This window comes from Culex quinquefasciatus, chromosome 2, assembly GCF_015732765.1.
Source record: "Culex quinquefasciatus strain JHB chromosome 2, VPISU_Cqui_1.0_pri_paternal, whole genome shotgun sequence".
NCBI classification, from domain to species: domain Eukaryota; kingdom Metazoa; phylum Arthropoda; class Insecta; order Diptera; family Culicidae; genus Culex; species Culex quinquefasciatus.
Genome location: NC_051862.1, coordinates 52,816,305 through 52,872,805, shown reverse-complemented (window position 1 = coordinate 52,872,805; position 56,501 = coordinate 52,816,305). Strand labels below are relative to the sequence as shown.

The following is a 56,501-nucleotide window of genomic DNA, read 5'->3' as shown; positions in this document are numbered from 1 at the left end:
ACGGATGTACATTAATTTTTCGTGGCGTCATCCATAAAGTATGTCACGCAAAAATTGGCCAAAATTGACCCCCCCCTCTCCCCTATGTCACATTTTGTCACGCAAGGTTGAACCCCCCCCCCCTCAAAAAAGTACGTCACATTTTGCCAGACCCCCTTTGTTTTCGATGAGATTTTTTATAGTGGGGGTGAAATTGGGTCATACAAATTTCAGCATTTTTGTATGACCCAATCTCACCCACCGGACCCAATGTCACCCCTGATGACGGTATAAAAAATGAAAATCAATGTTCAAAAATTCAAAAAACGTACCGCCCGCCTGTAACGAGATGTCGAAAAATGGAGCTCGGCTTCGTGATTAGGAAATGTAGCCAAATTGAAGGATACATGCAGGGAGAAATTGTAAAAAAAAAACAGAATTTTATTAAGAAATATTTCACATTTACAGACTAGATGCATTTCCAAACCTTAAAAATCAATAATGTCCTTTTACAGTACAAGTACAGTACAAAAATAAAATGTTGGCACAAAATAAGAGTTTCACTTATTGTTCTTCTCTCATCTACTTTGAATGAATTCCTAAAATTCAAGCATCTTAAAATAAAAAAAAACACCGTCATCTCTCAAATTCAATAAATTAACCTAAATTAACAGAAAAATCAAAAGCTGCTTTATGCCTTCTAACATGATCTTTTCATAGGCGCATCGAATTGCTGTTAATTTAAAAGTTTCATGTAAATGTTTTGAAAAATTTACATTATAATTTATTCAGAATTCCATAATTTTCACGAAATAATAATTCAAAAGCTTAAACCAATTTGGTTAACCAAAAAAAAGCTGACGGTAGTTAAATACCGATTAAATTGTGATTGGTACAATAACATTCTGCAATCATGGAACATAAATTTTGCAAGCAAATTTGTAGGAATCTTGAAACACAGTATTTTGTAGGAACTTATGAGTGTTTACTACCGTCATCAGGGGTGACATTGAGAGTGGGGGTGAGATTGGGTCATTCAAATTTTGCAATTTCGTTTGACACAGAATTTTTGTCTATTTTAAATCAGGTGAATGAAAAGATTCGTTTCTTGGTTAATTTTAGACTACACATATTTACTACTTTGCTCCAAAAAAATAAAATCGATCTCAAAAATATTCAGAAGGTATGATTCTCTCAAGTTCGTTTTCTAAGCTAGCTGAAAATGCATATGAAACATGCAAACCATAGCTGGGATACGACCAACGCAAACTCCTGAAAAATTGTAATGTCAATAGAAAAGTTTCCTGATGCTTGATACTAACAAATGACCACAACATTTTTTTACAATTTCAATGCCATATTGCTAGGCATGCACTGAAACACCATGCGTCTCCTTCAAAAAACAATTCGCGCTTTGCTAATGCGCGTAAGAATTGTCGTTTCGTTGTGCATCTGTAAGGGTTAAGTTTGGAAGATGCACAAAATGATGTCTTCTTCTAAATTTGATCAACTATTACTAGTCATTAGAAAGCACAATCACGATGAGCTATTGGATAGTTTACAGGTTTGTATTAAATGTCTTGAATATTTTATTTCTATTCATGTTCAAAATTCGAAGCCAACCTATTCCCAATCAGATACATTCGCGCAAGGTTTGGCCAGATGCTGCGCCACCGGCACCACACTCGCCCCATGACATGTGACATTGACACCAAAAAAAAAACAAATAATGCTTCGCCTCCAGCAGCGCTCCGACTTCGCGCACTGATTAGCCACTGATTGGTGAGCTGTCCCTTATCTTGGAAAATTTCTGCGTGTTAATGGTGCGCGGCGGCTGCAATGATTCAGCACTGCTGTGGTGGTGAAAAGTATGTGAAGTTCACAGGACATGTTTTGAGTTGCGATGCACGATAGTGCATGATTAGTAGTGGTTGCACTGGAAATTGATTAACGATGTCCTTGTCGTTGACTATTTGCATGATGCAACATTTGAAACTTTGTTGTTAGAGCTAGTGGGAAACACAGTTTCAATGTTAAAGAATTTGGGTTTTGATCTTTTCAGAGATCCCTAGCAGCTTACGCAATGTTTTAGGAAAATTGAGTCATTCTTCTTCACAGATCTATTGAGTAAACAGCTGATCTAATAAATCGGAACTAGTTGCGTCCTGAAAAGATTTCCCCTACCACTTATCGCCGATAGAAAGCATGTTTGATATTCTACAATCTTTATGATAACCTTGAGTTAATTACACGTATGATGAACTCGTTAGGTTTGTAAACTATTTTTGTTTTGATTAGCTTTAATCATTTTTACTTCCTAGAACGTGTGCAAAGGATTTTGTCAGCATTTAAAAAGAAGTCTAAAATAAAATGTTATCTTTATTTTATCACTTTTGTATCAACTTCGCTCTGCTCAACAATTTCAGTAACGAAAATAAATAAACCTTAGTCATTTTGATCACAATTTTAATAATTCCCTACCCACTAACCTAAACCCGGAATGAATATCAACTAAAGTCACATAAATTCAATCACACCTTCTCCACCCCGATCATGGCGAACGGGTTCTCCAGCTGACTCTCGGATAGCGTCTGGCTGCCGGAGCCGAGCGTCGAATGTCGGATCCCGTACGTGAAGTAGATCAGAAAACCAATCAGCAGCCAGATCGAGAAGCCGATCCAGGTGGCCGCCCCCAGCTGGAACATGAGGTACACGTTGACGAACATGCTCAGCATCGGGATGAAGGGCACCAGAGGGACTCGGAACGTTATTTTGGAGTTTTCCGTGGGCTGGCAGGCGATCACGAGCACGAGGATCAGGATGGACATCGCAAGGATCGATAGGATGGTCAGTACTAGGGGGTAGTCCGCCGACAGGTAGTCCTGGGCGTGCATTAGGATGGCGCTGATGGCGACGATTACGAGGGCTGAAAATAGTTGCTTAAGGATATGATCTTGAGGAGATTTGGAAATTCTTACCGTACACGAGCAGGCTAATCTTAACGATCCTGGCTGATATGGTATTTGGAGTTTTCGCAATGTTCAAGTTAAACAACTGCTTAACGATCACGGTTTTGTCCTGGATCGGAGTCTCCGTACGGAAGTTAGTGTTATCGGAATACCTCAGGACGAGGACACTCACCGCCACGATCGTGTACGCCAGAAGTGTTCCGATTGACATCATGTCAATCAGTTGAGGAAGATCGAACAGAAGGGCCATCGTACCTGATATGGCTCCAGAAATGATCGTTGCCAAAATGGGAGTTTTTGTCTTGGAGTTTACGGCGCGTAGCTTCTTGAACATAATTCCGTCGGAGGACATTGCGTACAAGACACGTGGCAATGGGAACATCGCTCCCAGAGAGTTTGTGCACAGCGAAAAGATGGCTCCAATCGAGACGATCCACTTGATCTCATGCCAGCCGAGCCAGTCGAAAAGATTCGGGAAGGGAGCCTTTGGATCCTGCAGGTAGTACGGGAGGGCCATGGTCAATACGGTCGCCACTCCAAAGTACGACAGGAAGATAATAATTAACGAAAATATGATGGCCAACGGGATATTTCTTGAAGGATTCCTTGCCTCCTCACCAGTCGAAGCGATGCAGTCGAATCCCACGTACCCATAGAAGCACTTGGCAGCTCCGGCCATCACACCAGCGATACCATAGGGCAAGAAACCACCTGCTCCTCCATCAATCTCCGACGGAATATCTTCCGGTTTGATATTCCAATTGGCGTAGTTCGCTTTAGTCCCCACCGAAATCAACACCACGGCGATCACCATCAAGTTAACCCCAGTGAAGATGTTATTCAGCATGGTAGACTCCTTAACCCCGTACGCCAACAGCGCAGCAATCGTCAACACCACCAGAAACGACAGAAAATCCGGATACTGGGACATGAAGCTCACCCTGATTTCCATCACACTGCGCAACGCGTTCGCCATTCGGTAGTCGATCAAGGCGTCAATGTAACCACTGAGTCCACGTGCTACGCTGGCGGTTCCTACAAAAAAGAAAGTAACGAGTTACAGGTCAAGTCACTCTGCTACACTCTCCAAGCTACACCCACCAATGATGTACTCCAGCATTAGGTTCCACCCGATCGTGAACGCGGCAAACTCCCCAATCGTAATATAAGTATAAATATAAGCCGACCCAGCCTTTGGAACCCTCGCCGCAAACTCCGCATAGCACAGCCCGGCGATGGCCGCTGCCAAAGCTGCAATCACGAAGGACACCACCACGGCCGGGCCAGCCTGTTCGTACGCCACCGATCCGGCCAGAACGTACGCGCCCAGTCCGAGCGTACTGCCGACGCCCAACCCCGTAAGGTCCAGTAGCGTCAGGACGCGGGCCAGCTTGGAGTGACTGCCGTCGTCATCGTTCGGTTTTTTGCGGCTTAGAGCTTTGAAGAATTTGTGCATGGTTATCTGGAAAAAAAAATCAATGATTTCAATTTGAATCGTGTATCAAATCAGCTGAAGAGACCACTGTGGCAGACCGACTGAATGCAGGTTGTTGATGTTACAGTTGAGACCAAATAGTAAACAATTGTTCCTCTGGCCCCATGACACAGTTTAATCACTCTGCCTCTTTTGGCTTCTGGCAAGTGAAAACGTTAATATTTAAATTCGAGATGAATCTAGGGACAAATTGTTTGAAATTATGCATTTGATTGATTTTTCACTGCTTTCAGAAATTTTATTTGTAAAAATCTATTATAAATTTAAACAATTCACTAGAACCGTCAGAAATGATTCAAAACAAAACCTTTGAACTGATATTATACGTAAAAAAATGAAATGAATTTTGGAAGTTGAAAATTTTATTAGTTGAATATTACCTCTTTTTGTGTAATATTACAAAAAAATGTGTAAAAATGTAAACCTAATGTGATTCACCAAAAAAAGATGAAAATCCACCAGTTCCTGATGCAATATTACATTTTTATGACACAAGATGTCATCATTTCCTGATGAATATTATCATCTTTTTTCTGTGTAGTTTGTTTACACATATTTACTATTTCCTTTAAGGTATTTTTTTCTAAATTTCTGAACAAAAACAAAGGATTTTTCTAATCTGGGCTTAATTCATTTATAAACACTTATTTCAATCAAATTTCAATACCAAGGCTTGTCATTTCAATTCATACAATTTTTTAACTGTTGCTGCAAACCCCTTCCCTTATCCGAGCCACGTAGCCTAAGTGGATAACGCTTGCGCCTAGTAAGCGGTAGATTGGGGTTCAAATCCCGGCTCGGACCAACACACAATGGCTTAGTAAAGGGAAGGTAGTGTATCGTCACAAGCTGGAAGGCGACCTATGGAATGTTAACATTTAACCTTAACATGTTAACATTTGTTGAGTAAGAAACTGCCACTGAATCCACTTTTTAAATGCCGGCCCCGATACTCTTCAAGGGTGTTACCCTCAGTAAATGGGAAAGATTTACTTATTAAACCCCTTCCCTTCCCCCTAATATTTTTTTTATTTCAGTATCGGAAGCCTGTCATGAATATTCTCCTATTTTGGATATGTAAAGTGAAAAACATCCTAAAAAATAATAACATATTTTTAGCTGTAGAGTATGGGTATTAGGACGGATCGAGATGGTCGATTTTTCAGAACATGTTTTTTTCGGTTGCTTTGGGAGCGATTGGTTGCGTCCATACTTAGTATGAAAAGACCTGCTTTTTACATTTCGATTTTTATCATTTTTATTTTCGAACGCAACAGCGTTTTAAATTAAGAAAATTCTCTAACATTTTTCCGTTATCTTGCTCCTGTCAAAAGATACAGCGTGCTCAAAACTTGTCTGAAACGTGATTTCCGAGCAAAAATCACGTTTTAGCAAAGTTTTGAGGAAGCTGTATCTTTTGACAGAAGAGCAATTCTCTGAGATTTCGGTTATTCGATTTTTTTTTGTATTTTTTTATCCGGCTGAAACTTTTTTGGGCGTCCATACAAAAATGACCGAGCCACGTAGCCCAGTTGTAACGCTTCCGCCTCGTAAGCGGTAGATCGGGGTTCAAATCCCGGCTCGGACCAACACAACTGGTGATCTTTTCCCTTCTGGAATCGATTGCTTAGTAAAGGGAAGGTAGTGTATCGTCACAAACTGGACCTTATCACGACACCTTAGGGAGGCGACCTATGGAATGTTATCATTAACCCTAACATGTTAACATTAAGTTGAGAATGAAACTGCCACTGAATCCGCTTTGTAAATGCCGGCCCCAATACTCTTCAAGGGTGTTCCCCTCAGGAACTAGGAAAGAAAAAAAAATACAAAAATGATATATGAAAATTCAAAAATCTTTATCTTTTGAAGGAATTTTTTGATCGATTTGGTGTCTTGCGGAAAGTTGTAGGATAAGGACTACACAGAATAAAAATGATACACGGTAAAAAAATTTTTTTGATTTTCATTTCATTTTTTGTCACAAAAATTTGATTTGCAAAAAAACCCTATTTTTATTTTTATTTATTTTTTGTTTTTTTTTATGTTTTAGGGGCATAAAATGCCAACTTTTCAAAATTTCCAACTTTGAATTTTTCACCTTCATTTTTCAATATAAAATAAAATTCAAAAAAATATGAAACATTCGTGAAATTTTCTGATCTTTCCGCAAAAAATATTTTCATTTTTTGTAAATCAAGACTTACATTTCAAAAAGGCGTAATATTGAATGTTTGGCCCTTTTGAAATGTTGGTCTTGATTTGAAAATTTTAAAAGTTTTGTTTTCGGAAAGATCGGAAAATTTCACGAATGTTTCATATTTTAACATTGAAAATCGGACCATTAGTTGCTGAGATATCGACGTTAGAAAATGGTGGGTTGTGTGAGTGGGACTTAGAAAACATAAATTTTCCTGCTTTTTAAACCTTTGCATGGCAAATACTTAGCAACTAAAGGTCGTATCAACAATGTTCAAAAAAGCAAAATATAGAGAATTTTCTCAGCTTTTCAAAAATATAATTTTCAAAAGTGGGTAAACATGTGCACTAATTAAAAAAAATGGAAAACTGCGACTATTTAAAAAAAATCCTAAATATGGCTACATCTTGAAAACGGTGCACTTTATGAAAATTACACTAGAGTACTTTTTGATTGAAAATTTGATTTTACATCGAAAAATGAAGTTAAAAAATTTTTGTGACCAATATTTCGATTTTTTGAAAAATTAGTGTTGATTCAAAAATTCATAACTCAGTCAAAGATTTTTTGCACAACCTGGAAATTTCTGAAAAAATGGCATTTTATGTCCCCTAAAACATATCAAAAACTAAAAAAAAATTAAAATAGTGTTTTTTTGCAAATTAAGTTTTTGTGACAAAAAATGAAATAAAAAATCACCATTTTTTTACCGTGTATTCCTTATCCATACCTACAACTTTCCCCAAGACACCAAATCGATCAAGAAATTCCTTCAAAAGATACAGATTTTTGAATTTTCATATATCATTTTTGTATGGACAGCTGCCAAATTTGTATGGAAAATTATATGGACAAACTAATGATGCAAAATGACTTCTTTGGGCATACCGAAGGCACCAAAAAAGTTGCTGCCGGATTAAAAAATACAAAAATTAAAATTCAAAAAAAAAGATCGATTTCGTAGAGAACTGCTCAATTTTAACGCTACTGTGTTGGTATGAAAAATCTAGTGGAAAATAAAAATGATAACATCAAAATTTAAAAAAGAAGGTTTTTCCAAGATAATTCCCATAAAAAATTGAAATGGAATGCACAAAGTGTCGACGCAACCAATCGCTCACAAATTTTAGGGGGTTGTTTTGAGGTTTTGGGCAGAAACAAACTTTGTTCTAGTTTGATTTGATTTAAAGTACCATTCTTCTCCATATGAATAAGTTCTCAGTATTTTTTTTTCTGGAAACGCGTGGTGCTTTAAGTTCTACTAAAGTACCGAAATCCGATAAATTATTTTCAAAAAATAATATTTTTGGATATGTTACGTAAAATATATAAAAATAGGCTCGTTGGTCTCGAGACCATCAGTTCAGGAAATAAAGTTGTATTGTTCATTGAAAGCTCAACTAATGCCATTTCTTTTGCCTCACAGCGAGCTAAAATTGGTTTAGCCATTTCAGAGACACGTTTTTATACTGTTGTTTTTTAACTGTTGTTTTATACTGTTGTTTTTTTTTTAACTTTACATTAACTGCTCGCTCGAACAACCCCCAGGTCATGAGCTGTCTCGTTACCATCTAACTCGGCTCAGAGCTGCTTCGCTTCAATTCCACCACTGGCGAAAAACTGAGTGACAATTTTGAACTCACAGAAATTTGTTTCGTTTTCGATATTGAGTCGATAGGTCGAAAATTAAATTTCATAGCAAGCCTTTTCTGAGTGAGGAAAGTAAATCGTTGTTATAAATACAACTTGCACTTACCAACTTTAAAATTGAACTAACGGGAAGCTAACTCATCGAACTGGCCATGTCTTGATAAAACGTGAGAATGACCACTGACCAGACATAAAATAAACGTTTGTTGATAGTAGGAAAAATAGATATAAATGCAAACCAAATATTTTAAAGCGCGTACTATTTTATTGACGAACCTTTTATCAGTAAAACTATTCAAGCTTAGCTATTGTTTAGATTTCGTTCTGTTACAAATCGGAATGGCAGACAATTCTAACTATGAAAATGCATGACAGAAAAAAAAATCGAAGCAAAGTTTTGTTGTGATAGGAAGACACGCAATAACAATATATTTTTACTGAAAAAAACATGCTGGTTGGATCAATTTAAAATTTTCCAGAATAATTCGTCCATGCATCCTCTCGGTTTCCAATTTGATGCTTTTAATGCACCAATTCCACATTACTGAATTCAGTTAAATTTACTGAAATCTGCACTACTGAAATTTTCAGTAAATGAAAACTTGCTGAAATTTCAGCAAACTTTTACAGCTCCATACAAATTTTAACTGAAGTTCAGCGAAAAACTAACTTAAAATGTCAGTAGTGCAGTTTTCATTAAATATTAACTGAAAACGAACATCAGAATTTACTGTGATACACTTTTCCAGTGCATCACATGTTGCTTACTCAACAAGGACACAATCGAGAGCAAACGAAATTGTGATTTTAAAATTACTGATCAAGAATAATCTTCGACTAGAAATGTCAGCACATTCTTTGTGCTATTCAGCACATTTCGATTAAAAGTGGCACAAGTAATTAATCTTGTCATGATCAATGAAAACAGTCAGCCGTAAAGGTGCATTAACCTCCAACTACTAGCGCATTTGGTTTATAAACCGTTTGTGATTAATATGAACTTCGGTCAGCCAGCCGGGTGCGCCGGGAAGCACGTGCTAAATAGTCTCTATTTTTAAGTCCCAAACTGTCTGCCAAAACATCATGTTTCCCTAAACCATCTGCTCTCTTTTTCTCTCTGTCGGTCACCAAAATTCGATGGCGTAATGATGATGAAATTGACGTGCCGAAAATCGTCACCAATTTTTTTTCGCTCTGTGCAAAATTTTCCCTCTCTCACGGTTGCACTTTTGGGTGCAGAATGTTCGCTCTCTGACCCAAAATATCTTTTCCTCGATCGCATGGGACGCTGCACATGCGTGTCCTTGGTCGAATATTGACCAGGAAAGAAAAATCCGCAATCAGCTGAGCCAGTTTTCCACCGCAAGAGTACTCATTTGAGCCAAAATTTATGTAATCACTTTTCGATTAGCTCGCTTGAAACCATTCTTCTAACCCAGCTAGGCGCTGTAACGCACCTTTTCGCGTGTTGCGTAGCGTTGCGCTGCGTGTTGCGTTGATAACGCGTCTGTTTCGTCGCGTAGGAAGAAATGTTGCACTTTTCGATCGTTTTTTTTTTCGCTCGCGCACCGTAAACCGTGGGATTGGAACCGAACCGTGCTCGACGATGTGCCAAATTGGACTGGGATTATTTTTAAAATTCGTGTCTTGTTAAATAGTAGGTAGTGTGAGAAGCAGCCGGAACCAGATCGATGACATGCGGCTAACGTTTGAATGTAAAGTTGTTTTATCCTATCTCGCTTCTGCAAACGTAGGAAGGGGTAGTTTTGTCGGATTTTGAATGGATGCCGCTGATGTGATTGAGGTGAAATTGTGAACTCGGTGAATCGAATGCATGGGAGTTGCTCACATTTGGGCGTTTTTGTTTTACCTGGTGGTGAAAATTATTGTGAAGCAGTTTGATTGCTGTTAATTATTTTCTGAAATTTGAATAAAAAAATAATTGCTCTACATTTCAAAATAAAATAATTAAAAAAAAACATCCAAACACAGTAATTCAAATCTTTTAAATAAATAAGTTGATAAATCCTTGCCATTACACAATAACCATAAAGCACCTTGCGTCTCCATGAATCCAATTTCTTAAGCATTTTTAAACTTGTTTTGTTGTTACGAATTGAAATCACTAAATCATAGTCGTGAAAAATCCTCAGAAAATTGAACCATAGCAGGAGCAGAAGTTATATGGAGAGAAAGAAAAAGAAGAAAGATCTTCTTTGAGCCTTTTTGAATTTTTATAGAAGTGCAGAATGATGATGTCGATGTCGATAACGACACTTACAATTTTACATGAGTAATTTAATGTATACTTTTCGAATCTGCAACAATCCAGAAGGGTATTTTTTTTTCTTTTTTTAGATTTCGTGGTTTTTATCTAACTTTGCAGAATTATTTTCTAGAGTAAAACAGTTGTATTTCTCCTGATTTGCCTGAAGAAAAAATATAAAATAGTGAAATGAGTTCGTAATAAAAAGCATTAACTTTATTAAATATTTCACCCAATCATTTAAAAACATATTAAACAACACAGATAATATTTAAAGAGCTAGGCATTTTGCAGATCTAAATACTATTTTTTTAAAATTTGCTTTCAAATCCCATGGATTGCGATGTATTGAACTATTCAACTGTATTCACAACCATATCAGCATTTCCAGATCAAAATATGTATTAGTAGGTAACAAAAATGACTTTTTGGCAGGCATTCAGGTGCTGGTTCCGGTGGCCGTACTGACCACTTATCTCAAATATGAGCTTGATTGGACGTAACAGGTGTTGGCGCTCCGCCCTACAATTTTAAATGGGATTCAACCCGTAAAAAAAGATTTTTTCAAAAATGACAATTTTTGAGGCACTTTGGCCACCAATGCGTTTACCAAAAACATCACTGGCGTGTAGGCCAGATCCTTGTGCATCTTTTGGTATATGTAACATTAAAGCTTTCTAGAGCTCGGTACAAACCTTCAAAGTTTGGCACTTTTTCGAAAAGCCGGCCCCAGCAAAATCAAATGGCGTCTCGGGCGTCGCGAGGTGCATATTTTTTTGCTGGGGACGATTTTTCGAAAAAAAATGCCCAACTTTGAAGGCCTGTACCGAGCTCTAAGACGCTCAAAACTTCAATGTTATATATACCAAAAGATGCGCAAGGATCTGGCTTACACGCCAATGATGTTGAAAATAAACGCTTTAGTGACCAAAATGCCTCAAAAATAGACATTTTTGGAAAAAATCTTTTTTACGGGTTAGATCCCATTTAAAATTGTAGGGTGGAGCGCCAGCTCCTGTTACGTCCAATCAAGCTCATATTTTAGATTTCGGCTCGGTACGGCCACCGGAACCAGCCCCTGAATGCTCGCCAAAAAGTCGTTTTTGTTACATCCAAATATGTCTGGTTATTTTCAATTCCGGGAAAACTGGGACAAAATAGGAAAAATTACGGTATTCGTCAAATCCTGTTCTGGAAAAATCCCAGGAAATTTGGCATTGAAATCTAGCATTTTTCCAAAAAAAATATTCAACCGTTGAGACTCGTCACAAGATTTATATTTTTAAACATTTACTGGGGCTAAGACCGTGGTGTAGGGGTAAGCGTGGTTGCCTCTTACCCAGTCGGTTTGGGTTCGCTCCCAGACGGTCCCGGTGGCATTTTTCGAGACGAGATTTGTCTGACCACGCCTTCCGTCAGATGGGGAAGTGAATGTTGGCCCCGGTCTAACCTAGAGGGTTAGGTCGATAGCTCAGTCCAGGTGTAGGAGTCGTCTCCCTGGGTCCTGCCTCGGTGGAGTCGCTGGTAGGCAGTTGGACTCACAATCCAAAAGGTTGCCAGTTCGAATCCCGGGGTGGATGGAAGCTAAGGTGTAAAAAGAGGTTTGCAATTGCCTCAACAATCGTCAAGCCTTCGGACACATAGTTTCGAGTAGGAATCTCGCAATCGAGAACGCCAAGGCAATGCTGTAGAGCGAATAATTTGATTTTTTTGGGTAAGCCGCAGATCGTCGATGCATATTTTTTTTTCATAAATGTTTTGTTTTCACTACTGATTTAAATAATATTTTATTCACATTTTTAAAATCTATTTAAATTTGAAGTTAACCCTCTACAACCCAACCCCGCCTTTAGACGGGCTGCGATTAAAAAAAAATCACCAAAAATAAATTATTCAACCAATTTTTGATCATTAAAAAGCATTGGAAAGAAGAACTCTTAAAAGTCTCGTCAGTAGTGTAGTGTAGTGTTTTTACAATTTTAATGAAAATGGTGCCATTCTATAGCAGAAAATATGAAAAACAGGCAAAAAACTAAAAATTGGCTGTCAAAACAAACAAAAAATTGGATAGGCGAAATGTAATGATAAGAGATGAAATTGAAACAAGAGAAGTAAAAAAAATGACCTCCTGAACACGGGAAAAAATAACAATGAGGGCAGTAGAGAGTTGAATAAAAGAGAAAAAAAATAAAAATATCATTAGAAACAATTTTTTTGATTATAATTTTTGGTTTCCGTAAAACTAAATTTTGAAGCATGAATCAAACATTTGCCACATTGACTATGAACTTGTTTTACTAAAAAATTCTATAAACTTGAAATTATTTTGCAATTCTTTTTTTATTGTAGCTTAGTAATGAGTGTAAATGATCTTAGTGTAAAATTGTCCATAGAATCCGACAGAGTTCCCGGGATTTTTTCAAAACCGGAAATTCACGAAATCCCTTTTTTGTTATATTTTGTCTTAGTTTTCCCGAAATTGAAAAAATATTCATTGGTCTGGAAATTCTGATTTAGATGTGACACCAATATTCTACTGTAAAATCTATGATCCCTATTTAAACTGTAGTCCAAATTTGTACCAGTTGTCGGTTGTGGCTTGAATGGAGATAAAAGATAATTTGAAAATTATGGAAATATTATTACGAAATGGAACCCAAAATCGGAGTTAATTGAACGCGGATGGTACCCTGGTATGAAAAATAGTGTTTCTTATGTAAAAAAAAGTCCGGGGAATGTGTCAAACTATCAAGTGCAAATCGTCATTCTTATGTAAAATTGTCTGATCTTTAAGATAAAGATATTTGCACATTTCCAAAATCTGACCTAACATTTGAAAACTGCCAAAAATGCTTTTATAGCTGAATTGGGGTTTAAATGGACACTAGATGATTTTTGCGGTAAAAGTGGTTATTATTACTGGATTCCTGGGAAATTTTCACATAAGTTAAATGCATTTTGGATGGCCGCATAAAGCCTCCGGTCTAAATACAGACCGATTTTCAAGGAAAAAATGTAAACAAATGGGAATTGGGACAAAATGGACCCTTTGCCGTTTCGTGCGGTGGATGAAACCATCACCAATCGATTCCTCAGACTTTTTTACATAAGAAACACTATTTTTCATACCAGGGAACCAGCCGCGTTCAATTAAGTCCGATTTTGGGTTCCATTTCGCCCACTGTGCATTGGATAAAGTATTGTTAAATCCAAAGCACAACAAAATACACAAAAAAATCCAATTTAAAATAATTTTATCCAATTTAAAAATTGCTGTACCTGGTCAGATTGTAGTCAAGGAAAACCAGTTAATTTTATGATTTGAATCTTGATTTTTTATGTTTATCGTTTACCAGGAAATTTAAATCCGGGAAAATTCGACGCCCTAGCGCTAGGCTTTTGCTAGGCTAAATTCAAGATCTAAATTAGGATGATAACATTGTTTATCATTTTTTTTTTCAACCTTATTGGATTGGACCAGTTAGACCTTCACAAAATGTAATGTTTTATGCGAATTATAAATAGTTTTAAAAAAATAATATATGTTGTTAAAAGGTTTTAAAAAGATATCCAATCAGAGTTTTGTTTCCTGTGAACAATCCACATTATGTTCCTCTAAGTGAGATTTTCTTTCAAATGGTAAAATTTAAAGTATAGATCAGACAGTGCAAAAAATGTCTGCAAATTTTTCCAGAACATTTCAAATTTTAAATCAGCAAAGAAAAACAATTATCACAAAGGTCGAATTCCAGCCATTCATATCAATCCAAGCATTGCACAGTGGTCGGAAATGCAAATTTAGCAGGAATAATTTATTTCCGCTTCAGGGATGCATTTTCGAGCTTCGGTGTCTAAGAAGCGTTTGTTAAAAATGAAATTCTACATCATTTGGTCAAAACGATATTAGGGTGGTCCAACAATTTCTAATATTTTCAAAAACTATCTTCGCTTCTAGATGAGATAGAGGTATACTTTCTTCGACAGTATTGTATTACTAGCCATTTCAAACAACTTTGTCGAAGACACCAAATCTCTATCTCTTAATCTGATCATTTTACAGCATTTTATATAAAAAGCAGTAGGGTGGCCCATCAAAAAAGTGTTTTTATTGCGTATCTTTTTTGTATTATTTTTGGCAATTTTGGTGTCTTCGGGACATATTTAGAGCATAAAAATACGCGTCTTTTGAAATGTCAACGAAGTCGCTAGGTCATTTTGGTAAAAACTTATAGCGTTTTTAAAGTTTTTAATAGGCCTTTTTCAAATGTTTGTATCTTTTCGAGGGGGACACAAAAAAATACGCTCCGTGGTGCATCTGAAAGCTCAAAACTTCTTCTTTAATATGAATATAACATCTCAAAAGGGTTTCTCTTAAACCCAAGTTACAGCGATTTAAAAATGGTCATTTTATGAGATTTTGTACCATGCTCTATGAGAAAATTTACATGAATATCGCATTAATCAGTATCAAAACTACTCTTAGTGAGCTCAAATGCAGGTAAAATTGGTTTGTAGACAAACGTGGTCGAACCTGGTTTTTATGGTAACTAGGGTGGTCTTAGCTGACCTAGGGTGGTTCATATTCATTAATTCTTATAAGATATGACTTTTTTTAAATTCGCATGGAAAGAAAAATAAAAAAAAACATTTTAACAAAATTCAAATACATAACCTGTTTTAAATAGTAAAGCAGCTGAGGATATGATATCTGATTAGGGTGGATCAAATTAATTAGAAAATAAAAAGATTAAAGATTAATGATTTTATTCGTTAGAAAATGTATTTTAACATAATATTATTCCTCTACGTTTTGGTAAATCGTCTTTATTTGTATTTTTTAATAGGATAAAACTTTACATGCATTTACTGTGTTAAAGGGTTCCATTTTGCATCATTAGTTGTTCCATAAAAAATGGGAATGTGAATATTCGTAGTTATCATGTTTTTTTCTTATCGATTTAGCGTCTTGAAAAATTTGTCGGTTATGATTTGAACCCTTAAAATAGTTTCAGGGAAAAATGTTCACTTTAGAAATTGATATAGAAATTGATTTCCCAAAACTATTATTTTATTTCTGAAAATTTGTTATATTTGTAAGGAAAAATCTTTTAGGCTAGTGTTCAGGTTTTGTTGTAAAACCTGGTACTAAATTTTTAGGTAAAAAGATATAAATTGGAAAAGGATTCTCGTATTGGCATACCAATTATACAAAATGACTCCTTTTGTCAAAGAAAATGCATGTAAAGTTTTATCCTATTAAAAAATACAAATTAAGACGATTTACCAAAACGTAGAGGAATAATAATATGTTAAAATATTACTGCTGCTTTACTATTTAAAACAGGTTATGTATTTGAATTTTGTTAAAATGTTTTTTTTTTATTTTTCTTTCCATGCGAATTTAAAAAAAGTCATATCTTATAAGAATTAATGAATATGAACCACCCTAGGTTAGCTAAGACCACCCTAGTTGCCATAAAAGCCAGGTTCGACCACGTTTGTCTACAAACCAATTTTACCTGCATTTGAGCTCACTAAGAGTAGTTTTGATACTGATTAATGCGATATTCATGTAAATTTTCTCATAGAGCATGGTACAAAATCTCATAAAATGACCATTTTTAAATCGCTGTAACTTGGGTTTAAGAGAAACCCTTTTGAGATGTTATATTCATATTAAAGAAGAAGTTTTGAGCTTTCAGATGCACCACGGAGCGTATTTTTTTGTGTCCCCCTCGAAAAGATACAAACATTTGAAAAAGGCCCATTAAAAACTTTAAAAACGCTGTAAGTTTTTACCAAAATGACCTAGCGACTTCGTTGACATTTCAAAAGACGCGTATTTTTATGCTCTAAATATGTCCCGAAGACACCAAAATTGCCAAAAATAATACAAAAAAGATACGCAATAAAAACACTTTTTTGATGGGCCACCCTACTGCTTTTCATATAAAATGCTGTAAAATGATCAAATTAAGAGATAGAGATTTGGTGTCTTCGACAAAGTTGTTTGAAATGGCTAGTACTACAATACTGTCGAAGAAAGTATACCTCTATCTCATCTAGAAGCGAAGATAGTTTTTGAAAATATTAGAAATTGTTGGACCACCCTAATATCGTTTTGACCAAAAGATGTAGAATTTCATTTTTAACAAACGCTTCTTGGACACCGAAGCTCGAAAATGCATCCCTGAAGCGGAAATAAATTATTCCTGCTAAATTTGCGTTTCCGACCACTGTGCATTGACCAAAAAATCCCACCAATCACACTGACCACCTTGAGTGAACAATCGATTGTGTGCGGTAATGCGGACATTTTCCCGGCCGACTTTATCTAAACCCCCCACTAATACTTTACGAGCCCAATCGAAAACAATTTCATTCAAACGGGCTGATAACAGCGGAATAATAGCAGCAGTACTGAGCTGTCGCGACTTTATCGTTTCGGAATTACTAGTCTCGAATCCTTATCACAAGTGTTACACATTCGACGACTTGTGTCTCGTATTAAGCCCCAAAACAAAACACCTACGTCAATGGCCGATTTACTCAAGACACGCGTTCTTACAGGGGAATGTGATAAGTGAAACTCAAAACTCAATCGCTTATCTTGATTTATTGGGGTTTTGTTTTAATGTTTCGTGTATAACGTACTCGACACAATCGGGCTCAGGCCTGTGTGTGTGCAGCTGTAATAAAATACATTTAGTTAATCGTTCCATCCGCCGATTCATAACACTTTTCATATCATTAAAATGTGTTGCACTTTTTGCGTGTATGTTTAATTGATAAAAATACCACTAAATTCTTTTTATCACAAGTTTGGGGGGGGTTTTCCGACTCACACACCGTAAGTCGTCTTCGATAAAATCGATCCGGCAGCTGAATACTTTAAAAGGTTTACAATATCATCACACTGTTCATCGAATACCGGCTAGCTTATCCACTAAAACACCACATCTCTGGAGTACTGGGCCTGCGTTGCGGCAAGTTGCGATTCGAGAGAGCTCTGGATATAAAATCTAATGTCTCTGCGATGGACCGATCGATGCAGCAGCCTAACGTTTTGTACTTAATCGCTAAATCGGTTTCTTTTTTCCCACGTTCAGCTTACTCGTTGTTGAAGGTGTACGAGTTCTTGGAACTCCTTCGCGGGTTTTCTGTTGGGATGGTGGACACAATCCGGTCATGGCTCGCATCGAATCCGTTGTTGTCGAAGCCGGCCTTGTTGGCAGGCTTGTGGCCGTTGCCGTTCACGGTCAGCGCTGCCTGTTCCTTGGCCAGAGCACCCTCGACGGAGTGGCGAATTCCGTACGTGAAGTAGATTATGTAGCCAATTACGACCCACACAGCGAAGCGAATCCAAGTGCCAGAGTCCAACTGGAACATCAGGTACAGGTTGAAGAACACGCTCAACATGGGCAGCACTGGAACCAGAGGCACTTTGAAGGTCAGCAGAGTGCTTTCCTTGGGCTGGAAGGAAGTGATGACGATGAGGAGAACCATGACACCGGCCAGAACCGAAAGAGTGATGATGACTCCAGGATCACCGGCAGACACTTGGTCGTCGGCCAACACGAGGATTCCGCAAACGGCGCAGACGAGAACAGCTGCAATCAGATATGTTCAATTAATTTTCTTCTCAAGCAATTTTCTTTCAAGCAATCACTCACCAAACACACAGATTCCACCCTTGACGATGCTCGACGACAGCTTGCTCGGTTCCTTCAGCTTGTCCACGTTGAACATCTGCTTGCACACATCGGGCAGTGTGACGCTGACTTCCGTAGTCTGCAGCAACGTGTCTTCCTGGTACCGCAGCACAAGCACACTGACCGCAACGATCGTGTAAGCCAGCAGCGTTCCGATCGACATCATATCGATCAGCTGGTGCAGATTGAACAGCAGCGCCATCGTAGCGGCCAATAGTCCGGCGAGGATCGTCGCCAGCACCGGAGTTTGCGTCTTGGGGTGCACCGTACGAAGCTTCTTGAAGATGATACCGTCCGAAGACATAGCATACAGGACACGTGGCAGCGGGAACATCGCTCCCAACAAGCTGGTGCACAGCGCAAAAATGGCTCCAATCGATACAATCCACTTGATCTCGTACCATCCCAGCTGATCGAACAGATGAGGGAACGGAGCTTCCGGGTTTTGAAGGTAGTACGGCAGCGCCATGGTAAGGACAGTCGAAATTCCAAAGTAAGCCAGGAAGATCACGATCAACGAGATCACGATGGCCAACGGAATGTTCCTACTCGGATTCTTCGCTTCCTCTCCGGTCGTCGCAATACAATCAAACCCGACAAAGCCATAGAAGCACTTGGCCGCACCCGCCATAATACCAGCAAATCCGTACGGCGCAAACCCTCCACTGCCACCATCAATCCCCTCCGGAATATCCTCCGGCTTGATGTTCCAGTTTGCGGAGTCACTGTTCATACCGCCAGCCACAAGCACGATAGCAATGACGCACAAATTAACCCCCGTAAAGATGTTGTTCAACAGCGTGGACTCCTTAACGCCGTAGGCAAGCAGGGCGGCCAGAATCAGCACCACGACGAACGAGAAGAAATCCGGATAGTCGGACAGGAAGCTCACGTTCATGCCCATCGCTTCCCGCAGCGCGTTGCTCATCTTGTTGTCGATCAGCGCATCGATGTAGCCGCTCATTCCGCGGGCCACGCTGGAGGTTCCTGCAAAAGAGTTAGTGGATTTAGTTATAAAATAAAAATGATATTAACTAAATGATAGTTTCAAGGTCTTCCGGCCGTTGCAACTTTTGTTCTTGTTTCAACAAAACATCGAGCGTCTCCATCAAACCATCTAAACCAGAGAACATCAATCTTTCTCACAAGTTATGTTATGTTTATTTGTTTGCAGGGTTGCAGGTCGTTAGCTCAGTTTAAGTGTAGCAGTCGTCTCTCTGTGTCCTGTCTCGGTAGAGTCGCTGGTCGGCAGTAGGACTCACAATCCAAAGGCCGTCAATTCAAATCCAGGGGTGGAACTTAGATGTAAAAAGAGGTTTGGATTGTATGTCTCACCGTTTCAAACCGTCGGACACCTAGTTTCGAGTATGAATCTCGCAATAGAGAACGTCAAAGCAGTGCTGTAGAGCGAAAAATTTGATACCTATACATAATATGTAGAACTTTAATATTGCCAACTTCTCATAAGCTTTCCATCTTTGCAATCAAATATGTAAGTCCGATCTTGTGGGTTTATGCGACCCTAAACCCCCGATTTGTCCAAACTTGCTGGAAACTTTCATCTGTCGACAGTAGTGCCGCCATCCCGAAAATTTCCGGGACAAAAATCCCGGGATTTCCCCTAAACCGGGAATTCCCGAATCCCGGGATTTTATATATTTTGTCCCGGGAATTCCCGAAATTGAAAAAAAAACAATTTTTGGTCTGGAAACTCAGATTTGGTTGTGGAAATTGATGAACAGATAAATACTTAGTAATCGATAAGAATTTTAAAGTATTAGCTAATTTGTATTCGGCATATATCAACATTTACTTGGCTTATGAGGGAAAATTATTAAAATTTAAGTTAACGGATCCGCAAAATACCTAGTGCTTAAAATATTTTCCATTAAATTTTATTTTTATTTTTTTAAATATTAATGTTTAATGATGATTTTAAACTAAAAAACTAACTAATTTATTTTTTATCGAACATCGGCATCTGGAGCAAATTAGGATAATAGTAGGGTAATTCTCTACCAACTCACACGAAATCGGGAAAAGTTGCCCCGACCCCTCTTCGATTTGCGTGAAACTTTGTCCTAAGGGGTAACTTTTGTCCCTGATCACGAATCCGAGGTCCGTTTTTTGATATCTCGTGACGGAGGGGCGGTACGACCTTCCATTTTGAACATGCGAAAAAGAGGTGTTTTTCAACAATTTGCAGCCTGAAACGGTGATGAGATGGAAATTTGGTGTCAAAGGGACTTTTATGTAAAATTAGACGCCCGATTTGATGGCGTACTAAGAATTCCGAATAAAAGTATTTTTCATCGAAAAAAACACTAAAAAAGTTTTAAAAATTCTCCCATTTTCCGTTACTCGACTGTAAAAAATTTTGGAACATGTCATTTTATGGGAAATTTAATGTACTTTTCGAATCTACATTGTCCCAGAAGGGTCATTTTTTCATTTAGAACAAAATTTTTCATTTTAAAATTTCGTGTTTTTTCTAACTTAGCAGGGTTATTTTTTAGAGTGTAACAATGTTCTACAAAGTTGTAGAGCAGACAATTACAAAAATTTTGATATAAAGACATAAGGGGTTTGCTTAAAAACATCACGAGTTATCGCGATTTTACGAAAAAAAGTTTTGAAAAAGTTACTTTTTGCGTTTCTCTTTGTTTCGTCGTCCGTGTCTGTCACGGGTGACCATGAATGGCCATGATCGATGACGACCAACTTTTTCAAAACTTTTTTTCGTAAAATCGCGATAACTCGTGATGTTTATAAGCAAACCCCTTATGTCTGTATATCAAAATTTTTGTAATTGTCTGCTCTACAACTTTGTAGAACATTGTTACACTCTAAAAATAACCCTGCAAAGTTAGAAAAACACGAAATTTTAAAATGAAAATTTTGTTCTAAATGAAAAATGACCCTTCTGGGACAATGTAGATTCGAAAAGTACATTAAATTTCCCATAAAATGACATGTTCCAAAAATTTTTACAGTCGAGTAACGGAAAATGGGAGAATTTTTAAAACTTTTTTAGTGTTTTTTTCGATGAAAAATACGTTTATTCGGAATTCTGAGTACGCCATCAAATCGGGCGTCTAATTTTACACAAAAGTCCCTTTGACACCAAATTTCTATCTCATCACCGTTTCAGGCTGCAAATTATTGAAAAACACCTCTTTTTTCACATGTTCAAAAATGGAAGGGGTCGTACCGCCCCTCCGTCACGAGATATCAAAAAACGGACCTCGGATTCGTGATCAGGGACAAAAGTTACCCCTTAGGACAAAGTTTCACGCAAATCGAAGAGGGGTCGGGGCAACTGCTGTGTGAGTTGGCGGAGAATTACCCAGTAACGAATCAAGACTGCTTTTTAGGCCAGTATTTTTTGCATAATGTTCTGATTTTTTTAATTAACAAATAATAAGTAAACCGATTTTCAAATTTATTGCTCTAAAATATCCTGTACCCATTCAGACTGCAGTCCCGATTTACTCCAGTTGGTGGTAGTGACTTTAAGATAATTTGTAAAATATTGAACATGAAATTCTAAATTTTTCTAAAATTTTACATTGGATGGTATGATTTTGTTTGTTTTCGTTTCTTGTTTTGTTACAGCTTCAATGAATTTTTTTAAGCTTTTGTAGTCATTTCATATAAAAATAAAAGAAATATTTTAATACGATTTTTTACATTATTAATATGAAATAATTTGAATCACATTTGATTAAAAATTATGTTTCACTAAAAATGCAAAGCCCAACAAAGCACAAAAAACAACAATTTTTAATATTTTTTAAACTAACTAAAAACAGCTATTCTTGTTCAAATTGAAGTAAAGATCATTGGATGTTAGCTTGGAAAACATAACAAATTTATTGAAAACGTAGATTTTATGAATGTTTCAAACATTTCCCGGGATCCCGGGATTTCAAACATATTTTTCACGTTTCCCAGGAAATTCAAAACCCTTGAAAATTGGACGCTCTAGTCGACAGAAACAAAATCCTCAAATTTAGATAAAGGGGGGGGGGGGGAATATGAAACAAATGAAATTACAGGCCACGGTTTCAACATTTCAATGAAAAAAGTGTTTTGAAATGCATTATGCATCTGTCCAGTTGCAATCATATATTTCCAAAATTTCCAAGTATTGACGAAAATTTTAATTTTGCGGTGAAGTACATTGGAATTTCATAAAAGTTCAAAATATTTTTAAGCGAGCCCAAACATGCTAAATATGATTATCAATGCAGAATACAGTTGATTAGACTTCTATTTCCATTGAAATTTTAATTTATTGAAAAAAAATATAGTCAACCTTCCCAAATTGCACCTTTTAAATTTACACATTTTTTGCTGTGCAAATTTGATAAAATATCAATAATCATCAGGTAAAAAACGTAATTTATTCATGCTTATTTAAAGTCAAGTTCAAAAATTTGGTATTTTCATAAAGTGAAAAACCTACTTGTGGCAATAAAAACACGCCATCCTATAACATTTTTCATAAATCTGTTTATTTTAGGAAAACTCGGATAATGTCCTTAAATAGAGTTGAAATTTGACACAAATTCGGTTGTCACAACTTTTTTTGGTGCGTTGAGGGTCAAGGCATTTATGGAATGATGCAGACCTCATTCGAGTAGCAGTGCAAAAACTTTTAACCAACTCTTCCAACAACTTTTGCTCCCAGCAGCAAAACAAAAGTTCAATGTCTCCAATTTAATATTCAATGCTTTCGGTTTATCCCCGCCGAGGTTAGCGACAATTCAGTCTCCTAAACGTGGGAGGATATTACACCCCATCCTTGCTTGCTGCCAGTTTAACACTGTAGCCGATATGGGTAAGATATCCATAAAACTCGATAACCAACGAGAGACTTCAACGATTTGGCACGAGAGGAAACTTGTTTGGCTTTTTGCCGACAGTTAGTGACGGCCATCATTTCGTCTCAGACTCAGAGGGGGGCAATCAACATTTATAAATAAAATTTTGCTCATTTGAGATGATCGGACGTTTGCGTTCCTAGCCTTTGGAGTTGATATTCTGTCGGAACTGACCTACATGAACCTTGAGCGTCGAATTAAGTCGATAATACAGTTAAACCTCGCATATGCACCTCATATGGGGGTTTCTTATGCGAAGCACGCATATGCGAGGTACAGGGCTTATGGGATTTTGGCTATATGGGAGACATGGGCTATATTTTTATAAAAAATCAACTAAACTATACAAATTTATAGTGTTTTGGAATCGTTATGAAGTCAGCTATACAGCTACACCAAATTTACATGGTTTACGATGTTCTAGGTCATCCGAAACTTCGTCAAGTTAAGGCCTATGTGTTCAACGCCGTACAAGTATGAGGTAGGCGATTTGACTTTGGTTTTGACCACAGGTCATATCCGGATAACCTCAGGGAGGTTCAGGGACTAGTCTACCGATATGTGGTGATGTTCTGGGTCTGCTGTAGAGTCCCTGAAGGTACGTCCGATGGGTCTACCGCCGTAACACGGCAGAGGTCGGTGGTTTTTGACCTCAGATCATATCCAGATAGCCTCAGGGAGGTTCAGGGACTAGTCTACCGATATTTGGAAATGTTCTGGGTCTTCTGTGGAGTCCCGGGAGCTACGCCTGAAGGGTCTACCGCCGTAACAAGGCAGAGGTCGATGGTTTTTTGACCTTAGATCATATCCAGATAGACTCAGGGAGGTTCAGGGACTAGTCTACCGATATGTGGAGATGTTCTGGGTCTTCTGTGGAGTCCCAAGAGCTACGCCTGAAGGGTCTACCGCCGTAACAAAGGAGAGGTCGATGGTTTTTGACCTTAGATAATATCCAGATAGCCTCAGGGAGGTTCAGGGACTAGTCTACCGATTTCTGGTAATGTGCTGGGTCTTCTGTAAAGTCCCGGGAGGTACGGTCAATGGGTCTACCGCCGTAACAAGGCAGAGGTCGGTGGATTTTGACCTCAGATCATATCCGGATAGCCTCAGGAAGGTTCAGGGACTAGTCTACCGATGTGTGGTGATGTTCTGAGTCTTCTGTAGAGTCCCGAGATTACAGTCAATGGGTCTTCCACCGAAATAAGGCAGAGGTCACTGGATTTTGATCTTAGATCATATCCAGATAGCCTCAGGACGGTTCAGGGACTAGTCTACCGATGTGTTATGATCTTTTGGGTCTTCTATAGAGTCCCGGAAGTAACGGCCCTGAGGCTATTCGGCTATGATCTGAGATCAAAAACCACAGACCTGTATCTTGTTACGGCGGTAGACCCATCGGCCGTAACTTCCAAGATCTTACAAAAGACCTATCACATCGGTAGACTAGCCCCAGAACCTCCTGAGGCTATCCGGATATGATCTGAGGTCAAAACCTCCAACCTCTATCTTGTTACGGTGGTAAACCCAACGGCCGTAGCTCCCGAAATCTTACAAAACACCCAGAACATCACCACATATCGGTAGACTACTTACGGCTGTAGACCCATTGACCGTTACTCCCGGGACTCTACAGAAGACCCAGAATATTACCACACGTCGGTAGACTAGTCCCTGAACCTCCCTGAGGCTATCCGAATATGATCTGAGGTCAAAACCACAGACCTCTGCCGTGTTACGTCGGTAGACCCATCGGACGTAGCTCCCGGACTCTACAGAAGACCCAGAATATCATCACATATCGGTAGACTAGTCCCTGAACCTCCTTGAGCCTATCTGGATATAATCTAAGGCCAAAAACCATCGACCTCTGCCTTGTTACGGCGGTAGACCCTTCAGGCGTAGCTCTCGGGACTCCACAGAAGACCCAGAACATTTCCACATATCGGTAGACTAGTCCCTGAACCTCCCTGAGGCTATCTGGATATGATCTGAGGTCAAAAAACACCGACCTCTGCCGTGTTACGGCGGTAGACCCATCGGTCGTACCTCCCGGGACTCTACAGAAGACCCAGAACATCACCACATACCGGTAGACTAGTCCCTGAACCTCCCTGAGGCTATCCGGATATGATCTGAGGTCTAAAACTACCGACCTCTGCCGTGTTACGTCGGTAGACCCATCGGACGTAGCTCCCGGGACTCTACAGAAGACCCAGAACATCACCACATATCGGTAGACTAGTCCTTGAACCTCCTTGAGTCTATCTGGATATAATCTAAGGCCAAAAACCATCGACCTCTGCCTTGTTACGGCGGTAGACCCTTCAGGCGTAGCTCTCGGGACTCCACAGAAGACCCAGAACATTTCCACATATCGGTAGACTAGTCCCTGAACCTCCCTGAGGCTATCTGGATATGATTTGAGGTCAAAAAACACCGACCTCTGCCGTGTTACGGCGGTAGACCCATCGGTCGTACCTCCCGGGACTCTACAGAAGACCCAGAACATCACCACATACCGGTAGACTAGTCCCTGAACCTCCCTGAGGCTATCCGGATATGATCTGAGGTCTAAAACTACCGACCTCTGCCGTGTTACGGCGGTAGACCCATCGATCGTACCTCCCGGGACTCTACAAGAGACCCAGAACATCACCACATATCGGTAGACTAGTCCCTGAACCTCCCTGAGGCTATCTGGGTATGATCTGAGGTCAAAAACCACCGACCTCTGCCGTGTTACGGCGGTAGACCCGTCGGTCGTACCTCCCGGGACTCTACAGAAGACCCAGAACATCACCACATATCGGTAGACTAGTCCCTGAACCTCCCTGAGGCTATCCGGATATGATCTGTGGTCAAAAACCACAGTCAAATCGCCTACCTCATACTTGTACGGCGTTGAACACATAGGCCTTAACTTGACGAAGTTTCGGATGACCTAGAACATCGTAAACCATTTAAATTTGGTGTAGCTGTAAAGCTGACTTCATAACGATTCCAAAACACTATACATTTGTATAGTTTAGTTGATTTTTTATAAAAATATAGCCCATGTCTCCCATATAGCCAAAATCCCATAAGCCCTGTACCTCGCATATGCAACTCTTGCGACAAAACCGAATCAGGTGGAATGACTCGTATATGCAAAGTTGCATATGCGAGGCGCTCTTATACGAGGTTTAACTGTATTGATGTTTTACTACTCACCGATCACATACTCCAAAATCAAATTCCACCCGATGCTGAACGCCGCAAACTCTCCAATACTGACGTAACTGTAGATGTAAGCCGAACCAGCTTTCGGAACACGTGCGGCAAACTCCGCGTAGCACAGGGCCGCAATGGCCGATGCAACGGCGGCCACCAGGAACGAAATGACCACCGCTGGGCCAGCCTGCTCGTACGCCACCGATCCGGCCAGCACGTAAACGCCCAACCCGAGCGTACTGCCGACGCCCAACCCGGTCAGATCGAGCAGCGAGAGGACACGCGCCAGCTTCGAGTCACTTCCGTCGTCCTCGTTGCGTTTCTTGCGCGTCAACGCCATCCAAAACCGATCCATCCGTCCGCCTTGGCGCATTTTTGACGGTGTGCTGTTGTTTACCTTCTCCGAGTCTACCCCGGAATGGTGCTCTGTGGAACGAAAACCCGAGAGAAAAAGGAAGCAATTGTTTGTTAAAATTAATGGTTAAACAAGGTTTATACCTGGCACGAAATTGGCGCGCCGGCGATAATGAAGATTGTCATCATTTGCGCAGTTCAGTGAGCCATACAGCAGAATATACACCCAAAACAGGGAAGCAACACTGAGGACACGACACGATTAAAAAAAGTTCATCCTTCAAAATAAAAAACAAAAAGTGTTTTCTACGAGAATTAAACCACGGACCTTTGGCATATTAACTCTGTTACTTAACTGCCTCGGCCACCACAGCTTGGTGACTCTCGTTGTATGACTCTTGTTGTATTTACTGTTTCTATCAACGAATGAACTCTTTCTATAGGATTGAGCTCTTTTGGAAGAACAATTCTCTCGCCCCTGTATTTTGGGTGTACAACTCAAAGCGGTTTGTTGATGACCAATTTGGCGTCGATCAGGGTGAGAATGCAAGTTTTGCGAGCATTCGCACCTGGAAGAGTGAATCCAGCGATTGTTTGAAAACGATGATCAAAAAAGGCTCTTTTTTGAAATATGATGTCAGACAAAAATTGGTATTTGTATTTTTTTAAGAATTGCTAATAAATGATTGATAATATAAAAGTGCTGGACCCACGCCTAGAATTCTTGTTTCAGATTAATTTATTCCATACAAACAGGAAAAAAAAATAAAATTTTGTTTAATTTATTCCAAAAGAAAACTAAAAATGTTTTTTTAGATCGTCACTCAAAAAATCTGGCAACCCTGAACTCATCATTTCTTACATGTTGTTTAACTCTTTCAAATGATTTTTAAAAATGGGAAAGGGCATAAAACTTCCGATCTTTTGATGCCCAAACTTCTAGGGTTTCTATAAAACCCACAAAATACCTGAGCAAAAAGTAATTTAGATCCAACAGAGTAAAAAATACAGAAAGTCATCATTTTCCAAATATTTTTTGCAAGGTGCTAAACGAAACCCGAACAAAATTTTTACCTAGGTATTTTAAAACGTGGATTTTATAGAAAACCTTGATGTTGGGTATGAAATTTTAAGCCCTTTCCGATGCCACATAGATTGACTTGTAAATCGTGTACCGGTTCGGATGCCGGCTTACTTTTCGACAACGTAATTCCGGGTTGGTACGAAATTCCAACGAAAAGAACTGCAAGAACCTGCAAGAGATTTTTTTGCTCAATTTTGATATGTATTATCGCGAGCGTTAATAATTAGAGTTTACGCGCGCTGATAAAACACTTGAAAATTATTAAAAAAAAAATATGTTTTATACATGAATTGCTTGATACACTACAAAACCCTTAGGCATTTGACGTTAAATTTGGATTTGTCCTTAAAATTTACTAAAACCAAGTACACCAACGAGTAGAACAACTTTTTGTGAACATTTCTGTTTATTTTCACTTCAACTAAAAGTTATTCTATTCCTTTACAAGCATTTAAACAAATATTTCCCAAATGTATTCTAATCAGTCGAGAATGCATTGGGCCACGCCCATTTTCCTATTTTCAGCATAGTTCTTTTTTTCTTCCAGCGCTCTGCTTAGTGCTGCCAAAAGTGATGAAATTTTAAGCAAACACTCACGAAAAGTATCATTTAAAGAGAAAATTTCCTGGCAGCACTGGCTCACTCCAACAGGCGCTGCTGGTGGTGTTGGTGTCCACCCTTTGTTCTTTATTTGCCTTCGCTTCTCGCTCGGTTTTTTTCCGATCGGAATAGGTCGTCTAAATTCAAACGTCAAAAGACTTGGCGCGTTTGTTTTTTTGATGGCGCTCGCTAATTATTTACATGTTTTGGGATTATTTTTCAAGAGAGTGACTAACTAATGTTCAAAAGAACATGTTGCCGGTAGTTGGAAGCAATTTCATATCTAAAGCGCTTTGAAAACGAATGCGCAAGTGAAAACATATTGATGGCGACTTTCGTTAAACAGTTAACTTCTCATCTTGCGTGTGGATTTGCGTGCTAACTTGAGGCGGTGCTGTTGCTCATAAGTTTATAGCCTAAATCGAGGCCTAAATAGTATTTTTGGAGCTTTAATCGAGCATCAAACTCTCCATATGACGAAGGTAGGTGTTTGATTAGAAAGGAAATATTTCCCGTACTGCAGTTTGAACCATTTTTCAAAAGTTTTGTAATCAAAAAATACCAGCTTTTGTAAACATGCTCAATTTTGGTGTAAATAAGAATATTTTAAGTTTTTAAATATTTACAAACTAAACTTGTTACATTTTGAACACAAACGTACAGGTTATATGTGAAATTGCTGTAACTTATAGAAAATCAATAGTTTAGATGAATAAGAAACATTTTATAATATTTCTTGAAAATGTTGAAAGGGGGATCAAGTAACCCCTAACATTTTGAAAATGCCGCTCTGTTTTTTTTAAACGCTTGGCATGATTCGCAGAGTTAATCTGATTAAATACCCTTACCAGCCAAACATGGTTGAATGTTTAAGCTTTCAATTAATGCAAAAAGTTCATAGTTTTGTGCGAAATTGACAGAGTTACACAGAAAAAAATGATGGTAATATTCATCAGGAAATGGTGACAGATTTTGTGGCAAAAAATATGATTAATTTTACCCCAGAAAATGATGAATTTTCATCAGTTTTTGATGAATATTCATCAGGTTCACATTTTTACCCATTTTTTATGTAATATTACTCAAAAAAAGAGGTTATATTCAACCTACCAAATTTCCAACATTCCAAAATTCAACTTTTTTTCCTGTGTATATCTGCGATACAAAAAAAGGGATCAAGTCTCCCCACTCTCGCCTACTGTGAATTGTGTTTTCAGACCAATTTTTACATTACATTATGATTGCAAGATGTTGAATTAAAACGTATTTTTTATTGTTTTAGATGTCGACCAGACCAATAATTTAACTTGCAACCTTCAACTTATCCCTCGATAATATGCAACCCTTTGGATGACGACTATGTCGCAAGCCTGTCACCCTTTAAGCCCAACAGAACCATCATGGTCAAGCCGCGTTAAGTGCAGCGGGCTGGCTGATGCAAGAAACCAGCTACCTGTCCAATGCATGTCAAATGTGCGGGAAATTTCCATCCACCTGTCTACTAGCCACAGACCATAGCGCATATCATACCATACTTAGTTCAATACAACGGTTCGTATTCAATGGCTCATTCATAACATGCTAAAATCGGCTTGAATGTGTATGATTTTATGCTTCTTTGGGCACGCGACACCCTCCTCATTGATCGAGTAGGGTTGGTTGTCTTGTTTTGGTCTGAATGTTACAACAAACAGTTGCACTTAATGCTAAAATTTCATCAACTTTTAGTTATTTGAAGAAGTTATTATCTATAGGGTGATTTTTCAATTCAAACACGATTTTCGAATTTGCATATATGGTTCAAACATTGAACTTGCAAACACGTTACAACAAACGAAACCGTCCAGCATTAGATTATACAACTGGTTAAGGTGAAAGGGACCCCCCCGCCCAGCCCATTGAAATGTTAATGAAGTCGCAGTCTTGTATTGCGTATCTTCAGAAAATTTTCCATACGCGGCGTTTCAAAGCTGCGCGACTATCACCCCACCCAAGGTCGACCGGCTTTTGCCCTCAGAGCTTTCAAGTTGCACCGCGTGCAAGCCTTTCTTGATCTGCGGAACAACAACAACAACAACAACGACACGGTGTTGTTCAACCCTCCAAAGTTGTCGCGTCTTCCTTGCGCATCGCGTCATCGCCGCCCGCCGACGCGCAGGGACGATCGGTCATTGTCGCCGTAAAGAACAGTTCCGGGCTCTTGCAGCGAGAGAGTGCGGAAGCGGAATGGGTGCACTCGAATGAAAACAAAGTGTGAAAAAGCCATTCCAGACACAAAGAAATGTTTAATATGTCGTTCGACGACGCCCCAGAACCGGATTATCAGAAGTTGTCTGTTGCCGGAAGCACTGGAACTGGATTTCTTGCAATGTTTTATTAGCAAATGAAGATCTTCATTAAATCTTGTTACGATGGATGATAATTTTAACAATACTATCATTATTTAAATAAATCCTATAATAAAGTTAATAGTTTGGGATGAATTGAAGTTATTAGTTCTTATATTATTATAAGCAAATACCCATGACCCTTTCTCGTGTTTAAACAATATATTCGGACGTTCTCTATTCGTGAGTTATCATGCCTGTGAGCAGTACTTTTTCCTACACTGGCCCTGCAATCTGCTTTATCACGCATGCAAGGTGATTGAGTCATTCCGCGCCATGCCATTCATATACGGCCGCAGAGTCAAGTTCAATGTTCACCGTGTGAAGCGGGTTTGTTTGCGGTATGCGGCAACAGTACGCGAATTATACTAACTTTACAGATGAGCAGAATACTCAATTAAGTGGCTGAACTTGAACGTGTAGTACTGGTTTCGTGTATCTAGTCTGAGTGTGTTTCAACAAGTTTGAAAGTATTTTACAAACTGAGTAAAAAGAACGATTTTAGTAAGCGCCATTATGGCATCTTGACAGCTCAGTTGGACGCCATTATGGCAAACAAATCAATTGCTTTATAAACTATCATGGTTCAATCAAATCAGTTCTCAAACACCTCTGGGCACCGTAATTTACTTCAAGTTACGTAATACAACTATTGCAGCACAAAACGTACGGCTCTATCGTACTCTCTTCGCTTTATGGCGTAAGCTCACCCCACCAGGGTTAAACCACGAATTATGATTAGCAAAATGGTTCCACTTAGGCCTATGGCAGTGGCAATTTAATGTGAAAGTTTGCAACTTCCTCTTTCCAGCTGGTTAGCCCAGCCGGGCCCAAAAATCCAACCATCCCAATCGACAACGCGACAAAACAACCCGCACCATAAAAAATCGCTTTTTATCGACACCTCACCGTCGGTTTATATTGCACATGGTTGAATCAAATTTCTAATGTTTTTTTTTTCACCGTTTTTGTTTTGCTCTCCGCTCAATCGCTTCATTGAAGTCGTAATAAGCTTTTATTTTTATATATTTCATTAGACAATAACAGCAACAACAACATCAACAGTAGTAGCAAAAGGTTTAGCTTAAGCCGATACCTAAAACTGTTTTTTTTTTCGCGCTATGAAACATAACTCGATGAGGAAATGCACTCCGGAGCTTATGCTGTGGTGAAAGAAGAGGCAATTTAAAATTTAGCACCAAACATTACCCACGGCTGAAAGGCCCGTGATGGGTGGTTTAACGACGAGAGATGCTTTCGAGCACGTGCAATATTTAACGCGGAATGATTTAGTTAACGAAATTACTCAATGCCAAGCGAAGATTGTTGAAAAAAACGCAATTTCTTGACAATGCTTTTACAAATTGTGCAAAATGTCAGATATTCAAAAGCAAGGTTAAACTTTGATTTTTGATGCGACTTTTTTATCCAATTACACTCAAACCCCGATGGTTTGACACCAACTGTTGTCAAACAGTAGTAGTTTGACAACTCTTTTACACGGAGTTAACACACACTACCAAACGTTTGTTTTGATAGTGTGCGTGAGCCCCGTGCTAAAAGTGACAGTTCGTCACTTTTTACTTTGACTTTGTCAAACCATACAAAAAGGATGTATGAAAATTCAAAAATCTGTATCTTTGAAGGAATTTTTGATCGATTTGGTGTCTTCGGCCAATTTGTGGGATGGATATGGACTATACTGAAAAAATATGATACACGGTAAATTTTTTTTGTGATTTTTGATAAAAAACACAATTTTTATTTTTTTTATTTTTTTTATATGTTTTAGTAGAGAGCCTATATGGAGAGGCGAAATGTCACTCTCAGGGTTCCAATCGAACTGTCAAATCAGGGTTCCAATCGAGCAACAAGACCATGCAAAAACAAGATCGGAATCAATTTAAAATAATTTTGACCAAAAAAACGAGATTTATAACAATTACAAACATCGCAAAATTGTTGTTTATAATAATCTGGTAGTTTTTGTTATGTTTGTGATTGTTCGGTACAAGAAACGTGCCAGTACAAATATAACATCACATGTTTTCACAATTTGAATGACTTTGAGTGCTTAAAATTTCCCTATGTCCCTATGTTTTAGAGGACAAAAAATGCCAACTTTTCAGAAATTTTTAGGATGTGCAGAAAATCTTTGAATCAATACTAATTTTTTCATAAAATCGAAATATTGGTTGCACCAAATTTTTCTTTAGTGAAATTTTGATAAAGTGCACCGTTTTCAAGTTAATGCCATTTTTAGGTAACTTTTATGAAAATATTAGCAGTTTTTTTTTATTTTTTTTAAATTAGTGCACATGTTTGCCCACCTTTGAAAAAAATATTTTTGAAAAGTTAAGAAAATTCTCTGTATTTTGCTTTTTTGAACTTTGTTGATACGACCCTTAGTTGCTGAGATATTGCCGTGCAAATGTTTAAAAACAGGAATATTGATGTTTTCCAAGTCCCACACAAACAAACCACCATTTTCTAACGTTGATATCTCAGCAACTAATGGTCTGATTTACAATGTTAAGGTATGAAACATTCGTGAAATTTTCCGATCTTTTGAAAACAATATTTTCCAAAAATTTAAATCAAGACTAACATTTCAAATGGGCTTTCTATTGAATTTTCGGTCCTTTTGAAATGTTAGTCCTGATTTAAAAAAATGGAAATTATTTTTTTCGAAAAGATCGATAAATTTCACGAATGTTTCAATATTTTGAGATTGTAAATCGGACTATTAGTTGCTGAGATATCGAAGTAATTTTTGATTGCAAATTTAATTTTACTTCGAAAATGATTCAAAAATTCATAACTTGGTCAAAGACTCGGTGCACAACCAGGAAATTTTAGAAAAGTTGGCATTTTATGTCCCCTAAAACATATAAAAAAAATAAAAAAATAAGAATAGTGTTTTTTGCAAATCAAGTTTTAGTGACAAAAAGTTAAGTAAAAAAACACTTAAATTTTTTACCGTATATCATTTTTTTAACAACTACAATTTTGCCGAAGACACCAAATCGATCAAAAAATTCCTTCAAAATATACAGATTTTAATTTTCATACATCCTTTTTGTATGGACAGCTGTCACATTTGTATGGAAAATTATATGGACAAACTAATGATGCAAAATTGCGTTTTTGGGCATACCGTAGGCACCAAAAAAGTTTCAGCCAGATTGAAAAATACAAAAAAAAAATCTAATAACCGCAATGCAATATCAGTATTTCAACCACCCTGTTTCTAAAAGATGAAATTCAGCGTTTGCAAGATAAAAAACAACCTTAAAAACTAAATTGTTCGCTCATGTGATCTCAAGTTATGGCGTTACGAGTACAGATCAGCACGTACGATCGACCGTTTCACCGAGATGATTTCATCAGCTAAGTCGTAAAACGAAATCGTGTAAAAATGTTTGTTCATCTTAAAGTTATGGCATTTTTAAGGTCTAACTACAATGTTTCTTATTGTCGCGCGATAAATTTGCAACATGTTTACTCCATCCCCCTAATTAGAACCCAACTACAACTACAATTTTGCCGAAGACACCAAATCGATCAAAAAATTCCTTCAAAATATACAGATTTTAATTTTCATACATCCTTTTTGTATGGACAGCTGTCACATTTGTATGGAAAATTATATGGACAAGTTAATGATGCAAAATGTCTTCTTTGGGCATAACAAAGGCACCAAAAAAGTTTCAGCCAGATTGAAAAATACAAAAAAAAATCGAATAACCGCAATGCAAAACTCCAAACGCGTTCAAGGTTACATTCTGGCGAAAATTTTCTGTCAACAATTAGGGGGAAGCAACCCGGTAATGTTAATTGGCTCGTCCAGACGGGTTTGGCGCGTGCAAATTTGTACGTTGGACGTTCGTTCGTTCTGTGCGAAAAATCCCCTTTTAGAACGTTGAATATTTTAGAACGTATTGTGATCGGACAGGTACAGCTGGTATGCTGTGATAGCAATTGAATGAATGAATATAAAGTCGTTGCATATTCTCGGTGCAACTGAACCATTACTACCTGCGCGAATACATTTGGCATTTCAGTAGCTTTGTTCAGAAAAGAAAAATAAAGCAAAAATTCAACACTGTTTCTCCGGAAATCGATTCTACAAAAATATAAATGTCAACAACCCCTAAACAGCAAAGCTATTCGAGTCCCAATTTCGCAAAATTTGCCCCTCGATGACCTACTCCAACGGATTGAAACCTAATCCTACCCCCGGTATCAAGTTGAGCATCGCGCTGAGTCCCACTCTATTGCCATTTGTTGTTGATGTCCCAAAGTTGGCCTAACCCAAGCCAAAGAACTGCAAGATGCTCAGGTGTTACCGGCCAAAAAAAACTGGTTTTACCAAACATCTCGGGTTGTTTTTGCCTTTGTATACCCGTACACTTGGACGATCGCGCTCAACTGTATGATTTGATCGACCAAGTTAGTCGTTGGACCGCAAACATCATTTCAAACTTCATTAGGTGATTTGATCATCAGGAAGGTGATGAAGAGCTGTGCCTTGGTGGTGGTTGCAAACAAGAATTCAACGACAGAGTGGCTCGCGAAACTAAATTTGGATAAGAACAGGTTCGTTTTAAAAAAAAACCCCCGCGGGGGTTTCCCAACCATAAAATTGCTTGCAGTTCAACTGGTACACCGCCACAAAACAAATGTAGCATTCAACGAGCATAGTGTAAACACGTGTTAAGCCCGAAAAACTTCCACTCGAGCATGGCATGTACGTTGAATGTGCGTAAAATCGATTGTTTTGTTGCTGGAACAAATAAAAAAGGAAAATTATACAATCACCATGTATTTGGGGTTCGTTTCACGAGTGCTACTAATAAAAACTACTAAAAGAGTGTCAAGGTTGCATCCGTCGAAGGGCCAAATACTTAAGTGGTACCCTTCAGTACTCGCCAACTGCATGTAATTACTTGCTGTGGTTTCCGAAGTAGTCGATCACTTAGCCATCTGAATACCAAGGGTTGCATTACTAATTGTTGTTTAAGGCTTGAAATGTTCAACATAAGCGTTTTTAGTTGAGTTTACATGAATGCTACAACTAAAGGGTAACTTGAAGACTTTGTCCATAAAGTCTTTACCGCAACTGGTAATAACGTGTCGTCAACGCACTTTGTCTCGTAAACCAGCGTATAAACTTTATAGAAGTCTTAACGATATAACACGCGCAAACACACTGATCTGAGGCTACGCTACACCCAAAAGGGTCGTGGCAAGTGATGATAAGATGTAAGCGTGTACGCACCATGATTGCGGTTACCTAAACTGTCAGTAAAACTTCAATTAAAGGGCACTTGAGAGGTGATCCGAGATAAAAATAAATATATAACACACTTATTGAAGCAGTCATCATGCGGGAGGTAAGCGCCGTTCGTTACACTCCGGCCCTGATTGTCGGTTTATTGGAGAATCATAATTACTTTTTTTATCAGAGTGTATGAAACTGGTTCAAACAAGTAGAACAAACCAAATCATGCAGATTTTCGTATTTTTGCTTTGTGTATTTTTATTTGTTTTTCAGCTTTACATTTCAACTGTCGATAATAATAGAACAAGTTTTTTTTTTAAATTTTACGTGTCACGTTATCAGTCTTCATTTAAATGACGCCAACTTGAAATCTTCACAATCAAGAAAAACTTATTTTGTGAAAATATAATACCTTTTTAATCAAATTATTTTCAATATTGAACGGCCCGAGCGGTTTAGGCTTTCAGGATTTTTGTGATATTTACTTTTAGAGTCAAAACAGATCAGTAAACTTCACTTATCTGTATATTACACTGTTTTTAAAGATTACATTTTTGTCAACTTATACGCGCACGATCACATCACTTTGCATTGAGATCTTCGTCGAACCAATTCTCTATGTTGAAGCAAGACTTGTCCTCCAGACCTCTGCGCCGAGCCATGCCAGACCCCGAACTCCTAAGTCCCGGGTGGACTCTTCACGGCGGCTAAGTCCCGGCGGACTCTTCACGGCGGCTAAGTCCCGGCGGACTCTTCACGGCGGCTAAGTCCCGGCGGACTCTTCACAGCGGCTAAGTCCCGGCGGGCTGCGGCCTCCACCGCTAAGTCCGGCTGGACTGGGGCCTCTGCTACTGGTGGCTGCTGGCGGGTCCGGCTGGTCTGGGGCTTCTTCAGGATCTGGAACTGGACTGGGCTTGAACTGGCTGGAACTGACTGGAACTAACTCTGGAACTGACTGGAACTAATTCTGGAACTAACTGGAACTGATTGCCCTCCTCAAGAATTTTGGGGTTTTTATAGTCAGTCCCCGAAAACTCTACTAAATTTTGTTCTACTAAAAGTGGTCCGTTTCGATGAGAAGCATCGATGAACCTCATGAATTAAATTATGCAGACCTCTGCAATTCTTCAGGACTTTCCGTATGGTGTCGTGAGTACACCTCAAAATCGGAAGTCATGAGTTCGAACCCTTGTCGTGGAACTTCAAATTATGTTATTGGAATATCAAAATTATGTTCCTCAAATATTCTCAAAAATGTATGTCAATAATGAGAAGGTCGAATTCTCCATTGAATAAACATGCCAATGAATTTGGTTAAGCCACACCCTCAATTTCCCCTGTAGAATAACATCGCACATTCATAATTGAAAGCTTAACCATTTTTTTGATTGCCTAACAATTGGCGAAATTTAATAAAGGGCTTTTCAGGTGAGGATGACTCATGATCCACACCTGTACATAAGCTTAATTATGTGTCGCGCAACGCGAGTCGACGGGTAAAATTATTTATGCTTGCGTAAGCGCGCATGGTCAGAACTGTGGTGAGGATCGAAAAATGGACAAATTTAATGATTTAAATTTGAGGTCGCTGCAATATTTATAATCTCAGTCGAAGGTTTAAAATATAACTTTTAATCTCGTCGCCATCGTGCTAACTTGTCGTACGTGCATTTTGGGCCAAATTGTGTTAAGAACGCCATTTTGTGCAGCTCACAATGCCTCACCTTTTGACCTTCACAGATCCCCAAAATTCGATTTCAATCCTGAGATATTCACCAAAAACCGAAAAAAAAACTCCGTGCATTTTTGTCATGCTATCTTGTCACTCCCTGAAAATCGATGTAAGTGTGACAATTGGCCAAAGGGATTTCAGGTCAGGATGCGATTGACGCACGTACAAGTCAGACTACCGTAAACATTTGTAATTATAACTCGGGACTCCAGCAACCAAATACAACCAAACTTCGGGACAATGCACATAATGGTCAACCAAACAAAACGTGTTTGTTATTGTTTACATTGCGTGCTCTAGTTTTTGTTTATTCAAGGTCAAACATTAAAACGCGTTTTTCTCGGAACGTCGAAATGGCGGGTGCGACATGATAGCACGACGACGTCGATCTGCTCGTAATTCAAATTCATATATCCCATATCTTCGTTGACCAAATTGGCTTATATTTGAAGTAAATGGCGAAGGTTGATTTTCAAAAGATCATTGTCAAAAATCATGATAATAATCTTACAGTCCAGACTGGATTATCCGAAGGCCTTGGCAAAATTTCACTTCGAATAATGCAATCTTCGGATAGGGGAGCTGGGGGTAAGACGGCCAGGCGGGGTAAGACGGCCACCCCACTGTTTTACTAAGTATACTAATGAATATTACTAAAATGTTTAGCAATACTGTTCCTCATGCTAAATAATGCATATGGAGTCACCTTTGCCAAAAATATTGTTTGAAATAGTATAAAAATAGATCAAAATAAACAAATAAATTTTGAACTTGAAACTGGATGTAATTTTCATGAATAACAACTTAGGCATTTTTGTTAGATAACAATATGTTTTCCTGTCTTCAAATATTTTTTCATGTTAAATTGAAGTTTTCCCTAGATTATGTCCCTCGAAATAGTTTAGAAAATGCGATGAGCTATTTACAAAAATTGTTTAAAAAAAAATAATTTATTTGGGGGCAAGACGGCCACCTCCTCCGGGGGTAAGACGGCCACCCGTAATTTGTAGATTTTAATTGATATAGGTTATATTTTTGACGGTTTTTGACTATTATGACATATTTGTAGATAAGGAAACGCATTTTCAATAAAACTATCCATTTTTAATCAAAATGCTGTTAACTACCGTTTCGACAACATTCTTTACTGTGATATAGCAAAACTCATTGAATAGTATGAAATCCTATCAAACTTTTCATAAAAATCGCTAATTTAATATTGTTTACATAATTTTGATTTACTTATTCTAATCAAAATACACAAACTAATTATTTTGCATCAAATTGTGTTTGTTTTGTAGTAAAATTCACAGTTTTTCATAAAATGTGGTCGCAATAATATGAAATTCACTGAGCCAAAATATGAAAATTTTTAAACAGCATTTTTCTTCACATTTGAAACCTGATTTTTTCAACCAAAATAGTTATGATGTTCAGAGAAGTCTGTTCAACCAACCTTGTAGGAATTTGGGTGGATTTAGCAAAGTTATTAAGTTAATTTATAGCACTGGCCGTCTTACCCCACATGGGTGGCCGTCTTACCCCGCGTATTTCATATATATACGATTTCAATTATATTTTTAAAATTCCTGAAAAGTATTGAAAATTGGTTTTTAGACTAACTAATTTATGTCATTTCTATAATGGACTAGTAGTAGAACAATATGTACGTAATTTGAGATCAAAATAATCTGTTGTGTAAATTTTATTAGACTTCTCCCTTAGGGTGGCCGTCTTACCCCCATCTCCCCTAGTAAGAATTTTTCTTTCGAGGTCATAGCTTTGATTGTTGAGCTTAAGTATGACTAAGGCTACCAACTGTACGGATTTTTTCCTTACCGTACGGATTTTCAACCCTCTCCGCGGATTTTAAACAGGCCGGAATTTTTGTACGGAATATTTCGCATAATACGGATTTGTACGGAATTTTAACAACTTTAAAAAAAAATCATTGCTTTTTTGATAGGGTCAAAGCTTTTGCTAATTAGACATTTTTATTTAACTGTCAGTTTGATTTTAAAGAGCTAACTTGCATAATTTTCCGGGTTTTCACCAGTTCAAACTTGATTTTCAATAATTGTTCTTTTCAAATTCCTTACAAAACATATTTATCAAATAAAAGATCAAAAGGCTTTCTAAAACTTGTGAAAACCTTGTGTTGTGCTTGTATTTATAGGACCTTTCCAATAAAAGCTCTAGAAATGTTTTCGTGAAAACACTGACAACGATATTATTCGTAAAAGCAAACTTGTTATTTCGTAAACTTTTAAACGTTTAACAAACATATTTCTATTTCCCAAATTCCAAATTGGTCAGACAAATCTCGTCTCGAAAAATGCCACCGGGACCGTCTGGGATCAAACCCAAGCCGACTGGGTGAGAGGCAGTGTTGTCACGGTTCGCTCACTCGAATCGTGGTTCGAACGATACGTCATGACGCTCAAGTGTGGTTCGCTCATGATTGCGAACCAAGCACGAGCGAACCACGATCAAACGCCTGCCGTGGATCGCATGAACCCTTGCTCTCTCATCGCGAATGTGAGTGAGAGGGACCATCAATGAGCGGTTCGCAAGAAGAGCTTAAAAACAGCACTCAGAGAAAAATATTTCATGATTTTGACAACAGAAGGCTGCGGCAGACGGCTTAAGTGACTATGGAGCGCTATAGAGCATGGCTGCAACAACTCATTGGGATGTTCTGGGTCATTCAAGTACTCCCTGGAGTGAAGATCTGTGGGTCTACCACCGTAACAAGCAAGAGGTCAGCGGTTTTTGACCACGGATCATAACCGGGATCCAGGGAGTCCTTGGATGACGCAGAACAAGTATCGTTATCGTGCAGACTATAAAGATAATCATTATCGTTATCAAACCTTGGGGGCAATCCACAAACCACGTGGACACTTTAGGGGGAAGGGGGGCTGTTTGTGAATTGTCAACGCTCCATCTAAAAAGGTTTTTTGTATGGAAATTGTCCACGGAGGGGGAGGAGGGGTGTTTAGATTTCCAAAAAAATGTCCACGTAGTTTATGGATGGTTCCTTGATAACTTTATCGTAAACATCGTAAATATCGTATCGTATCGTTTTGTGGGAGTGAAGAATAAAAACAAATAAGTTTTTCCATCAGTGCCTACATTCTCCGTTGGCGAACCGTTCGCTGAACGCTCTCTTTACTCCGTTCAGAGCGGAGCGGCAAGCGAGCAGAGAAATGATGATCAAAATTTTGGTTCGCGAACCATTCAAACCCGCCGCTCTGAGCGTTCGATAAGCGCTCACCCGATAGGTTCGTCGATTGAGTGGTTATGATACACTCATAAGCGAACCGTGACACCACTGGTGAGAGGCAACCACGCTAACCCCTACACCACGGTTCCCGGTCAAAAAAAGAAAACCTTTTCGATGCCACATAGATTGACTTGTGAATTGTGGATCGGTTCGGATGCCGGCGGATTTTCCGACGTCGTAATTCCGGGTTGATACGAAATTCCAACGAAAAATCTATTCTAGCGATACAAAAACCCCCAAAACGGTATTATACCCACTCCAAAATGTTTATTTAGCAATTCTATGGTAATATATTGACATTTACATACCATACCAATCCAAATAATTTTTTCAATCAGTCAAGGATGCCTATTTGGATTTATGGTGATTTGTCAACAAATAACTTTATTAGTGTAAATTTTTCAAAAGGTGTAAAACTTTTTTTGCACCTTTTTTGATTTTTGTAATAGTATTTGTTATAGAACTTTTTGTAGAAATCATCTTTTCATGAGCTTTTTGTAGCAAATTTTTGGCATGAGTTTCTGAACAAAACTTTTAAAGACGTCTGTTCAGGTTGAAGGCTTTATTGAGAATGATCCTAAAGTTACAATGTTGGGACCTCAATAGCTTAGTCATAGCTTGCTAAGTCATGGACTACTTAAATCTTAGCTAAGCTAGTATATTACAACATTTCGGTCATCCTGACACGGCGATGTCCTCATCGACGCAATAATCTGAAGAAAGCCATTTTTTCATATTATTTGGAGAACACACACTTTCAAATGGAAGACTGGAAACTTGGAACCCTTCAATATCTGTTATAAGGAAACGATCATTTGGCAAAACTTTTTTTATAACATATGGACCCTGAAATTTTTCTGCTAATTTATGTGTTGCAATTTTCTTCAAAACAATGAAATCTCCTTCTTTGTACATCGTTATGTTTTTCGCTTTTTGTCTACTGAAGATTTGCTGTAATTTTGAAGATTTTCTATATTTCTATTTGCCTTTTCTCGAATGGTTTCTAAATTTTCTTTGGAAAAGATTTCTTGATAATTATTTATAAACGTTTCAATATTATTTTGATTTAAACTCATGTTCGCTTGTTTTTTCCCAAAGAGAAGCATACTTGGAAAATTTTTGATACTTCTATTGAATGTGTTGTTATAAATGTATTCAATTTTAGTAAGCAAAGTATCCCATTTTGAATTAGAATCATGTATGAGTTTTGCAAGCATTGGAGTTAAAGTTCTATTTACTCGCTCTGCTTGTCCGTTTGCTTCTGGAGTGTATGATGCAGTTTTAATATGTTCAACACAATGACACTCTAAAAAATTTTCAAACTTTCTCGAGGTAAAACAGGTTCCTCTATCAGTTATAATTCTCATTGGTTTGCTATAGTAATTCATGTATAACTGTAAACATTTAATAACTTCATCAGTATTAGTCGTTTTAGTTGCATAAAACTTAACAAATTTTGTAAAACCATCAATGATTACTAAAATATATTTATAATTACTAGACGAGCCTAATTTTATTGGTCCATAATGGTCCATGTGAATTGTATTGAAAGGTTCATTACCTTTGTCAATACTTTTAAGAAATCCTTCTTTTTTCCCATCAAGAGGGCTGTAAAAAATACAAGATAAACAATTCAATATATACTTTTTCACAATTTTCTTCATATTACTAAACCAATAATGTTTCTTAATTTCAATCATTGTTTTTTCTACACCGATATGCCCATTTTGATCATGACAAATTCTTAAAATATTATCAATCATAGCTTTTGGTATAACAAGCAAACGAATTTGTTCATGTTTTCTAAATAAAATTCCATTTTGTAACTCAAAACCTGGAAATGTATTGATTTCCAAATGTCTCTTGATATTTTTAATTTTTTCATCTTGTTCTTGTGCCAAAATAATATTTTGTTCTATATCTTGAATATTTAATACACAAATCATCTGATTGATTTTATTTTGATCTTCACCTTCACTCATATTTTGCCTGCTCAAAGCATCTACATGCTGCATTCTATGTCCACTTCTATAATCAATTGTTTTATGATATTTGTCTAAAAATAATGCCCACCTTCCAATTTTCGGATTAATTTCTTTTTTCTCTAATGTTTGAGCCAAAGCATTACAATCAGTTAAAATTTTAAATTCAATGCCAGATAAATAAACATGAAATCTCTTGACAGCATAAACTACAGCTAATGTTTCTAATTCAAAACTGTGCAATTTTTTCTCAAATTCATCAGTTTTTGCTGAAAAACTTATAGGATGGAAATTATTATCATTTTGCTTTTGCAATAAAATTGCCCCAAAACCATAAGAACTTGCATCACAATGAAGCTGTGTTTCTGCTTTTGGGTTGTAAATAGCTAAAATTGGTGCAGTTATCAGTTTATTTTTCAATTTTTCAAATGCTTCTTTTTCGACATCATCAAATTTAAATTGTGAATTTTTCTTTAATAAATCGTAAAGTGGTCTTGCAATCGTTGCAAATCCTTGAATAAATTTTCTAAAATAGCTTGTTAATCCTAAAAACCTTTGAACATCTTTTATATTTTTTGGTTCTGGAAAATTGGAAACGGCTTCAATGTGCGATTTATTTGGCCTTCTACCTTTTGAGTTTATTGTATATCCTAAATAATCAATTTCGTTTTGGAAAAATTTACATTTGGATATATTTAATTCTAATAAATTTTTGCTTAAAATTTGGAAAACTTTTTCTAATGTTGTTAAATGATCTTCATATGTTTCCGAAAATATTAAAATATCATCAATATAAACACATAATTTTCCTGCATCTATAAGAGGTTTGAAAATTTTGTTAACATATCTTTGAAAAACTGCTGGAGCATTACATAATCCAAATGGAACACATTTATATTCATACTGCCCATTTGGAGTTACAAATGATGTATATTTTGTACTTTCAGGTTCAATTTTAATTTGATGAAATCCAGATTTCAAATCCAAAATTGAAAATAATTTCTTGTTCCTCAACAATTCCAGCAAATCTTCAATCAATGGTAAAGGATAATTATCTCTCAAAGTGTCTTTGTTTAATTTTCTGTAATCTACACACATTCTTATATCACCATCTTTTTTTGGAATTAGAACTATTGGACTCGCAAAAGGAGAATTACTTTCTTTAATTATGCCTGATTTCAAAAGTTCATCTATTTTTGTGTTGACTTTTTCTTTTTCCGAGTGTGAAAGTCTTCTCGGTTTGTAATGAAATGGTGTTCCAGTTTTTAGTGTTATTTTCATTTCGTATTTAATTTCCTGAGTTAATGGTCTTTTAAATTCTGAATAATTTAATTGATACACATTTTGAAATTTTGCCAATTGATCATCCCTTACATTACCTATATTTTCCAAAATTAATGGATCCAAAGGTTTTTTGATTTTTGAATCTTCGTTTCCAGGTTTCTCAGTTTTGAAAATGGGTGTTCTAAAAATTTTGATCTTATTTTCTTCAATAATCGTTTTTATTCCAGGCTTCATAATTATATCTCTTCCAATTATTGCATCGAATGAAGACAAATCCGTGTCAGCAACAACCAAAAATTCAGTTCTGAAACAAAAATGTTGAAAAGATACATCTGAAATAATTTTGCCTAAAATATTTAGTTTGTTTCCTCCTAATCCTTTAAAAATTTTGTTTTGTTCAAACCTCAAAATTTCAAAATCTAAAACTTTTGAATGTCGTACTAAACTAACCGGACTTCCTGTATCAAACAAAGCTTTTAAAGTTTTTAATGAATTTTTGAATTTTATATCTACCAGTCCATCAGATCCTTCCGTCTGTCCTACCAAGTCAGCCCTATCATTCTCATCCTCCACTGCTGCAATCCAGGCTGGTCCTCGGGTTGACGGTCCTCCAGACGTTGTTACCGCTGACGATCCTCCAAACGCTCCTCCAGGTTATCCTCTAGGCACGCGATTTGACGATCCTCCAAATTGCTTCGGTCCAAAGTCCCCCCCTTTTTGTTGTCCCCTTTGATTACCAGCGAAAAATCCACAATTGACTGCAACGTGTCCTGGTTGATTACAGTTGTAGCAAATCTTGGGCTTGAACACCGGCTTCAACTGCACCAAACCAAACGCTCTCACCAATCCAGCAACAGTTTGAAAACGGTTGATCCTTGCTTGATTTTGAAGTGTTTCATCTTGAATTCCTTCAATAATATACTCAACGAGCTCGATTTCTTCAAGGTTGAGCGATGCAGCAAGCAGGCATTTGTCATTGGCGTAGTCCAGAAATTTTTCATTGGGCATCCATCTTCGATTTTCCATTTTCTTCCTCACCACGAACTTGCTTTCGACCGATGTAAAAGTGATTTTCAAAATTTTCAAAACTTCTTCAAATGGCTTTAACAGCAACTCTTGCGTCATGAACCACTTTTGCGCACTGTCTTTAAGCTGCTTCAAAATCACCAACTTCATGACCTCTTCGTTAACTGCAAATATCCGTTTAGCGTACTTGATGCTGTTGATGAAGTGGTCCACATTTTCCCCAGGGTTCCCGGAGAAACACGGGAGAATGCTTGAAATTTCATCCAGCTTCACTGTACAGTTTCTCGCGTCTGGAACAGGAAAATGAGCGCCAGGGACAGGAATTCCAGCGCCAGAGACAGAAATTCCAGGGCTTCTAGCTGCACCTTGACCAGCTTGACCAGAAGAAAGCGTAACTTGACTTCCAGACATGCCTTGACCTTGCGCGCTTGCACCTTGGCCAGACGTAACCGTTTCTTTGCTTCTTGACAAAACTTGCTCGGTCCGACTTCGAGACGAACCAGTAGCTTGTCCAACAAAAACTTCTTCACAACTTCTTGACCGGCCAGAACCAACTTCAGCTTGATCTCCGCAATCTTGATTAGTCAGAGGAGGAAATTCTTCTCCGATATCCTCTGACTGTTCTTCTTGGGATGGCTTATAGCTTCGCAGGAACATGACTTCTATCCCACTTCTGAACTTTTAAAGACGTCTGTTCAGGTTGAAGGCTTTATTGAGAATGATCCTAAAGTTACAATGTTGGGACCTCAATAGCTTAGTCATAGCTTGCTAAGTCATGGACTACTTAAATCTTAGCTAAGCTAGTATATTACAACAAAAACGTAGTACTAGGTTTCTGTCAAACTTTAAATTGTTTACATGTTTCATCACAAAATGTGCATAGTGCCCAAGGGGTGTAAATACTTTTTTTACATACTGTATATCAAAGTTTTGTAATTGTCTGCTCTACAACTTTATAGAACATTTTTACACTCTAAAAAATAACTCTGCAAAGTTAGAAAAAACACGAAATTTTAAAATGAAAAATTTTATTCTAAATGAAAAAATGACCCTTCTGGCTCAATGCAGATTCGAAAAGTACATTAAAATTTCCCATAAAATGACATGTTCCAAAAATTTTTACAGTCGAGTAACGGAAAATGGCGGAGTTTTTTAAACTTTTTAAGCGTTTTCAGAATTCTGAGTACGCCATCAAATCGGGCGTCTAATTTTACATAAAAGTCCCTTTGACACCAAATTTCTATCTCATCACCGTTTCAGGCTGCAAATTTTTGCAAAACACCTCTTTATTCGCATGTTCAAAAATGGAAGGGGTCGTACCGCCCCTCTGTCACGAGAAATCAAAAAACGGACCTCGGATTCGTGATCAGGTACAAAAGTTACCCTTTAAGACAAAGTTTCACGCAAATCGAAGAGGAGTCGGGGCAACTGCTCAATTCAGGAAATCAATTTCCTGAGTTCCCTGAGCAATTTTTGAACAAAATTATTGTCGGGCAGATTAGAGATATATAATCTTAAAAAAAAGGTTTGCGTCGGCTTTAAAATGAAGTATCATTTTTAGAAAGCTTATTCAAATCCCTTTATCATTAAAAATAAGTTTCATTCCAATGAAATCTGACCTAAACATAAAATCTTTCAACTAAACTCCAAGTTTTCATTTATTTTTTTTTTAAAAAAGGCTAGACTAGAAATTCAGTAAAGCATATAAAAATCATGTAAGTGACTAAATATCAAGATTGAATTTAGTTTTTTATGAATTGATGAATGATGAAATGTAAAAAAAATAGTTCTACACATTTAAATATCTAATAATAGATGAATAAGAAAAATAAGTTATCTTAGTTATAATGTCTTTGTGTACTACAGGGTTTTCACAGCAATTGAAATTTGATCCGGAAATCTAGCAATAAACCTTGAATTCCCAAAAATACAATCTGGAATAGCGCTCACAATGTGATTTCAATTTGAATTGAAACACAATACCAGTCACCGATTAACCTGCCATCAATCAATCGGCAGAATGTCACACTTTTGATAAACTTTACGCGCGCGCGCAAGACCCCCTCCCACCTCCGCGGCGTTCTGGCGTGTGTACGCTGAGCTCATAGATCTCCAGACGTTGCACTCTTGCCAGCGTAGACTTAGGCTGTCATTATTATACTCGCAAGCAAATAAAAGATAACTCAAGGCAGCTCATCAGCACACAAGCTAAAAGTGATTGTCCTCTCTTTCTTGCCGGTCAATTTCCGCCCACGACCGCTTATCAAACTGCAAGCTTGAACTTATTCGCGCTCATTATATTTAAGGCCACGCGGGAGAGTATGAGGAACAATTACGTCTTTTTATCGCGCGCGCAATTCTTCCAGGAAGAATAAGCTCAAATTTTGCCTCCTGCTCAGCTGATTACACGCGCGAGACGATGACAATTTAAATTCCATTTTTTTTTAAGGTACATTGTACTACTGAACCCAGCTCAGCTGACCACTTAAGTCCCTCTCATGTACGTAAATTCCCATTTTGAGGGCCAGATTCCTCGCAAAGCTGCTGCTGCATTTTTCATGAAGCACTTGAAAAGCAACTCTACAGAGATCAACCCATACTAAAAATGGGGTGTGAGCTCAACAGCAAACTCGTTCGCTAGTAACTATATTTGCACTTATTGGCAATAAAAGTTGACCACTAGGAGCAAGTGCACGCGGATAAACCAGTTCTAAGGTCTGGTCTAAGTGCAGCAGTGGTACTACTCTCAACAGTCGGTAAGTAGGACCACTTAAGTTTAAAACAAGTTTTCTTATCAATGGGCTGCGGTGTGAATTGGAATGAAAACGTGTTGGTTTTATTTGACCAATTTTGTCGATTTTATATGAGTAGCAAATACCAGTTTATCGTTTAAAAACACTTCAATTATCGAATTGTCCGGTTACTATGTTGGTTTTGCTTTTGAAACGTGTAGTAAAATGCGTCAAAGAATTGTGACGCACTTGATTTATAGTAAAAACAACATTATGACACCAAAATTTCTCCTTAATCCACTACTAAATGATTCAAATCGGTTATGCAAACCATTCAATACGCCCTTAATGAGTGCTCCCTTAACTTCCACGTTTAGTTACCGTGTTTAACGAAATGTTTTGATTTTAATTTAATTGAAAGCATATATATCTTTCACTTTTAATTACCTCGGCCACCGGTAAAACCCCTCAACAAAGGCAATTCTCTCAGCGGGATTCCCTCCCATCGCTCCCTCTGCCCAATCAATTAAAGTCGCGTGGCTTGGGCGCGAAAATGCCACGATCGCCTGGCGCGCTGCTGATGGAGAAAGTCAATTCAATCCAGCAAGCAAAGCGCAAACGTCTGCATTAAGTGCGGCTCTCATTGTTGGCATATGAACAAACGATGTTGTGAAACATGATGAACACTTTTCGTAAATCTGTGTATTTATAAATTCAAAAATTTACAGGATTATCTACAAGGTATCTGATAAATACTTCCATAACATTTTTTTTTTACGAAGGAATGCAGTCAATTATGGTTGTAGCGTTCTAGGTTTAAATACCTAAATAATATGAACCTGGTACAGTCCAGACTCAATTAACCGAAGGCCTTGGCAAAATTTTACTTCGGATAATCGAATCACGAACAAACCGTTTTGTTTAAGCTCAACAAGCTTTAGTATGACCCCTAAACTACTCTGAAGTGATTTAGAATTTTTAAATCCAAGATGACGGCCCAAATGGTTGTGATGAAATATTGAAAAATACATATTTGCAATTCCGTCGTGAAACTACTTACTTTTCCTGTCATTCTTGAACGACGAAATAGCCTACATTTCTGTACCAAAAATAACAGAATCGAATAGCAACACTTTTCAAAATAAATGCTGAAAAGCACTACTTTTCAGCACTCAAATGGGTGCTGAAAAGTTTAACTTTTCAGCACTTGTTTAACTTTTCAGCACTTGTTTCGAAAAGTAAAACTTTTCAACATTTTTTGATTTAAACGATTGATTGACAAAATACATGAAAATTTGACATAAATATTCACTCAGTGTGTGTTTTTTTGGAATTGCAAAACATGTTATATGGAACTCGTTGCAAAACTTGATTTTTTCAGCACTCTTCGTATTTATCCAACTCGGTGAACCTCGTTGGATAAATGTACGACTCGTGCTGAAAAAATCCTCTTTTTGCAACTTGTTGCATAAACTACTATTTTTTTTAATTTTATAGGCAATCAGCCATTCAAATTTGACTAAAATCGGATCGATGAACTCGAATGTGATGTTTAAAGAAACAAAACAAAAATATAAGAATTTTGTTTTTGTTCGTGATTCGATTATCCGAAGTCCCATATAAACATTCGGATAATCGAAACATTGGATAATCGAGGCTTCGGACAATCGAGTCTGGACAATACGAAGAACTACTATGAAAAAATGCTGTGAACTTCGTAAACTCGAAAAATGTATCAAGGCTATATCCTGCTCTTGATATAAATTATTCATAAAAGTTCGGTCGCACCTTCATAACGTCATGATTCAAAATCCGGACACTTAGTAATAAATTGGAAATATTGAAATATCATCAGGATGTAGTATAAACAGTCACTTTTAAGAGAATTCATGCAAAATATGTCTTTTCTAAAAAAATTTCATCAGCATTTGAAAATTAAAATGACTTGTTGTGCTTCGAATCCCGGACACTGATAAAGGCTGATTCGAAATCCAGACACGTTTGCTTCGAATTCCGGGCACTCGATTTTTCTATTAAATCGCACAAATTTGGACTGAAATGTTAGTGAATGGCATTCTTTAGGTCTCAAATAAGCTGTTTACATCAAAACAATCGAAATTTTATATAAAATGTCATGATTCCATTATCCGAAGTCCCATACAAACCTTCGGATAATCGAGTCTAGACTGTACAGCAATTCCCCACGAAAACAGCATGATACGAAAAAAGGCTCAAAATAATTGGACCCGTATTCTTTTTTTTTTTTTTTTCATAACTCCACGCCATTTCAACCAAATTTAGCTCTCCAGGACGCAAATAAAAGGTAGTTGATTGGATTTTTAGAGAAAAATAGTTTGTAGTTCAAAAATCTACCCTTTTATTTGAAAAGGTCGTATGACCCGCGATTTTCGAGGTCTCGAAAGCAAAGAGAATATCTTCGAACAATTTTACATAACATCAAAAAATGGGAAAGTTTCATAAACGGGATTCCGAGATATGATGTTTTTTTTTAAACAAAACCTGAATTTTTTGACGCGCCCCACGCAAGAGCGGAAAAATGACGAAAACGGGAAGAAACAAATGTTTTCAATAAACTCCGATAATTTTAAAATTTCAGTGTTGACCTATACATTTTTGGGTACTAAAATTTCCTTAATTGGGTGCTAAAGCCCTATGTCAATTCTGTAACAACTTTTCAATAGGGCGAAACCCTCAGATGTAAACAAACTGAGTTTTTGTCAGAATCATATAAAGCGAACAAATTGATTCTAAAACACCCTCCATAATCACAAAATTCCGAAAATACGTAGTTTTACAAGCAAAAAACAAAAGGGCTAATCAACAACATCAATCAAAACAAACCAAATTGAGTTTCCGCCCTTGTGTTTTCATCCAATCACGAGGGGCGAATGTAGTGTTTTCTGCAAGTTCCGACGTATATTTAGAAACACTAAATTTTCGTTATAATTTAGTGAATTTTAACCTGAGAATCCTCAAAATGGATCAAAATGTATGTTTTTGATGTCTCTGACCACAATTCCACAACAAACACAGATTTGTATGATCCTAAATACATAACTTTTTAATTTCAATCATTGTAGTATCGGATCTGGTCTGGATTCACAATCTAGATGTGAAGGTTCATAATTTACCGGTTCTTGGGACATCCGGGGATTCTGGGTCGAGCAGTTGCAGGGCAAAAAGTTAGTGTAGGGAGGTTTAGGAGGAATGCCGTACAAAATCATCGCCTCCGTATCCATCGAAGCTATGCAAAGATTGAGAAGGCAGGATGGTGTTTCCCACTTCCGGCGGGGACACCCCAATGAACGTCACTTCAATATAGACCACATCATCAAACCAACTTGCTACTTACGGTGTATCCTAGCTCAACGAGTCTTGGCCTGAACCGGACTCCTTATGAAGGCTTTCTAGACCAATTTTTTATCACTGAGGTTGCAAATATCACTGTATTATCACTGACTGTAACGTTTCACAATGATAAAATAGTTGTTTCACCACTTTTTTCTTTAAAACCCGAAAAATGAACAAAAAACAAAAGGGCGAATCTGTTGTTTACTTTTGCTTTGTGGCGTAACCTGACGGGCTAAACCATTGTTTTGGTTGAGTGGGTGGCGAATACGGTGGGGCGAAAATGGAGGCACGCTCTTCAAAAAGGCGTAATTTGTTTTTCTCAATTTTTAATAGCAAAAACACCTTAATTAATTTCAAATTGCTCTCTATGATGAAATTATTGCTATTTTCTATTACGTTTAGAAAAAAATGATGGTTTTCATGCTTTTTTTGTGAAAATAGGAATTGATCGGAATTGCAAAATTTTGAATGTTGATTTTCTCGAAACGGCAGGATCGTAGGTTTCGCCCTTTTGAAATGTTGTTACTGAATTTTTATGTACAACGGTAAACAAACACGATTAAAAACCATTTCTGATCACTTTTTTTCATTTTATTGCAAAAAATATTGACAAAACAACATTTTTTCGATGGATGAACTATGGTCCCCTTGGAGCGAGCTGTCAAGTAGGAACTGTTCTGTCAAGAAGGACCGCGAGGTTAATTTTTCCAAATTGATTTAAAAATCCTTTTTAAAATCTTTGTGGTCGTACAAAGGGTCATTATACTAAGAAAAATAAGCTTTATCGCTGTAAACAAAAATATCAGCAATCTAAGCATCATTTTAGGACCCAATTGAAAGACGCAACATGAGTGAGGCAACAACCATGTGCACATATGTGAATTTAGTTATTTTTTTGGTTTCAACAAATATTAGAAATTAAAAAAATTAAGATTTTTAATTGAACTTTTAACCAAACCTCAAAATTTGGACCAATTTGGTAAAAATTTTATAGCACCTCATTCGACATTTTTAATTTTTTTTATGGGATTTAAAAAAATAATGTAGACAATTTTGCACTTTTAAATCTTGTCGAGGAAAAAATACGAATTCGCGTTATTGATAGTGCATACATTTTCTAATGTTTGTTTATGAATTTTTAATTAAATATGGCCCTTATAAACTTTAGATAAATTTTGAATATTGGGACCACACATAGGAAAAAGACAACAAAAAAACGTTGGGAAAAAATATTTCCATAAATTCATAAATATTTTTGTTTTTATCTTAATTGTACAGTCCAGACTCGATTATCCGAAGGCATTGGAAAAAAATCACTTCGGATAATCAAGTCATCGGATCAAGAAAAAATTTTCACTGCTTATGAAAACTGTCAGCTTAAGTATGACCCCTTAACTAATCTAAAGCTTTTTAGAATTTTAAAATCCAACATGGCGGCCAAAATGGCGGTGATGAAATATTTAAAAAATGCATTTTGAAATTTGTTAGGCAGTCTGAGAACTCGAATTTGATGTGAAAACTAAGAAAATAAAAATACACGACAAACAATTTGTTTTCGTGATTCAATTATGCGAAGTCTCAAACAAACCTTTGGATAATCAAAACTTTGGATAATCGAGGATTCGGATAACCGAGTCTGGACTGAATTGATGTTCAAATACAATGCATGCTTAATATTTTCTTGAATAAATAAATACTTTGGACTTAAAAATAATTTTAAAATAAAAGCACAGATAAGTCAACAAAGAAAACAAGCTGCAAAAAAATACTAAAAGTTTTAACTAAATATTTCTAAAAATTGTAAAAAAAACATGTATGCCTCACAAAACATCAAAAAAGATTCGGGCCCATAAAAAACATACAAAAAAGGTAAACAGTCCGGAAACCTCTATCGATCATCTGTACCACCATATAAGAAAAATGTGGAAAAAAACAAATTAACTTACATTTCAATCTCGATATCACTCCTCTGCGCGAATTTGGCCTTCACGGATTACCGCGCACACGCCAAATACGATTTAGTTCAACTGGTTTTTCTCTAAACAACAATCTTTTTTATACACCTTCCTCCTTCTCACAGCTTCTCAACAGCACTTCAAATCACTTAACTAAGTTAACCCCTTGCGGCTATAGGGTTAATTAGCAAATCCCAAACCACACAGAACACAACACTGAACACTGAACTCCAAAAGGGCAGGTAAGCCGGCTACACTCTCGAAGCAAGGTTTAGGCTTCAACGGAATAACAAAAAGAAAACTAAACCGCACTTGCCCACGTCTAGACCCGAACTGAGCAACCCCACTCAACACCTTGGGCTAGGAAGCCTCCTCCACTGTGGTGTTTGGGCCAAACTTGTGAACCGGACGACAACTACATCTCCTCACTCTCTCGCCGCGAAACCAGCTGAGCAAAGTGATCAACGACACACACACACAGCACACCTTTGAACGCAAAACACACCTGGTTAAGGTGGTATGTTTTTTTAGTAGACGCGACTAGATTAAGCTGGTATGGACTAATGGTTGGTGGTTGGTGTGGTCGTGTAGACGAACGTTGGAGTATACTACACCAATACCTGATCACTGTGCGGAGTCATTGTTTCGCCGTTGAAAGCCGGTCGTGATCTACGGCGATCGGCGAAAGCATTTGCCGGTATGGGATAAGCAACAAGCCTTTGAGTATATTAGTTTATCTTTTAATAGGGTTAGCTTAGAAACTTAAATTCTTTTAATTTGTTATTGTAATAAAATCACATTTTATTGATGTAATTGATGCTGTTATACTATAACGTTATAAATCGTCGCCGTCGTGCTTACTTGTCGTAGGTGCATTTTAGGCTAAATTTAGCTAAGAACGCCATTTTGTGCAGCTCACAATGTCTCACCTTTTGACCTTCACAGATCCCAAAGTTCAATTTCAATCCTGAGATATTCAACGAAATCCGAAAAAAGAACTCCGAGCATTTGAAAGTAGTTTCAATCTTGTCGTGCTATCTTGTCACTCCCTGAAAATTGATGTAAGTGCGACAACTGGCCAAAGGGATTTCAGGATAGACTACCGTAAACATTCGTAAATTATAACTCGGGACTCCAGCAACCAACTTCAATCAAACTTCGGGACAATGCGCATAATGGTCAGCCAAGCAAAACGTATTTGTTATTGTTTACATTGCGTGCTTTCGTTTTTGTTTATTCAACATTTGCGTGGTTTTGTCAATAAATTTACATTTTTGCTCTTAATTCGAAAAAAACAATGAATTCAAACGTGGTTTTCGGTGTGGTGATGACATTTAACGTCCTTTATAAGACCCTTGCCTTACTTTTGGTTTAAATCCATTCAAAAGCCCAAAACCAAGGGTGGCCCATTCTGCCCCCTGGCCATAAAAACTTGTAACGCTTAAGATTGCATTAATCTAGTCGATAAATATTTAATCGATGTTTGCAGTTGAATCGACTTTAACACTTAAACCACTTAAACGCTAAGCCCAGGTAGTGATTTTCCAAAAATTACTTCTTACTTTTGTTTCCGGATTGGCCTCTTTTTTTGAACTTCAAGAAGGGGAGAAAAGAGGGCCAGTTTAAACGGAGATATTCCGGATTGTAGATTGAAAATCAGGTTGGTTCATGATTGGGTTGTTTCTGTTTTTTTTTTTTTTTTTTTGGGTAGAACCAAGACTCTTTTTGTTTATATAATTTTTGATAGAAATGAACCGAATTTTGTGAGACAATGAAGTCGTTTTGCTTGATAAAGTCCTCCTTACATCATCGATGATCGGAAGGTACTCCGACGAAGTTTGTTTGGAGAATCGCAATCGAATTAATTATTTATTTAAATCTTTATATAGGTATCTATCTTTCCGCAGAAACCTGCCTAAAATTTTATTTTTTATTTTTTGCATTTTGTAGGGGAAATCTACCCATTTTAATCCTTATAAGCGGTCGTGTTTGAATGATGCTGGATAATCTAGAGTCTCCCTTGAATTTTACTTAAACCAAGTACACCAACGAGTAGAGCAAGTTTTTGCGAACATTTCTGTTTATTTTCACTTTCACTAAAAGTTATTCTATTTCTTTACCAAGCATTTAACAAAAAAAATTCCCAAGGGTATTCTAATCGAGGCGAATGCATTGGGCCACGCCCATTTTTCTAATATCGGCATAGTTCTTTTTTCTTCCAACACTCTGTCGAGTGTTGCCATTTGCGCTGACAGTTCAAACGAACACTCACGAAAAGTGGCATTTATAGGGAAAGTTTCCTGGCATCGCTGGCTGTGCATCTGCATGGTGGTGTTGACGGCCAGCCTTTGTTCTTTTTTGCCTTCGTCTCTCGCTCGGTTTTCTTCAGCCTTCGATTGGAATGCAAAGTGAAAATTGAAACGTTGTTGCCGGTAGTTGGAAGCAATTTCATATCTTAAGCGCCGTGAAAAAGTAAGCGAAAGTGAAAAGTTAATTTTGGCGATATTCATTAAGCGTTTGAGGGATTCTCGTGTGTGTCACTATGTGTGCCAACAAAACGATGAGAAGTGGTCTCGCAAAATACAAATTATGATCTAAAGTGCATTAAATGTGATCTTTTTGGCCAATAAGTGGCATACATTTGAGTGCTTACTCGAGGCGGTGCTGTTGCTGGTAAGTTTATAGCCCAAATAGTATTTTTGGAGCTTTAATCGAGCATCAAACTCTCCATATGACGAAGATAGGTGTTTGATTGGAAAGGGTAGATTTCCCCTATAACATTTTTATTGGCATTATGTTCTGTGACCATGACTAGCTTGCAGGCCAAGGGGGCATGATACTGATGATACTCGTCGGTTGGACAAAACAGCATGGCTCTGGAAACTGACTCAGAGCAAGGGTGAGATGTAGGTGTAAGGGCAGTGCGTGTTCGTCGAGAACCTAGTGCATAAGATCGGTCAAGGCCCGTTCTTACACTGAAAATTGCGAATTGCGATTACCGGACTAACTTTATGACGATGACGTTGTTTGAAAATTATGCCAATAAATCTATACGA

At 37.6% G+C, this 56,501-nt stretch overlaps 2 protein-coding genes across 2 annotated transcripts; both read right to left on the bottom strand.

The window, feature by feature from the left end:
* Positions 1-2,345: 2,345 nt before the first annotated feature.
* Positions 2,346-9,903, bottom strand: LOC6035691 (cationic amino acid transporter 2). Its single transcript, XM_001845773.2, has 4 exons — positions 9,751-9,903; positions 4,050-4,410; positions 2,958-3,983; positions 2,346-2,905 (listed from the first exon to the last, which is right to left on the bottom strand). Exons 2-4 carry the CDS (start codon positions 4,402-4,404, stop codon positions 2,511-2,513), a joined length of 1,776 nt encoding a protein of 591 aa, XP_001845825.1. The 5' UTR covers positions 4,405-4,410; positions 9,751-9,903; the 3' UTR covers positions 2,346-2,510.
* Positions 9,904-17,156: 7,253 nt separating this feature from the next.
* Positions 17,157-54,073, bottom strand: LOC6035690 (cationic amino acid transporter 3). Its single transcript, XM_001845772.2, has 4 exons — positions 53,437-54,073; positions 26,368-26,793; positions 18,233-19,258; positions 17,157-18,169 (listed from the first exon to the last, which is right to left on the bottom strand). Exons 2-4 carry the CDS (start codon positions 26,738-26,740, stop codon positions 17,670-17,672), a joined length of 1,899 nt encoding a protein of 632 aa, XP_001845824.1. The 5' UTR covers positions 26,741-26,793; positions 53,437-54,073; the 3' UTR covers positions 17,157-17,669.
* Positions 54,074-56,501: the final 2,428 nt, after the last annotated feature.

Coding starts and splice junctions, on each gene's coding strand:
- LOC6035691 (XM_001845773.2), bottom strand. CDS start 4,404: ATGCACAAATTCTTCAAAGCTCTAAGCCGCAAAAAACCGAACGATGAC. Junction 3,984..4,049: donor AATGCTGGAGTACATCATTG/GTGGGTGTAGCT, acceptor TCTTTTTTGTAG/GAACCGCCAGCGTAGCACGT. Junction 2,906..2,957: donor GATTAGCCTGCTCGTGTACG/GTAAGAATTTCC, acceptor AACTATTTTCAG/CCCTCGTAATCGTCGCCATC.
- LOC6035690 (XM_001845772.2), bottom strand. CDS start 26,740: ATGCGCCAAGGCGGACGGATGGATCGGTTTTGGATGGCGTTGACGCGC. Junction 19,259..26,367: donor GATTTTGGAGTATGTGATCG/GTGAGTAGTAAA, acceptor ACTCTTTTGCAG/GAACCTCCAGCGTGGCCCGC. Junction 18,170..18,232: donor GGGTGGAATCTGTGTGTTTG/GTGAGTGATTGC, acceptor ATCTGATTGCAG/CTGTTCTCGTCTGCGCCGTT.